The sequence below is a fragment of the Coffea arabica genome, chromosome 10c (assembly GCF_036785885.1).
Source record: "Coffea arabica cultivar ET-39 chromosome 10c, Coffea Arabica ET-39 HiFi, whole genome shotgun sequence".
Classification (NCBI taxonomy): Eukaryota; Viridiplantae; Streptophyta; class Magnoliopsida; order Gentianales; family Rubiaceae; genus Coffea; species Coffea arabica.
In genome coordinates this window covers 50,478,826-50,550,914 of record NC_092329.1, presented here as the reverse complement: position 1 = coordinate 50,550,914, position 72,089 = coordinate 50,478,826, and the positions used below count along the sequence as shown (strand labels likewise).

Here is a 72,089-nt window from a genome sequence, read left to right as displayed (position 1 = left end):
TGCATTTACAACCAATGGAAAAAGCCTGCGGAAATGTGATAGTTGGAGTAATTATTCTCTCTCTCTCATATGTATTTGAAGATAACTTTCCAAATTTCACCACTTAAAGAGCTCTAAATCTTCCATCCTTTTTTCTTGGAATTTTGATTTAACTGGATCATGTAATTACGATGTTGAAGCTATCAATTAGCAGCATTTCCTAAAGTCCACTAATTAAAAAAACCTAGCACATCACTTGAATTTGAAAACTTACCAAACTTATAAATGACTATAATTCAAAAAGGATATAAATGACTATAACAAAAAATGAAATAACAAAATTAATTAATTTAGCAACACTAAATTTAATTTTGACTTAAAACATAAACATGTTCTCTCCAAAAAAAATGAAAAAACCATTAGTGTGCCCGTTGTGATTATTACATGTTTCCTTTTCCAATGACCAGTAATGGTTCAGCTGTTGCTATTAAATAGTTAATGAGTTCCAGGATTTTTAAGCATGCTTTCTCTATAACCAATAGCACGCCTTCAGGTAATAACTCACTCACTTAATTTCATCTCACTGTTCACCAGACACTTTCACAACAAACTTATTCAGTCTTACGTATTTCTCCTATATATACCCACACAACAAAACAACTACTGCAACATAGACTTAACAACTACTAGCAGATGTTCACTGCAGCTCATATATTATTCCATTCTCTGCAGCTTCTTTTTTCTTTGCCAGTTTAGACTTAACAAATGAAAAACTCTCCTGCTGAAAAAATTGCCCACAACACATGCCTTCTTCCAGACATTTCATTTACTTGTTCCCAAAAATATCCAAGGTACGTGTCGAAGGTAATAGGAGAAAAAAAAATTTTTCTTACATTTCCAGTATATAGTCTATAACCATGCTACGAATCCAAAAAAACTTTCAAACGAACTAAATAATTTCTCTGTATGACAAATTTTCTTCTGAAATACAAGTTCACTGTCCCCTCAACCTGGGCATATTTACACCGCACGGTGAACATCTCCTAGTTCAAAGAATGTATATAAACTGGGAAGGGGTTGTCAAAACATGGTCGTCCTTCGTGTGCATTGCACGTGGTTTTGTGTGAGAAATTTTTGTTTTGAGGAATATTCTTTTGTGCGTTGGAATCCAAAACAGATTAATAAGAAAGGCTCTTCTTTTGTTGTCTTGGAACGAAAAGGGCTTAGCATAAAAAAAGCATAAAAAAACAAGCATGCATCTGCTGCGACTCACTGCCCAATGTGCCAGTCACACTTCCCATATGTGTCACCTGGATTTGGGGCAGGGACGGTCATCAGTATGACCGTCCCTGCACGATTTTTGTGCGGCTGAAATTACACCATGTAATTCGATTTTCGCGCCAAGTGTGGAACCCATCACTATCTGTTGTGAAAATACATCATGTGAAAAAAAAGTTACACGATGTACAAAGAAAGTTACATGGTGTTGATAATGACCAAAATTGGCAGGTGTTATAGCAGATGCAGCGGAACACCAGAACAAACAAGAATAGACAAGAACAACTTGGGGGAAATCAGATTTTATTAGGGTTGTAATCGGAATAGTTTACAGACTAAAATAAGGTGTATATATATACAACCAAACAGATTGGACCCAAAATAGGCCCAAAACAAGACCCAAAATAAAACAGACACGGTAACTAATATATACCGTAAGCTTCGGGGGCGTTGCTCCCGAACCCCCACCGGGGGCAACGCTGCCCCCCGGGCCTCCCAGTCGGGGCGCGTCGCCCCCTGGACCCCCGACTCGCTGACCGGGCAGCGAGACCCCCGTACAGCTCAGCGAGGGTTGAAGATCTAATTCAAGACATCTCAACAGCAGGGACGGTTGCACCTGACATCTCAACAGCAGGGACGGTTGCAGGTGCAACCGTCCGTGCCCCGAGTCCCTTTCACCTCCCTTCTCTTAGAAACTTTCTCAAAGTCTCTCACTTCTATTCGTTTGCCCACCAGAATAGAACAGAAAAAAGCAGATGACTCCTTTGTCTCACCCATTCCTCCTCATTTCTTTGTTGATGGCCAATTCCTCTCAAACTCTCTCTTCAGTTAACAAGAAATGGGAAACAAGGATAAAGGGGGAAGATGTTTGATTCTTCTCGGCCATCTGAATCACTTTTTTTCAAATGTAATCATGGTAAACTTTCACTCATTTTGCCTATGTTTAATGTGCTTTTTTCTTTTTTCTTTTGCTAACATTTTCCTACTTTGTTTTGATTTAGTCTCTCCAAACATAGGAGCAAGAACCTTCATCCCTCTGCTAAGATGTGGAATAATCTGATATAGGTACCCATCATATCTAAAATTTTTTACCTTCATAAACAATTTCGTTGATATAGATCATTTTTTCGGGTATTGTTGGAACCTTTTTTCAGAAATATGTGTCCAGTTATTGTTTATTTAAAGTTTGCAATTTAAGTTAGAGAATTTATTAAAAGGTAAGGTTTGTATGCCCTCATTTCTTATTTTATTGCATTTTTTTTCTTTCTTCTGCTTTCTCCATGGCTTAGAGCATTTCAAACCATTAATGAATAATTTTAGGAAGTCTAAAAGGAAAGGAGGGAAAAATTAGAAAGTTTCTTCTCACGAGAGTTTTTTTACTGCTTGTAATTTCCAATGGTAAAATTCAAGATGAACAAATAATTTTATTGTTTGACAAGTAAATAAGAAATGAAAAACTTCCGCTAAATTTGTTTTTTCTTTCCATTATGCCCTAATTACTTGCTCTCTTGCAATATGTTTCATGTGTCCTTTTTAACTAATATTTCCTTGGCACGAAGCATCTCAGACCATTACTGACAATTTTCAGATAATTTCTTCTCGCATGAACGTCTACTCTACTCTTAAATATCAATGGTGGAATTCAAGTTTAAAAGGTAATACCTTTACCTTTCAACCAATATTTATTCTTCTGCAAGAATAACAAAGATGCAAATGTCTCGCTGTTGGAGCTCCTGTTTTCTTGGCACCTTTTTTTCCTTTTAGATTTGTTTTTAGTTTTTTTTTTCCAGTGTTGTAGTTGCATGTTTGAAGATTTTGTCACGGATTACTAACATTCCTCAGCAGATGAATGGTAAGTTTTATGGAACTGAAAAGTACTTGTTATATATTTCCTTTTGACCGATAAAGAAAATAGTTAGCTATCTTTCTTTAAATTTGAGAGATTTCTCGCTTTCATGTGGTGCTTTAAGGCTGTAAATTTTGGCTCTTGTTCAATATAGCAGAAAGTTACTCTATTCCCTGAGTTTGTTCTTGAGTATGGTAAATATTTAATTCATTTTAGTTGGCTTTAATTTAGGTGGTTTTACTCCCTAGCTTTTTCAAATGATCAGGAACAAATGGTCACTTGTGAAAAGATTATCTAGAAATTTTGAAAGTGGGAAAAGTCATTTGATTCTAAGTATTTTTTTTACTCTGGATTTTCAGCTGATCTGCTTTTGCATTTTTTTTCTTTTTCGTGGTTATCTACCTTGCAGGTTTATATACAACTCTTGACTCACAAAAGGCAATCTGTGAGATGTCTCAAACAATGAGTAGGAGTAGTAATAACATTATCATTTTTGAACAGGCTGTAAATTATGTATCATAAACTGGAAATGGATCATATTGCTACATCGTTATTATATTTCTCTTTTAATCTAAAAATTTTCATACTTCATTGCATCCATCCAAAAAATGGCTCTTCCTTTGTTTTTGAAACTTATTTTTACTCAGTTTACATATCTTGGTTTGATTCCTTTTTAGGTGAAAATGTGAGCAGGAGGTGATGGTAATTTTGCTAGAGGCTTCAAGATTTTAATTGATTTACTCGTAAATGCTTCAAATTGAATAGCAAGAGATATATCTACACTTCCTTCGTGGTTTGCCTCAATGTACTTGATTATACAGATATACTACAGGAAATTCTATGTAAAAAACTCCATAATTAAATAAAATTTTTCTTAACTTTCACCCTTTTGTTTGCCTAAACAAATCATGAAGGAACTTCGCTATGCAGTTTATTTTCTCTCTTTTTTTTAGCTTCAACATGCTGATTTTTTTTTCCTGCCTATAAGTTGACATGTGATTGATCTTTTGGAGGTGATAATCTAATGAAAATGGAGGGATATTTTCTTGAGAATTAGCAATCAGTAGCTGCTTCAAGTTTATCTGTTTCTAAAACCAATCATAACTACTTCTCCATCTCTTCGGTATTTATTATATCAATATTTTTATCTTTCGGGATTTTGATTGGATGTATCCTATTAAAAATATGGAGTTTCATTCTAATCACCACGTTGAGATATGTAACCTATGTCAGGATACATGTCATTTGGGTCAATTTAGGTAGTGATGAACTACCATATATTGGTTTTGATGTCATTTGGGTAGTTTTGCTATATCACTTCCCCTGCTATACTGGGATTTGAATTTGTTGCCTCCACTGGAGTGTTATGGCTTTCGACCTTACTGTTACAGCAAAAAGGAAATTGTTTATTCAAAAATAGAAAGAAAGGAAAAAGTTAGAGAAATTAACTAGGAATTGGCTTTATTAGTGAAAATTCTGAGTTTCAGTTAAGGTGATTCTCAATATGTTCTTCCCAGCAACTGCAAAACTTTTTCTACCAACAATGTACTAACCCAATGGTTTGTTATGTCCTGGCAATATCCAAGAAGATCAACTTTCGGTTGTGCCAAGCTGGCATCCAAGCTGGCATCCGAGCGGGAGGAGTTAGTTGAAGAATTCGTTAGAGGGAATCTTTTCTGTTAGTTGGTAGCTTATGCGTGTATTGAGCAGAGTTGTATAAATAACCGAAAGGATGTATTGTTCGGCAGCTATTTGATCATTTTGCATTCTAATTCCATTTCTGATAATCATTTCAGACATCTTCTCTCTCACTCTTTCTCTCTTTCTCCCTCAAATCTGCTCATCTCAAATCTGCTATTTTCTTACAACTCTCTTGCTCAGGAAGTTAACCACAACAGTGGTATCAGAGCTGGTGGTCCTTGGACTATCAGCTGGAAACAATCATGGCCGAAGGAACTAGAATGAAGAGCTTCGAGGAACAATTGCGCAAACAGGAAGCGCGGATCCAAACGATTCTGGATTCCACAGCAACATTGGAAGAAAAGGTGGGAGATACCTTCCAGGATATGAAGGCACTGCTGGAAGCCAATCGATTGGAAATGAAGACATTCATGACCGAGATGACCAATCAATTCAGTACCTTCGTGAGGGGTGTGCATGGAGATAGGGGAATTCTGGGGAGCCCCAACCACAATCAAGGGACTCAAGCCGGGAGAATGATGGATGGAGGAACTGGTGGGGGAGCAATGATGAGGAATCACTACACAGTTGCTGTTCCTAAGTTGGAATTTCCCCAATTCAAGGGGAACAACCCCAGAGAATGGATAAGGAAGTGCGAGAAGTTTTTTCACCTTTGCAGAATCCCTGAGGAGAATCAGGTGGATATGGCAGAGCTATACTTAGAAGGGCGAGCTGATTTATGGTACCATAACTTTAAAAGAAGCAGAGGAGGAGTGGCTTGGAGCGAATTCAAGGAGGAAATTTGTAGCAGATTCAAGGAATTGGGGGAGGATGATGTCATCGAGGAGTTCAACAAGCTACAACAGACCTCATCTGTACTGGCTTACCAGGAAAAGTTTGAGGAACTTAGAGCTTTGGTGTTGGCTAAGGTTCCTAATCTGTCAGAATCATATTACGTGTCTTGCTTCTTGAGTGGACTGAAGAATGAAGTCAAGACTGCGGTTAAAATGCACAAACCAGACTCCCTGAAATTAGCCTTTGAGAAGGCTAGGTGGCAGGAACATCTCTTGGAAGCACTCTCCAAAAACAATAGAGTGCCTTACAGGAGTCCCCTGCCATCTAGTCTTAATGGGGGATACATTGGCGCCAATGGAAACAGGAGGATGCAACCAAACAATATCGAGGAAACAAAAAAAAGGAATGACTCTCAACCTGTCTTTAAGAAGATCTCACCTTCTGAGTTTCAGTACAGAAAGGACCATCACCTGTGTTTCAAATGTGGGGAAAAATTCTCCCCTGGTCATACTTGTAAGAACAAGGAACTTCACATGCTGCTGGTAGATGAGGAGGAATCAGATAAAGAGGAGGAAGAGGAGGTTATTGAGTATAGGGGTACTAAGGCAGACCAGGTAGTGGTATTGGCCCTACATTCGGTTTCAGGTGAGTTGTCATCAAGCACCATCAAAATGCACGGAATATATGGTGAACACCAGCTATCCATTTTAGTGGATGGAGGCAGTACTAACTGTTTCATCAGACCTGCAATTGCTCAGTTATACCCTGAGAAAGTCAGGAAACTTAAACCCTTCAAAGTCAAGATTGCAGATAGGAAGGTTTTGCGTTGTGACCAGTGGATACCTCAGATGAAGTGGGAAATCCAGGGCCATCAATTTGAGCATGATGTATATGTGTTGAATCTTGAACCTTATGACATGATAATTGGAGTTGATTGGATGAAGAAATATAGTCCCCTGACATTTGATTTTAAAGCATTACAAATAACTTTTGACAATCAAGGAGAACATGTCCTGTTGAAGGGGGATTCTGAGACTGCACAGGTGAAGCTTAGGAAAGGGGAGGCAGCTGGCAAAGTCATCAGGCACAAAATTAGGAAAGCTCTGCAACAATCCTGCATGGTGAAGGTCCACAACGGCCAGGTAACTAGTGTGCCTAATTCTCTTACTGATTTACTGGCTGAATATGAGGACATTTTCTCTGATCCAAAAACCTTGCCCCCATCTAGAGCTCATGACCATGAGATACCTCTTAAAGCAGATGCTAGACCCTTCAAAATTGCTCCCTATAGGTACCCCCATTCCCAAAAAACAGAGATAGAAAGACAAATTAAGGAAATGTTAACCTCTGGTGTCATTCAGAACAGTCACAGCCCTTTTGCCTCTCCAGCCCTCTTGGTAAAAAAGAAAGATGGCAGTTGGAGACTCTGCATTGATTACAGACAATTGAACAGTTTGACCATCAAAGACAAATTTCCCATACCCATAATAGATGATCTTCTTGATGAGTTGCATGGAGCCAAAATTTTTTCTAAAATAGACCTCAGATCAGGTTATCACCAAATTCGAATGGCTCCTGATGATATCCCAAAAATAGCTTTTAGGACACATTCTGGATTGTATGAGTTCCTTGTCATGCCTTTTGGGTTAACAAATGCCCCTGCTACCTTTCAAGCTCTAATGAATTCTGTATTCGAACCTTATATCAGGAAATTTGTCCTTGTGTTTTTTGATGACATCTTGATTTATAGCCCTGACCTTTCCACTCATTTACACCACTTATCCCTAGTACTGAATACCCTCAGAACACACTCTCTTTATGCTAAATTGTCCAAATGCACCTTTGGCCAGAATCAAGTAGAGTATCTAGGCCACATAGTTACTGAGGCAGGTGTGAGTGCTGATCCAGCAAAGGTTGAGGCTATGCTTTCCTGGCCTGCTCCTACTAATGTCAAGGCATTGAGGGGATTCCTGGGATTGACAGGTTACTATAGGAGATTTGTGAAAGGTTATGGGGTGATTGCCAGACCTCTTACTGAGCTGCTCAAGAAGGGGCAATTCAGTTGGAGTACAGAAGCAGACCAAGCATTCCAAAAGTTAAAAGAAGCTATGAGTACTACACCAGTTTTGACTCTACCTGACTTTACTAAACCATTTGTCTTGGAAACGGATGCAAGCCAAGCTGCCATTGGGGCTGTTCTGATGCAACAAGGAAGGGCCATAGCCTACATGAGTCAAGTATTGGGTCAGAAGAATCGAACCTTGTCAATATATGAAAAAGAGCTGCTGTCGTTGATAACTGCAGTGCAGAAATGGAAGCATTATCTGTTGGGTGGGCACTTTGTGATTAAAACTGATCATGAGAGCTTGAAGTATTTACTTGATCAGAAAATCACTACACCCTTACAGCAGAAGTGGTTGGCCAAGCTCATGGGGATGGATTATGAAATTCAATATAAAAGGGGAAGAGAGAATGTTGTGGCTGATGCTCTATCTAGGAAAGCAGAAGTAGTGGAAGGAGGGGAAGAAAATGTGATGGTGGAAGTGCATGCAGTATCAACGGTTGCACCTCAGTGGCTCTCTCTAGTTGTTGACAGTTACGTGGGGGATGATAGCACAAAGGAGTTGGTGGTGGCTTTGACCACAGGTACTAACTCTCACCCTGAGTATACCTATCAGAAGGGAGTCATAAGGCATAAGGACAGAATTTTGGTAGGATCAGGATCTGACCTAAGGGAAAATTTGATTTCCTGTTTCCACGATACCTGTTGGGGTGGTCATTCTGGAATTCAAGGCACCTACCAGAGGATGAAGCCTTTCTTTTACTGGCCTAAAATGAGGAAGGATATAGAGGTCCATGTGCAGAAATGTGATATTTGCTGCAGGAGCAAGTCTGAAAATTGCCCATACCCTGGGTTGTTACAGCCCCTAGCCATTCCAGACCAAGCTTGGCAGCAAATTTCAATGGATTTCATAGAGGGATTGCCTAAGTCTTTAGGCAGTAATGCCATCTACGTGTAGTGGACAGATTGACTAAGTATGCACATTTCATTCCTATAACTTCTCACTACACTGCTAAGGGCATTGCAGAAGTTTTCTTTGACCAGATCTTCAAACTCCATGGACTGCCTGCTTGCATTGTGTCAGATAGGGACAGGGTTTTCACTAGCATTTTTTGGCAGGAGCTCTTCAAATTGCTAGGGACTAAACTCAGCTTCTCTTCTGCATACCATCCTCAATCTGATGGTCAGACGGAGAGAGTCAACAGATGTGTGGAGACTTACCTTAGGAGTATGTGCATGCAACAGCCAAGCAAGTGGAAGAAGTGGCTACCTACTGCAGAGTGGTGGTACAACACCAATTACCATACCAGTCTGCTAATGACCCCTTTTCAGGCCCTCTATGGGTACAAACCTTCACAACTCACTCTGTCACCTACGAACACATTAGTTGCTGCAGTGGAGGATTGGACCAGAGAAAGAGTGAATTGGAATACTTTACTTAAGGAAAATTTGTTGCAGGCACAGAATAGGATGAAACAACTAGCTGACAAGGGAAGGACTGATAGGCATTTTGAGGTAGGGGACTGGGTGTACCTGAAGCTACAACCCTATAGACAAACTTCCGTCGCTTTGAGGAAAAATCTGAAGCTGTCTGCCAAGTATTATGGACCCTATCAGGTTGAGAAGAAGGTTGGATCTGTGGCTTATAAACTTAAGTTACCAGATGGATGTTCAGTGCACCCTGTGTTCCATGTTTCTCTCCTTAAGAAGTCTATCAATGGAAGTCAAATCCACCATACACCCCCCCCAAGCAACTGCAGAAGGAGAGTTCAGGGTAGTTCCCAAAGCCATTCTGGACCGGAGAGTTATATACAGGAAGGGGCAAGAGGTTGAGCAAGTGTTGATCGAGTGGGAAAATTTAGACAGGGATGACTCCACTTGGGAGGATTGGTCCTTTATTCAAGGGCAATTTCCAGAACTGAATCCTAGAGACTAGGATTGTCTGAAGGGGAAGGCAATGTTATGTCTTGGCAATATCCAAGAAGATCAACTTTCGATTGTGCCAAGCTGGCATCCAAGCTGGCATCCGAGCGGGAGGAGTTAGTTGAAGAATTCGTTAGAGGGAATCTTTTCTGTTAGTTGGTAGCTTATGCGTGTATTGAGCAGAGTTGTATAAATAACCGAAAGGATGTATTGTTCGGCAGCTATTTGATCATTTTGCATTCTAATTCCATTTCTGATAATCATTTCAGACATATTCTCTCTCACTCTTTCTCTCTTTCTCCCTCAAATCTGCTCATCTCATTTCTGCTATTTTCTTACAACTCCCTTGCTCAGGAAGTTAACCACAACATGGTTCACCTTTTGATTTTTTGCAAGGGGGTGAGGACGCTCTTGCTTGCATTGGTGCTAGATAATTATCCCATTTACCAAGCCTTTATTGTCTCCAAAAGAGGTCAGAATCGTTGGAGCTCATAGTAAACTTTCCTAATACGACCTGAGAACCTAAATTGTATTCCACCTTGTTTCTTTAGCAAATGCTCTCTCTCTCTCTCTATCTATATATATACATATATATATATATATATATATATATATATATCAGACACAAACACTACACCCTATTTTTTTTTTATTTCCTTCTATACTTTCCTTTTTTCTGTTTTTAAATAGACTGATAGGTCATCTACATTGTTTTCTCAACACCATCAAATGTTCATACATGTTAGAGATGCTACCTCGATTTTGTTGACTTGATATATGATGAATCAAGAAGCCAATTATATTTTAAGAAATGCCATGCACTGCTCAGATTAGAAGTTGGAGAGGATTTACTGAAAAATGTTGGTTCACATTTTGGTTGTTGATTATAACAGAAATTGGCTACTTTCACATTTGTTAAGGTCGTAAGGATAACTTGAGACGTGGTGAAGAGGAGGATGACGCCGATGTAGCTATTCAAGAAAAGGTAAGGCAGCGGGATGATTGGAAAAAAGATAACCTGCATATTGTTGGCAATCAGAAGCTCAACTCTTATAGAGTATCATTTTCATGTAGACGATAATTCTTGTAATGTTAGTCTTGTATTTTAAAGATAAATAGATAAGTTTTAACTTCAATGGCAGTAAAAGTCTATTTGACCATTTCTTAGCTTTTATCAGACATTTGTTTTACTAAATAATAACTCGAACTAAATAATAACTCAAATACGACAAACTAATATTTCTTTCCTGTGAATATTAAAATTGACCTGTGTCCAGCTATTATTCAGTTGTGGATTAATCCTTCTAAATATCCTATAACAAAAAATGTTATTCTTATTTATGACTTAGTTTTTGTTAAAAGATTAACACACTTAAAACAATATTATGCAATTTTTTTCATATATAATATTCATCACTATTAGCCAAAATTGGGTTGGGCATAATTACGAATTTTCACCATGCGCAAGCATGGTGAACATCTGCTAGTCCGTTGTAATTACCGACTGCTGTCTTCTCGGCTTTGCTGCCTAGTACTACCAGACTAGACTAGACCAGAATTCAATATTCTTTACTGTTTCAACGGCCTAAAACCACGGCTTCCTGGCTTCCTGCTTGCGTCCTTTTTCTGCGTCCAGAAAGCAAAAACCAAAAGCCATAGGTATAGAAAAGGAAAAATGGTTGGCTTCTCAATGTTCTTAAATTTAGACCAGAAAGTGAACTTGAAAGGCTTTCGAGTTACAGTTCGATCAATTTAATCCCGGTTCAAAGGTGTAATCGTTTTTTATTTATTTTAATATTAAAAAACTTGAATAAAATTGAAATATCTGTTTTAGAAAATAAAAAATTAATGAAAACCAGTTCTTTTCTTAGTGACAACACTCATGTTGTGCAACCAATGAGTTGAGCATAGTTGAATTATTGACTTTTGATTTCAGATATTTAATGAGTTTAAAAATGTATATGATATTTGAGTTTGAAATTGACCTCTACTAGTTTAATACCAGGTAATTGAACTCGAGTTCAAATGAGCTAAAAAAACCTATAAAAAAAATTGCTACTTACTGAAATAAATAACCAATTTAATCAACCTATTAGACAAGCAAAATCTCACCAACTACACAAAAAAAGTAGCTTAAATGTACAATACAAAATCACCAAGAAATTTTAGACAGCTTAGCTCCGGTTCATATAAACCAGGCTAAATGAGTTTAAACAATTTGCTTGCAAGTTGAATAGGGGTTCGATATAGGGATGGCAACGGGGGCGGGCACCCCGCGGGGGGTCATTGGGGCGGGGGTGCCTCGCCACTTGTTTGAAAAAATATATATATGTACATAATTATATATATAATGATATTATCAATTATACTACTAATTATACATTTTTATTAATAAAAATTATTAATTATTTATACTAAATTTATTAATACATTTATGTTAAATTCCTAACTACACTTAATACAATAACACTTTTTTCTAAAAAAAACACAATAATAATTTAGTGATTGTATTTGTTTCATATTAGATTGTATTCAAATAACCTTTGTTTAATTATTTTTATGAGTTTCAATTATGAAATTACAATAAATAATAATTTGATGATGTGTTGATATTTTATTACTTGATTATTTACTCAAATTTAATTATAATAAAATTTTTCTACCCCCGCGGGGGAAGCGGGGTGGGGCGGGGGCGGGGCAAATTAAAATGCAACGGGGCGGGGGGTTGGGAGAGGTGTCCCCCGCCCCATTGCCACCCCTAGTTCGACATGTTTATTAAATCAGTTTCGTTTTATATTTGAGCTCGATGTATTTAGTTAAATGAACGTATCGAAGTAGAATCTATACGAGTCGAATTAGTCAAACTCACAAATAATTTGGCTCCGTTACAACTCTAGACTACAACACATACTAGCTTGCATATTCCTCCTCTCGCGGCTGCGAGATGCTAAAATTTCTTATGTGTTTCGGAAAGCAAATAAATTAGCTAAGTTGTAAGGCAAAATGGAACCCTCTTTTGTTATTTTTGTCTAATCTATTTTCTACCAAAAAGCAAAAACAAACATACTTAAGAGCACATACTAGATTGTTTATTATAAGAAAGATAATATTAATCCCACTATTAAATAGTCGAGACTGACCATATATTTCACACAAAATGGAGATGCAATTTTCTTAATTTCTATAACTGATTTGATACAAATATTAAGAAACAAGCCAAAAGTTTTGCATAAGCTTCATGACCATGCATCGTCCACTTTGCTCCATCCATCTCAAGCTCCAATTCATTAGCAAAACACAAGAGTCAAAATCAAGTGACAATTTAGATGAAAGAAATTCAACAAAAAAAAAAAATATTACGGTGCCTTAAGCCAAATGATATTAGAAGAAATAAGCAGAGTGGCAATCAAACCTTAGGTTAATTAGTCTTCTCCCTTCCGGGAGGAGGAGTACCATGGCCCATCCCCGGACTTCTACCGGGACTGGTCTCCTTTATGTTGTAATAACTATTCCAGTTCAAGGATTCATATGCCATTCCGAACCTTAAAAAAAAAAAAAAAAACCAATTTAAATTAAAATTCAAAGATGACAAATTGCTATCGTGAACTCAATGTGACTGAGAAAGTTAGAGAAAGAACTTTTACTTGTTACAATTCATAGCAGGATCAACGACCAATGGAAAATTAATTTTGCAAAGCTGGGGAAGGAGCTTAGCATTCTCCAGCATTGACTCACTAAGCCCCGTGGAGATCGCTTGCTTGAGACACCGGCAGATAAATCTATTCGATGATTCGGATGAAGCTAATTCTTGCAATGATTTGAGGCCTGCACAGCAAGGAGCACTGTTGGCACCAGAACCCTTCAGAAAAATCTGACAAGGGAACAACTTTGCCACGGCATTCGCACAAGAGATGCTATAAGCTGGGGTGCCGATGAGTGCCAAGAACACGATTACTATAGCCCAGGTTGGGCTATTGGGGACGGTGCACATCTTAACCATTTCTGGGAATCTTTCTGGACTTCTAAATTTAAGGGGGCTCTGGATTCCTTTTTTGATTGAATGGTGAAGATTGAAGAAGATTACCACAATTTTATAGTGGTCTCAAACCGATTGAAGACAATCAAAGTGCCGAAATCATATTCTATTTGAATGAAAAATCAGGAGGCTCATCGCCCATGAATGTAACGTAAAAGCGTTATAGTAAATTTTGGATTAGCATTTTCTTCTTTTGCCAAGTGTAAAACGTCATGCATAGAAGCATTTTTTATTAGCATTTTCTTCTTCTGCCGAGTGTAAAACGTCATGCATAGAAGCTTTTTGCCATTTTCTTCGTTGTCACCATTATAGCATAAAAACGTCATGCATAGAAGCTTTTTGCCTTTTTGTTCTTTGTCACCATTATATATAACATAAAAACGTCATGCATGGTTTTGATTTGGCTTTTTCTTCTGTTGTTACACGCATAAACGTTTAATGGGCTGGGGAAAGTTTCATTATGCTTTGTCCCATTTGAGGCCAGAAAAGTGCCCGAGAGCACTATTGTTTGGTGAGACAGAGAGATGATCGGTAGGTGATGCACTCTTCCAAACATGCAAGGTGCAACATATTTAACTTGTTGCCTGAAGCAACAGACAAAATGTTTAATGAAATTGATGGTGTCGCGCCCTATTTTTTGAAAAATAAAATAAATAAATTTAAAAATGGTTTTTATTTGAAAAATTAGTTTTTGATTTTAGAAAATAAATAAAGAAAAAAGGCCTAAAATGGGACTTAAAAAGTACGACAATTTGTCCCCAAATAATAGTCTAAAAAGGCTTTTTAAGAAAAAATAGGAGCCGCCATTTGGTATCGAGTTTAGGTATACCAAGTCACCTAAAATGTATTTTTTAAAAAAATAGATAAAACTCTTTTTAGACGACTACAGATTTTTGAAAACAAGAGAAAAGAGATCGGGAGCCACTGTTGAAGAAAAGGAAGACAAAGGTTTGATAAAATCAAACCTAAGGCACCTTTTCAACTTAATCAAGACTAGTTGCGAGATTTAGTCAAAAAATTTTCTAAACTAACCTATAAAACTTATCATATTTAGATGATTCTATATGGATGCAAATCTAGACCTAAAGGATGTCGACATGATCGAAATATCTCTTCAAAACTTAATTGGTGCAAATCACATTAATTATGATGTCCAAAATGATTTTTAGAAGAGGTCACAAATATTCAAAAGACGAGATTCGAATAAAATAAGAATTATAATATATAAATATACGTGACCTAAAAGAGAAGAATGCAACATAACGGGTACGGGAGACTAAGATTCATGACTCAATTTTTCTTTTCAAGGAGAAGACATGAGCGTGTTATGGCTAAGAAGCCATACTCGTTCATTTCCCATATTTGACTAGTGACTCTTCTAACCTAATCAAGCAAATGGACTAGCCTATTTCTATTTTTCTAAATGAAATGCAAGTCTAAATGTCATGTTTCACGCACATAGAGGTAAGGGAGATAATATATAGAGGAAATACCATGCAAAATGAGAAAAGGGCCTAGAAATGAAAAACATGTATGAAATGTGATGAATGTCACGCAAAGAATGTGAATATAGCGTAACAACGGCCTAAAAGATCTAGTATTGGACTAACCTATTTCTACAAGTCTTCACTAGCGTTGGACTAGTGAGAAATCGGGAGAAAGGCCACAACTAGCGTTGGACTAGTGTGGTGACGTCATAAATTTATTATAACTATATAAATCATATAAAACATAATTAAAACAAGTAAACAATAAAGCACGTAATATATAAGTATAATATCTAGATGCAAAGACCCTAAAGAAAACAAATAAACACATCAGCACACAAGCATGCAAACACACAAGTAAAGAAACTCACATAAAGACTTAACTATTACATTTGGGGCCCTAACTACAATTTGAAGGGGGAATTTAAAAAAATAATAACCTAACTATTATATTTATTTAACTAATTACATTTTAACAAAACTAAAACCTATCTATTACATAGTTTAACTAAATACATGTTTTGAGCATCTATCTATTACAAATTGGCATTTAAATGCCTCTCAACTAATCATCCAAAATAGAATAAATGAAACTTAAAATGAATAATTAAAAGAAAAAGCACTCAAAATATGCAATTACACATAAAAAAAAAACACATAGGGGCATATAAAAGGGTTTAAAATAATAAAAGAAGATACCTCTCTTGAAGTAGTGGTTAAATGAGATTGGATTTATTCTATTTATACTCCAAAATCAACAAAATGTTCAAAACATCAATTTAATTAACAAATAACTATAAAGAAGTGGAAATAACCATGAAATCTACCAATTAACGCATTTACATGAAGTATAATTAACAATTAAAGAAGATAAACAACTTATTTTTAAGAAATCAAAGCTATTAGAGACCCTATTGCAAAAATTAATAAAGTTTTTGAGGTCAAATTATAATTATTATAAATATTAGGGGTCAAAATTAAAAAAATCAAGTTTAGGGACCAAATTAAAATTTAATTAGGATCTAATTGAAAGAACTGCAAAGTTTTTAGAGCCACAATACAATTACTCAAACAGAGGGATTGATATGCAAATTTCATTACCAGATTTCTTAAAACATCAGGCCATTGGGCCATTTATTTCTGCTTTGGGCCAAAAGCTATTTTGCCCAACGAAAGCCCGAAGGAAAGGGGTGGGTTGGCCTGCCATTTTTCACCACCCCAACCCAACTGTTGGCTTTCATCCTCCAAACCCAAGCCGAAAACCCAAAAAAAAACCAAACCCACTCTCTAAAGCCGAGCAAAATATGATTACCCCAATTCTTAAACCATTTACTAAGCCCAACAAGACAATAAATCTTTTCAAAAATTATTAAAGCCTAATTATCTGTCAAAATCCAGAATTACTTCACCCCAAAAACCCACTTAAAATATGAAAAAAAGAATTAAAACTTAAAAGGGGCAAAATTGGTTCGATCGATTTTTTTCCACATTTTGGACCATATTACAATTATTTAAAAAGTTAGTGGCCAAAACACAATTTTTAGAAATTTCCATGCATCTTGTTCGAAGACTTTGTTCTGCTACTCTGAAAGTTCTTCATCAACTCAACAAACCAGATAATCCTTAAACACACAAAACCATATGACTGCCTCATATCCTATTCTCATAACTCAACATTGAAGGAAATCAAAAATAGAAAATCAAGACAAAACATTAAAGATACAGGCCAATGGCAGCAAAAGGAAACGAAAGAGAACAGCAAATGAAAATGGAAGGAACTAGAACATTAGTTTAGGGGAGTTCCTGATGAAGCCTTTCGGATCAAACTAGAACAAGGAACGCACAAAGAGCAGCTGTAGTCAACTTGTTGAACCTTCAGACATGCACCAGTGAAACGGGATCAGCAAATTTAGGGTCAGATTCAGGGGTGGTTTTCCAGGTGTTTTTTCTACGATATTTTTGAAAAAAAATTGCTTTTCTGACGTCAGAGAGTGTGCAGAAATCAATGGTTTCACAAATGAAGCTGAATCGACGGAGAAAATCCTTGCTCAAGAAGGCTGGATGATCAGCCTTATCCAAGGAAAACACAGCCGGATTTTTTTTCTTTTTTCTCCCTTTGTTTTCTTTCTCTTCTCTCTTTTTCTCTCTTTTTTCCTTTTCCGCTACCTCCCCTCTTGTTTTTCGTTCTTGTTTTCCCTAGTGCTGCGTTTTTTGTTCCATTTATATGAGACAAGAGTTGCTGATTAGTTTGCCATTCCTTTCACCAGAAACAATTTTTTAGGCAAAATCTAGAAGCCAATGTTGGAAAGAACCTTAAGATGGTACATAGTGAATATTTGATCACTAGTTTTATTACTCGCATGATGAAGCACGCACGGCTTGTTACTTATGATTATTGTTTGAGCAATAATCGTAAGTGTAAAATTGCAGCTTGCTCGTTCACTCGACAAGGAAGCTTCTTTGGTCATTGCTGGGCGGTATACCTCGCATTTCACAAATGCGAGGTCTGTTTTTTTTTTTTTTTTTAATTTTGGTTGGAAAATAATTTAGGGAGACTTCGTATTTAGCAAATGCGAGCTCAAATAACTCGCACTCAAAAACAGACAATCATACACAAAATACCCCCTTTGTAGAATTTTTTTAAAAGTCATCATAATTTTATAAATTTCTCTCATTGCTGGGTGGTATACCTCGCATTTCACAAATGCGAGGTCTGTTTTTTTTTTTTTTTTAATTTCGGTTGGAGAATAATTTAAGGAGACTTCGCATTTAGCAAATGCGAGCTCAAACAACTCGCATTTGCTGAATGCGAAGACCTCAAAAACAGACAACCATACACAAAATATCCACTTTGTAGAATTTTTTTAAAAGTCATCATAATTTTAGAAATTTCTCCTAAACTCTTATCTCACGGGTTCATATGAAAACCAATTTTTCCAGAAAACTCATCTTCGGAAAATTTTGTAAAATCAATACATTATCAATTTTGTTGAAACAACTTTTTCAGTGTATGTAACTAAAACTCGTAATTTTTTTAAATAATCTGCGAACTACCATTAACTTGTTATTCTACGAGTTTCTTTTAAGAAATTTATCTATAGCCTATTATGAATGAAAATCATAATAACTTAATTTCATATTGTAAATAAAAATTTTGCATCCACTTCAAAAATTATTGTTTTTGGAAACTTTAAAGTTTGAAAGAATTGGTTTTTCCATTCCACTCAAGAAAGCTCATCTCTTATTTTGGAAACTTTAGAAGAATTTATTCTTGAAATAACTTCTATAAATAACTTAAATAAATTCAAAATTCTTGTGATGGAAAAAATTATGAATTTTCAATTATTTAGGGCCAATATATGTAGAAAAGAAAATTTGTTAAAATTCAGTGGGGTCAATATATATATAAAAAAATTGTTAAAATTAACTGTCAATAGTAAAAAGTCAAAATCAAACTAATAAATTAAAAAATTTATTCTGCTGCAGCAGGTGATTTCTTAACATTAGAGACTGCGAAGGTTCATGTGAGCATGCAGAACAAAGTTTGAACTTCAGAGCACGAAAAAAGCACGAGGACTAGCTAGTCTTGAAAATGAGACTTGAAGCAGAAGAAATTTAGATTGTGGTTGCCATTTTCTTCTTTTTCTTCATTCAGAGTGAAAAAAAAAAAAAACCAAGCCTTACGATTGATTGAATGTAACGCAAATAAATAACAGTACCTTGTGGTTAGCTTTTTCGTTTTTTATTTTCTTTTGCTTCTTGTACTTTGTGAAGAACTACGTCGATCCATGCGAGTATGTGAGCCTGTTAAGCCAAGTTTCTACCGGTCAGATGAGTTTTTGTGTAATGTTTTGTTTGGTTTTTACATTTGTTTTGAGATCCCATCTATGGTTATGCAAATGCATCAAAAGAGGATATGCAGTTTTATTTATACTAGTTCTAGCAATTTATTCCACTAGATTGAGACAAGCTTGTACCTTTATTCTATGAGCTAATTTATTCTTTGCAGTTTCACATCCCAGTATCCAAGCCAAGGCTTACCAACGCTAGGCTTAAACTCCACTAATCTAGCCCTTGCCCAGCTTCTCCAGCTGACCTTTTCAACATCTTTTACTGGCTGCAAGCTCAAGCTTGGCAACTCAAGAAGTAGCACATGGATCAATTTATCAGGGACTTTCATTGAATTTAAGCTTGAAACCTGTAGCACTTTCAATAGGCTCGATCTAGAATCCTAGAGAAATTGACCTTAGCACCTGCGCCTCAGCTTCTTAAGCTCAACAGAAATATATATGATTCAATGAACTTCACTTAAAAGAGTACATATTTGGGTACTTCTGTCAATCATTTGAGCTTATATAGGAATCTTTTAAGGTTTCCAAGCCTTGTTCTATGTATTATTTACGTTTTGATACAAAGTATAAGAAAAATTTTGTGAGCATAAACTACTCCATAATTACAACGATATAGTATAAAAATAAACAAAATTATCCCATGAAAACACTAGAATAAATGACCGACAAAACCTAAATGGTTTGACGGATGAAGCACGAACAACGCACGCTGTATTAGGTCCTAAGCAGCCATGTATTCTGGGCATTTCTCAAACTGTTCCAAAGTTTTGGTTCTATTGCCGATTTTATTCGGAATAAACTGAATAGAACTGAAATTTTTACAAATTTATGTTTATACATTCTTTTAAAGTCGAATAAAATATATGGCTTGATACTATTTAAGCTCAAAATGAAAGCTTTATACTTCAAGAGTATTTGAAACATCTTTTTTGGCACTCCACATTAATATTCAAGTGTTCTACTATTCTACTCCAAAATTTTCACGGAAGAAAATAGCATTTCAGCCGATAACATGTTCAATCAAAAGCCTCCTATTTTATCTTTCTCTACAGTTCTCTAAGGCTTTGTTTGTTTAATGGGAAAGAAAAAGTGAAGTGAAGTAAGATAAAGGAAAAGGGAACTAACTTTTTCAAACGTGTTTGGTTAACAAGAAAATGATGCAAGAAAATACAAATTCTTGTGTTTGTTTAGTCGGAAAGTTATGGAAAAATTGATTAGTGTGTTTGTTAATAGAAAATATTCCATATTGAACTTCTTCATTTTTGGCATTTAATATATATGAAAACATGTAATAAATGTAACGTTTTGCATATTGGAAGAGTTGTTTACCTCAAAATTTGTCACGTTCTTCATTACTTAGTGTGTATATATATATATATGTGATATGAGTGTGTGTATAAGTTATTTTACAAATATATAGACATAAAAAAGGAGCATAAAATATAAAAAGAAGAAAACTAATAATGTCATATAAATTTAACAAATTACTAATTTATTAATTGTTAAAATAAGAATAAAATATCTAACTAAAAGCCGGATTTTTGAATTGCAAATTCTAAGATGTTCTAATTTATGTAGAAGTTTAGAATGGAGAAAACAGTTTAGAAAGAAAGGAGCTGTAAAAGAAATCTAGTTAGTTTAAAATTTTCAGGATCACTATTGCGTTAATGTTCCTGTTTTCCATTGTCCAACTAACGGAGCATAAAACTCCTATTCATTTGGCATAGTTTAGTCCTGTTTTCTCCAATCTATAGGAGGTCACAACCAGCTTCTAATTTTGTATAGAGATATGCACATAACTTTATGTTTGAGTGATTTTCCACAGATGGTAGTAGAACAATCAGGGAAGGGCAAATCACTAACAGCAACTCGTCAAAGTTATCTGGAACTCTTTTTTGGGAGATGGTCGAAGACACTGGCGGAGCTATGTTGCTCCAGGTGTGGTCATTTGACTCCACTAAATTTCTGAAAATTTCATATAGTTATAGTAGTATATATTTTGGATCTTTGCCCCATTTCCCAAAAAAAAAAAAAAATAGTGGGGTCAATATTAAATGATCAAAAAAGTTGAGATGGGACTTTAAAATGCAATAAATAGTCTAGTGTCAACTTAGGTAAATAATTTTTGACCAGGCCAAAGCACCTATTAACTTTCCCCACTATTCTTAAAGTCCATTAAGTAAAACATAATTTTTAGGGGGAATAAAACTGAAATAAAGAAAAAAAAAAAAAGCCAAGAGTAGTTAAAATAAAATACGATGCACACAAATTAAACGTCATAAACTATCGAAGAAGATTAAAGCGTCAGCAACTTTGAACACGTGAGGCAAAAATAGAGGAAGCAACAACTTGAAAAATTATCAAGATATAACCAAGGGTTTAAGACAAAACTAAGAAGATAAAGTTAAAACAACTTGCCAGGAGAAAGAAGAAAACACTCTCAACTCTCGTCTAGGTTTCATATTTGGTCTGAACTTTGAGGTTAGTGGAAGTTAAAACTCAAGATTTGAGTTTTTAATAATAAATTTTTAGGGTTTTAGCAACAATTTCTCTCGATTGGTTACTTGAATGTCAATGAGTATTGGGTGGCTCTTCCCACCTCAAAAATTGTTCAAGGGGTGAGACTTTCCTTCACACTTATAACCAAGCATCCTACGTTCCTACCCCTTCAACAACGTATGTGGGATAAATTCAACAATCTCCTCCTCGCATCTCGCCTGGGGGAATGAAGTTGACACAAGCCTGGCACTAGGAAAGAAAGACCAGAATTGCCCTCTCCCCACCATTGAAGGCGATCTAAATTTGGTAGCTAAATCAAATTTTAGATTTTATGCAGCTTAGATAGCCCGAGTTAATTTTTTTTTTTTTTCCAAAGTGACATAATCCGGCGAATAGTATGCAGAAATCGCGCGTGTTGCTTGAGTTTGGAGTACACTGCTTAAATTCGTATATGATTTGATGGCGGGGATGTGGTATATTCAAGAAACTGACAACTGTTAACGGAAAATTCTATGGTCATTTTAGGTACCATTTTCTCAATATATATTTACGATTAATGATAGTGGTTTATTTTTAAATTTTTTGAAGTTCTTACAATCTAAGGATTAAAAAAAAAAATTACCCATTTCATTATTCAAAAGTAAATTTAACTTGAGATACCTAAAATGTACCGTAAAATATCACCTTATAAACATGACCATTTTCTAATTTTGAGTAACAAATTGTGCACCATTAACACGCAATAAAAAAAGGAAGCACCGCTAGAAGTCTAGAATAGTGACATTATAGAATAGCAATGTTTCCGGTGCTCTCCAATTGAATTTTTATCCAATTTCATCCAACTGTGTAAACTAATATAATTTTGGTGTAATCATTGAATTTTGCAACAACTTAATACAAAAGTTAAGTTTGTACCAAAATTGTACAAAACATTACATAACTGGATAGAGTTGAAATTGGAGAGGCCCGATTTCAGGTCAGTTACCTACTAGCTAGTTTTGAAGTTCAATGACATTCCTGGCTTTCGTTCAAGTCATGAAGACAGCTAGAATTTGAGAATGAAGAATAAAGATACAATAGATCTAAACAAAGACAGGTGAATAGATACCATCAATCTAAAAAATTAGGGATTAATTTTTATACAACGTCAGTGTAAAATTTTTTTCACACACTCAGGCTTAAATGAATGACATATCATCATCATTCAAAATTTTAAATCAACTTTTTATTTATGTGTCACATATCTGTACCTGTTAGTATAAAAAATCTTTACACTGACAGCGTATTTAACATTAATTTTAAAAAAATTAATAGGAATTATATTGTAAAACTTCAACAATACCCAAAAAATCAAATAAACACTTGTAGTCACAACATCTGTACATCTGTTCATGTAAATTATACTGCAACTACTAATAATCTTAACCCTCCCAATCCTCTGTTACCTTTAACTCTTGACAGAGAAATTAAACAAATTTTTTGACAAGGAACTGAAAAAGGAAGAAAAGAATAGGAGTTAGAAAGAGTTCCAACCTTTTAGTTGTCTCTTTAATTGATCAATTCCAATCCTCCAAAAAGCTTTTGTGACTAATTGTATAGCGGATCTTGGCTTATTATTATGAATTTAGCAGCATATGTATCAATCTTGGATGTGACATTGGGAACTCTGAGATGATTTTTTTTTTTTTTTTTTTTTTGTTTTTTGCACATTTGAAAGGTGAAGTGTCTTGATTATACAAGAATTCATTTGAAAGAACATTGTAGGTACGAAATAATCAAATGAACTTGAAAGCAATTCTTATCAATTAGTGTCCAATACTTATCGACCGATTAGCAGCTCCCTACAACATGATATTCTGGTTGCTGCCCTCAAGTACCTCGTGGAGAATGGCTTCAATCTCCAGTGGCTATTTTAGTACTTTTCATAGACCAAATTATAGAAGGAAGGCAAAAAGTGCTTGGAAGATTGATTTCGGACTCCCCCAAAGATTTGGACGTCGAGATTCTTTATTGCCTCTTGGTAAGAACCCATGTTTTTGATCTTCTCGTTCACCCTGAAAAACAGGTCAAAAATAATAATGATACTACTTTAATTGCTTTTCCCTCAGGATGGATGAGAAATTCATCTCATCTTATTATGGCCTTATGCATTACATCAAGAAATTTGACTACCTGTATAGCCTCCCTGAGTGGCCCCCAAAATTCCAGGCGATTGTACTTCTTTGAGCTAGAATGAAAGTATACACGAACTATGGCATCCATTAGTTCTTGATTCTCTTTGAAAAGAGCTGAGTCCCCATACAGCACAGCCTCAAGAACCTGATGTTTTTATATTAACCAATTGCAATGTACGTTGAATAGCAACATTTTGTCTTGAACAAGGTTAGTACTGATTTCATCATTTTGATATATTCATTTGTGGACGTTAACTCAAACTTGTTAAATTCGAATAGAACTTTGATCGAATCGACAAATGTTCTCTGGCTGCCACGTTAAAAGATAGTAGTGATCAGCATCAAATTTGACTTACCAAAGGCAATTCCTTGGAGAATATGTGGTATCTAAACTCTGCAGCCAGCTCTTGCAAAAAATTTGGCCCACTGACATAACAATGAACATCTAGGAACAGATTCCCCTTCACTTCTGTCCACTCAGCAACCACATCATCCTTGCTATACCACCCTCTCAGCTGCCATGTTGAAAGCAGATATTAGCATGTTATGATGAACATGTCAGATTTTCTATTTAACATCTGTTAAGAGTCCAAATCATTGCCAGAAAAATGTCTGTTCTGATGTCTGTATATATTTGTGCAAGTTTTCACCAGCTTAATAACCAATGGAAAGCTATCATAGTTTAAGCAAAGGTAGGAGGGAAAACCAGTCTGTTCTTGAGCCAAATGTCTCAGCAAAAATTCTCCTCAAACGAAGCAGCCAAATTCTTACCTGATCTAGGTTGATAATATTTGAGATAGTTAGTGTCAAATTTGCTGTAAAGTCACAGTGGGAGAGGGTGTAGGTCCTTGGCACAATTCTGTCGTAAGTATCTGCCTCTTTTCTTGAGAATACAACCTTCAGTTTTGAAGCTTCAAATCTAGCTGGAGGACCCAAGAGCCTGACAGCCTAGGAAAGAAAGCAAACGCCTCTCAAGTCACAAATTGCACCACAATGTGACCGAAAATTCACTTGTGTATACATGAAACTTCAGAGTCTTGAGAACAAATCTTTGTTATTCTTCAGAGTAATCAATTGCAGTGGCATTTCTCTAGAGTAATGCTCTCCAATGATTCAATCTTAGCATTAATCCCAACATCAAAATGTACATATAAATCACGCAGAAAATAAGATAACAAGAATTAAAGGGTTACGACACATCAAGTTTTACAAGATTCCCAGAACAAGTAGAAAAAATGTCCCTCATTCTCAGATGACAGCTAACAAAGCAAAGCACAAATTTATACATCTCCTCTGCTACTACTCTTCTTGGTTCCTGCAAGCTACTGCATCTCATTCTTGAGAGGGTTCTTAACTTTGTGAAGATTTTCAGGGAAGAGAGGAAGAGGTGAAAATTCTTCAATCCAAACACTTTAGGCTTCATAATTTACACTAACCCGCAGTCCTTTTGGCTATTAGAATGTACTTAAGGTCAAGTTCGATTAATGTTGAACTAGAAATTTCTATTTGGAGTTATGTCAAACAATTCAAGTCAAAAACAACTGAAACCAACAACAGAACGTCAATTCTATGGTAAACCTGTGGCATAATCACTGGCATTGCACGAAGTAGGGGAAACGAACAGAATCAACTCTGTCCACCAATTGTGAACTAATCCTACATTATCAAGTGATAGTTCAAGATGGTGTCCACTCAGGAACACCCGGACAGCAATTCTCCTGTTGAATGCCATTTCTTGAAGATAAAAGCAGGAAAAATCCAATAAAGACCAGCTCAGAGAAAAGCAACAATTCCAACATTGGTTTATTTGTCCTAAAAAAAACAGAACTATAAGAAGTTAAGAACCAAGCAGATTATCCAACATATAATCAATAGATGTGGTGAAGTCACTAAGATAGCCTTATTTGCTTATACTGCATCAGAAACAAGAATAATAGTAACACAATAGCAACTGGTGTAATTGGAAAAATAAAAATGCAGTAAAATTTGACAATGCCATTGTTCCAGAGAAGAAAGGAGATAAAAATATACGAGTACCTGGAAGACAAGAGTGTTGTAGGGAGGTCTTCTATCACTGAAAGAGGAAACCAGAACGGCAGGTGAAAGATTCTTGATTTTGCAATTACTGATATAAGAAGAGCAGCAGTAGTCTCTCCGAGGAGAATGGGAAGAAAATGCAGAACCAGCAAGGTGACTGTAGGCCATGGACTGCATGACAAACAACTCATCCTCCCTTTTCCAGCTTCAAAACTCTTCTGCTTACCTCAACCAATTCATCACAGCCAATCCCTCTTTCTTTCTTTCCTTTCGGTTTCTTTCTCTGAATGTTGTTTTCTTGGCCGCGTGTCAATCTGTGTGACAGAGAAAGGTGTTCGAGAGAGAAGGAGAGGTGTGTGGATGTGGAAAGACGTGACTCGGGATTTTGGAAAGTTTTCGGGTCATGTTTTGGACCCACAAATCCATCACAAGCCAATCACACCGCTTGTCTTTGAAAGCATGTCCTGTTAGGCTCAGTTGCTCGCCCCTGAGCTTCTTTACTCACCCATTCACACACTACATTAGCATACATTATTGTTTTAGCAATAATTTATGAATAAATCCTTTCTACATGTACACTGTCAACGTTGTTGGATAAATCATAATTATATAAAATTTAAATTTAAAATTTAATTTTTACACATATGTCATGAATCTAATAATAATAGTGTATATATTATTAATATATATAAGATTTATTCATAATTTATTTAGGTTGTAATATATACACTTTACTTTTACAATTATGTACTTTATTATTTTTCATGTTATGAAAACATGAGATTTTAGAACTTATGGGTATTTTATTCTTATCACATGATATATTATCCAAAAAGTGGAGTATAAATAACTCCATTTCATTAAGTGCAACTATTGTATTTGATTTTGATTTCCAAGTTAATTACATTAGACAGAGTTGTAAGTCTTTCTCCATTTATGACTTTGAGCTTCATTCTTTAGTGCTTCTTCAATTAATAGACTAGTAGTGTGTTTGAATACCTTATTAATTGAAAAAGTTTTGTTGCTCGCATTATAAACATATTTTTTAATTATTTTTTTTGACGTTCCTAAACATATTTTCATGTCATACATATCAGGTGACAAAAAGTGTTACATTGTCATCATCAAAAAATTTTCAAATAATCCTCTATCCAAACACATTATATCCAATTAAGGTGTATCTCTAAATAGTTTATTTAATTAGGATGCTTAATTAGATTAATGACACTCTTGTAAGTGGAATTATACATAGAATTCATAATTGTTTCGAAATGATTGCGGTAGGTTTAGTTTCTTGTTTCTTTTCTCGAAAAGTACTTGTCTTTGTGTATAAATTGTACTAGTATATAAGTGACAAAATGATCTTAATTCTAAAGACAATACCAAGTTCACTACGAGAAAAAGCTTATCTTTTGTGCCTTTATCTTTTAGTTGTGTGTCTATGAACCTAAATAAACGAGGCTTTTTTTTTTCAAAAAAAAAAAAAAAGAAGAAAAAAAGGAACACGAACCTTAGAATGGGTGACCAACTGGATAGTGACGCTAAAACTTAAACTCGGGTCCAATAATCAACATCTCATAAAAATAAAACCCAACGGGCCTAAATTTCTCTTTTGCTTTTCCTCCGGCCCAAGATTAATGTCTCTAAGCTGAGTTTCTGGACAGGCCTGTGGTCATATGGATGCAGATTTGACAATCTTGTCGTTTCAAGGTTGGCTGCTGGTCGTATTGCATTTCATCCTGTGATAGGAGCACTTTTCCACATTTAGCCTTGATTTGATGATCTTGTACGCAAATGAATAGAACAAGTGAGGTATACTTTAGGTCAAATTCTTGTTTTGAAACTGATTAAAAATGGTCATATTTTCTCAAATGCACAAGACTTTTGTGCAGAAATTTAAAAAACTTTTGTGTAGCCTTTTCTTTGTTTTTTTTTTTTTTTTCAATTTTTTGGCAGCATGCATTTGTGTAATCAGATGAATTACAGTCCAATTTCTTATTTTTCTCCTCTGATATTACAAGACTGATTTCTTTCATTGGTATTTTCCAGTAGAACAACAAATTTTTTAAATTAAATTTACCTTTATTTGTATATATCACCTATTTTTTGACTTAATACTTTATTTTCTATATCGACTGGTTTTGCATCTTCTTCATTCAATTAGGGAAAATCATCAAAGGATGCGTACACTTTATTGTATCCCTTATTTTATATATATATATATATATATATATATATATATATATATATATATATATATATATATATAAAGGGCCTTTTAGTGTAATTTCAGCACGAAATAATGATTTTAAGTGAAAAATTAGCAGTCATACAAAAAATGGAACATGAGATTAATCACTCTTATCTTATTCAATCAAATTAAACAAATGAGATGACCAATAAATTATTAAATAACCACAAAAACACACTTCCAATTGCCTAACATTGACCCTACCACTTTGAGAGTTTGGAGAATTCCCCAACCCTCCTACTCCCAATTGCCTAAAATCCAACATTTTGTTCAATATTAGTTAACATTATCATTTTGCACTAGCATAAACTACCAGAATCCAATGAACCCTTTATTTTCCTTATCCAAACTGTTCCTGTTTCATTCCCAAGGACAAATATAGTAACTGAACTAACTAATTAAGAAAGTGTACTAATTGTTTTCACCAATTAACCTGAAGAAGACATGGGCTTCATATATTCAAAGTGAATTAATGAGATAAATAGTTTAATCATTCTAGTTTCAATTTAATCTTTTAGTGGTCACTTCTTTGACAAGGCTGGAGAAAGGGTAACATAGTGGAGAGAAAGAATGACATGCCACTTGAATTGTTATATAAAAAGGTGGGGAAGTAATCTATTCATATTTTTCTTTGAAATGCCTTTGTTGGTTGTCTAATATTTTATGATTAAAAAGCTCTTGAAAATTACAAATACATGTCCCTTATGCCAAGAAACTTTCCTCTTTTCCAAGCGTTGAATCGAAAACAAAATTTTGCACGACTAATCTGCTTGGGTAAAAGTGTTCAGCATTAGACTAATAAGATAATAAAGTGAGCCCAGAAAAAAAAAAGAGAATATGTACTGTGAATATCGCTTTATTGGAAGGTTTAATTATACCATTGAAAACATCTATCACTTATAGAGCCAAAAAGGAGAAAAATGACATTAATAATTCGTTTCCTGTAATAATTTGATGAATGCAAGTAAACATTCTTCTTCTTTTTGCTACTTTTTTTTTTATAGTGAATTTGATCAGATAGCTTATGGGATTAAAAGGGGAGATTAAACTTCTTAGCGCCGCCCTATTGAGCCAAAAAGCGGTGCCAGAAGACCGTATTTTCTGTAAGAATGATTGTAAAAACTATGCTATGCTTCTGATACTCATTATTATCTTTGGTGTTCATTTTACAATTCTCCCGGTTGGACAAAAAGTGCAGAACAGTTGCAATATGCTGCCTTTTGGACTTCTTCCAAAACCCTTTTACCTTTTCTAATGCACCTTGTCTGGCTTCTCACCAACTTAAAATTAATCAAAAGCTACTCCCCTCGTGTTGCCATGATTGCAATTCAAGAATCAAAACAAGTAGTATTTGGTTGGCATGGTTTTAAAGGGTAACACATAATATATGGTCTGGCATAGTTTTATAGTACAAGCTTAAAAAATGACATAGTGGTAAATACATTTTGTTGTAAAACAAATGTATCATGTATGGGCTCTCAAAACTCATATTAGACAGTTGACCTTTTTTTTTTTTTTTTTTGGGTTGTGGGTTGAAACAGTTGGTTGAGGTCCTAGTTTTCAAGAAAAAGTCGTATATTCATTAGATGCATCTTATTTCTGCACGCAACAGCATTATTCTCTTTTTTTTTTGTACTTTAAAATATACATTATAGTTACAACTTAACTGCTCAAACAATCATAGTTGGAAGTGGATACATATTTTATTGCTAAGCACATACTTATACTGGAATATTGTTTTAGCATGCATTTGCATAAAATGGGCAAAGAACAGTTCATTTGAATATTATAGGACCTTAACAGACCAATATTACTGATTCTCTTACTTTATCAAGCCTGACAGCAAGGATTTGTCCCCTGTTTTTTTAAGATTAACCCAACTGCTGTGGGATACAATGTAATAGAAATAACATCTTTTCATAACTTACTTAACTTTCAAACATTGCTAGTCTTCTCTTGTATTTGATTCCAACAACAGAAGCATATACTGCTAACAGTTTAGGATTATAAAATGTCAAACTGTCTGCCATTGACTCACCTTTACTCAAACAAAGAAAGTTGGCAGCCTTCACACAGTGCTCAACTCTGTCTGCTTCAATAACTATCTTAAAAGCTATATGTTGGGATACTTAAAAGAGGCTCTGTAGTTCTTCTTGAAGTATTCATCATGTCAGGTTCTTGTAGGAGGCATAAGTTCATGCTCTTCAGTCTTCTTCTTGCTTTGATTCTCATCTCATCAGAGGCATCAAGATTTCCAAAGGATATGTGGAAACAGATGCTGCCTAAAAGGCTTCCATCTCCTTCTTCAGCTCCCTCGAGAGGATCAAATTCTGTAGCTACTGCATCTACAGATATTGAAGCCCAGAGAAAGCTTCCTAATTCATCTGATGGAGGCAAGGTGTAGCAGATAGTAAAGAGGGTTATTCACAATTGACATCTCTAACTGTAAAGGCAGGATACCTGCAGATTTTGTACATGATCTGGTACATACATTTTGCTCTCATCACATCGATGAAAGGGCAAAACTGAGTGATCAAGCGATGAGGAGATTGATTGAAGGCCGTCTGATAAGTGGGATCTCCTGTAAAGATGCTGAGCCGCTACTCATCAGAGACAGCATAGGGCACGATTGTAGAGATAGAGATCTAATAGAGGAGGCATAATTATTTAGTTTGTATGTAGAAGACAAGTTTGATGCCTCGAGTAACATGAAATTGCATTGTAATGGTCAATCTTCCAGACGGTGCAATACCTTCTTTTCAATGGAATAATCTGGTCTGAAGTAGCTAAAAAAATGCCATAAATCTTCAGTTAATTTTATGGCATTCAGATTCCAATGTTCTATGTTCAACCAAAAAAGACTCAGCAAATAAGTTATGTCCTTCTTCACTAGTCTCCCTAATCATTATTTTCTTGCACTCCAGACAATAGTTTTCTTTCCCCTCAGGTGCAATGTGCCTATTCTTCTTTTTAGCTTGGCCTCCTTGTTACTACAAATCATATCGCTTTAACTCTCTCTCTCTCTCTTTCTCTCTAACACACATACACGCACACACGCAAAAGAAAAACAAAACCATAAATACTAAATATGGGGGATTCCAAAAATTGACTTCATATTTTTTACCAGATGCCAAGTTTTTTTGCATTTTAACTTTAGGCAGATAGTTTCTGGTAAAGAATTCGAAAACATGTGCAATCCCCTTCTCATATAAACTGCGATTTCTGCATTTTAACTTCTTCCAGAAACATATTCCATTTTTTCAAGACAATTATTCTTTGGAACTCCTGTAAACTATATAACACAAATGGATTGGTAAATTAGTAATCTCTAACCGTAGTTATTACAGAGTCTGCATAGAAGTCGCATCTTAAGTGCCTGGTTCTCGCGATCTGCCTTAGGTTCCTAGTGAAAAACAAAAAGCAATCTAATCAAGTATCTCATTGGTACCTGTTGACACACTTAAAAATGATTCTACATAGATTTTTTTTTTTTTTTGGGGGATAGGTATTCTACCAAAGAATCTGTTGCTGCCTTGAACTTATTTTCATGGTGAAGAATATAAATCATTTACTTCGACAGTTTATGGCATTTGATAGTCAACATATGTCATCCCAGGGTAAGTTGATAAATTGTACCGTTCATGTATCTGGTGCATACCCCCAGCACAGGGTGCATCATCCAGGATATTGAGCATGGACGGGACTTGGAGGAACTGGAAGGGACCACTTACACCCCCAAAACTCCTAGAATATTAGGTTTTCCACCCTCAAAAAATTATGAGTTCTTAGTAATATCAATTAAGATCAAATTCTTTTTCTCGAAAGGACTTTAGAGAAATTTATACCGCTTATACATCCAGATGTGTACAAATTTTGCCATCCTGCATATTTTTGAGTGCTACCTAAATGTGTTTCTAATAGGTCTTGTCACATGTTCTCAACCGCAGAACCAAATTAGTAAGAAGGCCAGTCATTTTTAGGATGAAGGCCTAGGAGGAGAGGGCACTAGACGACTAGTCAAAGAGTTTGTCAATGGTAAATCTTGAATTAATTTCCACAAAAGTGTGAAGAAGTGAGGAATTCTCGAATTTGCTGCCCCTCCAACTAATTTAGGCACCGTCCACATTCGAATTTATTTATAAATTAGTCCTTGTAAAGTAAATTGAAAACTTCAAATGTGTCAAGGGGTCGAATCCACTGGCCTATATTTAGACCTTATGAGTTGGGGACACACAAAAGACCTAATCACAATTATGATATGAATACCGCATAGTATGGGTTTTGAGTGGGCATAAGGTTTAATCTATCTAATAATTGCTAGGACAAGTATTTATCTCCATTTCTTTCACTCCTATGCTTGCATTAGAGATGACAATTTGTCTCAAATTCCAATTGAGCTACCCATGGCTAACGGAACTGTGGATGGGACGAGTTTACTAATTTGAGTTTGGGCCTGATACGAGACTAATTCCATCTATATCCATCAATTATTGGGAATATTTGAAAAATGCTTGCATATCCATTGGACCCAAACATCTCACCAGAAAATTCTTGTTCAAAAAACTCCCCTTCAAATGATCTGCAAACTAAAATACGCCTCCAGAGACCTCGATGGAAGAAGAATGCACAACTGCAGTCTTCGCAGAATCAAGCCATCTTCTGTACCATCAATCGTGAAAAAGAGAGATTTTTAATTCTTTGACAAATCGCATTTTTTTCAAAATGGAGAGTATCTTCTTTACCATCTTTGTCACACCATACTCATATGGTTTTTTTCTTGGCATCATGTTTTGGGTTTGTATCTGAAAATTTTGCAATAAATAGCACAAACTGAATATATATGTCTTTTTGTTGTCACGTTTTGTAAAGCAATATAAAAGTAAATAAATAAACAAATTATACTGCTCTTTGTTATACGGGTTTAAATTTACTCTGCAATATGAACTTACAAGATTTTAAGCTTTATGTTGGGGGACTAGACTTTGGCAATACCTAACTTCTGTGGAATAGTATGTAGTCTTACTTTTTGAGTTCTTCTGGAAATTTTATTTTTTCCTTTTAATGAGGATGATAAGTGTTTAAAAAAAATGTATGAATTCTGTAGCCTGGTATGAGAAGGGAATGGGGTCTTTACCATTTCTTGGTTAGAAAGTGCAAATCATTTCATTTATTTATTTATTTTTGAGACTATCCATGCCAACTTTGTAGCACAGATTTTGTGTATTCTTTCTGGTGGAACAGTCATTTGATATGTCAAATTCATGATCAGGCTTGTGATGATGTTGTTGCTATATTTGTTGTTTAGTTTATCCAGTTTTTTAGATTATTTTGAAGTGGGATAAAAGATAGATTGCAGCTTACAAGCACGGATTTGTTATGGTATGCAGGTACTTGATAGCTTCATATATGATTGAATACCAAAATTCAATACTTTTCTTCAACACTTTTGCAGTGCTTGGATTATATTGAATATAAAACCATGTTCCTTCCTCGTTCTGCAAAAGGGTTCTTGATGTACAGAGGTGAGAATTGGAAAGAAAATTTTGCTCATGTAGCAGGCCACAACTATAGGTAGCAGTCAACTGAGAAAGTTTCATCGGTGCTTTAGTAGCCACCCCACAATCCCACAGTCTTGCCCGGTCCGCCTAGTATTTGTTAGGGTCCGGATGTCTTCCCAATTTTTTTCTCCCTATACTTGTGATTACCAGTTTCCTCTAGAACCATTAACCTCATCAAAGGAGAGAAAATAAACCCCATTTTTTCGAACTTCAAGATTTCGTTAGTGGCAACAAGAATATTCCCATACTACGTATTTTAGATGGATAAAACAGATGGCCTTTTCTGTACTGGTCTTATACAAGAAGGAATGAATTCAAAAGAGAAAAAGAGAGAAATGTAGATAGGGAAGATGGAGAGGAGAAAAAGAGCAGAAGGAAGACTAAGATATTATAGATGAAGAAAGAAATGTTCACGTCCAAAATCTACATTTCTTCTCCTCCACCACTGCTTTATACTAGTTTCTGGTATTCTAACAATATGAGATAACTAACTCATGCAATATGAAATGACCACATGCAAGATGAAATAACCAACACATGCAATCCGTTATTTGGAATATTTGGAATATTCCCTCCTAACTAACTTCCTGACGTCAGCTAACTTGGCTCTAGCTCAGCCATTACAGTTGCCCTCCCTTTAAACAATCCTAGTCTCTAGGATTGAAGGATGGGAATTGGCTTTGTATAACAGTTAAATCCTCCTAGGTAGCATCCTTCTCATTCATGTTCTTCCAACAAATTAAGACCTACTCCATCTGCTGGCCATCCCTGTCAATGATTCTTCTATCCAGGACTGCAGTGGGGGCAGTCGTGTAGAACCCTTCCTCTGATACTTGTGGCAATTCATTGCTGATAGCAGCTCCTTTAGTCGTTGGTTTCAAAAGTGAAACATGGAAAACAGGATGAATAGCAGCACCCTGTGGAAGCTTGAGTCTATAAGCAATTGACCTAATCTTCTTTTCCACCTAATATGCCCCATAATACTTGGCTGCCAGCTTCAAGTTTCTCCTTAGTGCTACCATAGTCTGTCTATAAGGCTGCAACTTGAGATACACCCAATCACCCTTAGCAAAAGACCTGCCTGTTCTATGTTTATCTACAAACTGCTTTATTCGGTTCTGAGCCTACAATAAATTTTCCCTGAGCAATGTATTCCAGTTCACCCTTTCCTTTATCCAATCCTCAACAGCAGCAACTTGAGTGTCACCTGTATTTAGACTCAGTTGGGGTGGTTTGTAGCCATATAGAGCTTGGAACGGTGTCATTTGCAAGCTAGAGTGGAAGTTAGTGTTGTACCACCATTCAGCTGAAAGTAAACACTTTTTCCAATGCCCTTGTTGTTGCAAGCACATGGCTTTTAAGTAAGTCTCCAAACACCTATTTACCCTCTCAGTTTGTCCATCAGACTGAGGGTGATAGAAAAAAGAAAAACTAAGATCAGTTCCTACTTGCTTAAAAAGCTCCTGCCAGAATATGCTGGTGAACACTTTGTCTCTATCAGATACAATCCCCTTTGGCAAACCATGTAATCTAAATATTTGGTTGAAGAATATCTGAGCAACACTCTTAGCAGTGTAATGAGAATTCATGGAGGTAAAGTGAGCATATTTTGTAAATCTGTCTACCACCACAAATATGACATCATGACCATATGATTTGGGTAGTTCTTCAATAAAATCCATAGAAATTTCCTGCCATGCTTGCTCAGGTATTGATAATGGCTGCAACAATCCTGGATAGTGGCAATGCTCCCCTTTACTCCTCTTGCAAATGTCATAAGATTGTACATAGGACTCCATATCCTTTTTCATTCTTGGCCAGTAGAAATAGTTCATCATTCTCTGGTATGTTCCCTGGTTCCCCAAGTGTCCTCCAATTGCAGAATCATACATACAGTTGATGAGTTGTGATCTTAACTCTGAGTTACTCCCAATATATACCCTTCCTATATACATGATAATCCCTTGTTGATATGTATAATCCTGCACACTGGATTTGTCCACAGCTAGTGCAGTCAGTAGTTTCTTGGCCTTCTCATCTCTATTATAACTGCTTGAAACCCTTGCTAGCTATAATGGTTTTGCTGTGGATATGGCATGGACCTGTACCTCCTCACTACTAGACCCCTCATCCCTCCCTTCCAACCTTCTAGATAGAGCATCAGTCACCAAATTATCCTTACCCCTTTTATATTGGATCTCATAGTCCAATCTCATAAGTTTGGCCAACCATTTTTGTTGGAGGCTATTCCAGTAAGTACTTCAAACTTTCATGATCAGTTTTGATTATGAAGTGAGTTCCTAACAAATAGTGTCTCCATTTCCCCACTGCAGTAATCAATGACAATAACTCCTTTTCATATATGGACAGTGCTTGATTCTTTGGTCCAAGTGCCTGACTCATGAAGGCAATAGGTCTACCCTGCTGCATCAAAACTGCTCCAATGGCCTTTTGGCTAGCATCAGTTTCCAACACAAATGTTCTTGAGAAGTCAGGTAGTGCTAACACAGGTGCTTAAGTCATAGCTTGTTTGAGTTCCTGGAAAGCATTCTCAGCTTGCTCATCCCACTCAAAGCCATCCTTCTTGAGTAGATTAGTTAAAGGTTTAGCTATCTTCCCATATCCTTTCACAAATCTCCTGTAATAACCTGTCAGTTCCAAAAACTCTCTTAAACCTTTAACAGTGGTAGGGGTAGGCCAGGACAGCATGGCTTCCACTTTTGCAGGATCAGCAGAGATTCCTTCACCAGTAATTATATGCCGCAAGTACTCTACTCTATCTTGCCCAAATGAACATTTAGACATTTTTGCATATAAGGAGTGGTTTCTGTGGGTGTAAAAAACAAGGGATAGGTGTTTGAGATGGGAGTCAAAATCTGGGACTGTAAGCTAGAATGTCATCGAAGAATACTACTACAAATTTTCTAATAAAAGGTTCAAACACTGAGTTCATTAAAGCCTGGAAGGTTGCTGGTGCATTAGTGAGACAAAATGGCATCACTAAGTATTCATAGAGGCCATAGTGGGTTCTGAAAGCTATTTTTTGGATATCAGGTGGCTTCATTCTTATCTGATGATACCCTGACCTCAAGTCAATCTTTGAAAAAAATTTTGTACCATGCAGTTCATCAAGTAGGTTATCAATGATTGGAATGGGAAACTTGTCTTTGATGGTGAGGCTGTTAAGTTGTCTATAGTCAATGTATAACCTCCAACTACCATTCTTCTTTTTAACTAGCAAGGCTGGAGATGCAAAAGGGCTATGGCTGGTTTGGATGATACCAGTGGCCAACATTTCTTTGACTTGCCTTCTATTTCTGTTTTTTACTTGTGGGGATACCTATATGGGCTAATCTTGAAGGGTTTAGCATCAGGTTTCAAAGGTATCTAATAATTGAGGCTATGGTTAGTGGGTAAAGTTGTAGGTGCAGCAAATATGTCTTCATATTGAGCAAGTAATTGAGTGAGTGCTTTTGGCACAGTAGTTACCTGTGAGTTTTGTACTTTGATTATGCAAGAATGTTGCAAAGCTGTTCTGATTTTGTTTCTGCAATACTTCTGGCCAGATACTCCTTGCTTCATCAATACCTTAGCAGAGTGGGAATCCCCTTGCAATAGCACCATTTCACCCTCTTTCTCAAATGACAATGATAGCTTTTGAAAATCAAAAGTCATAGGGCTGTAACACTTCATCCAGTCAATCCCCAAAATCAAATCGTATGGTTCCAAGTCTAGCACATACACATTGTGGGTAAAATGATGGCCCTGCATTATCCACTTCATATTAGGAATCCATTGCTCACAAACTAATTCTTTCCCATTTGCAATCCTGACTTTAAAAGGTTTATGACTCTTAACAGCTTCAGGGTAGAGTTGAGCAATAGTTGGCTTTATGAAACAGTTGGTGCTGCCTCCATCCAATAGAATTGACACCTCTTGATCACCATAATACCCAGTATCTTAATGGTACTGGAAGACAATTGGCCTGAAACTGAGTGGAGGGATAGTGTAACATCTCTGCCATATTTGTTGCCTTGATACTCAATGACCTCATCCTCTTCATCCGCTACTTCATCTACTTGTGCCTTGCTTTCATCTGCTAGCAGCAAATGAATTCCCTTATTCCTGCAAACATGCCCAGGAGAAAACTTGTCTCCACATTTGTAACATAAATTGTGATCCTTCATATCCTGGAACTCAGTGGGGGTAATCCTCTTGGAGCCTTGGGGGCAGTTTTATTGTTACTACTGTCAAACGCCTGATGTGCAGGCTTCTTCTGTATTGTATCTGTAATTGGAGTTGGTTTTGTGGCCATCCTGTGTTGCTTAGACATAACCTGCAAATAATGTTCCTGCCATCTCGCCTTCTCAAATGCCAATTGCAGGGTGGTAGGTTTATGGATGTTTACCACAGACTTAATCTCCTCCTTTAGTCCACTCAGGAAACTGGAAATGTAATAAGATTTAGTGAGACCAGGAACCTTGAGCATCACAGCAGCTCGCAACTCCTCAAACCTTTCTTGGTAGGCCAACACTGTGAAAGTTTGATGAAACTTGTTAAACTCCTCTATGACATCGTTCTCCCCCAAATTTTCAAATCATTGCAAAGATCTTGGCTAAATCTGTCCCATCATAACTCACCCTTATCCATCTTGAAGCCTTGATACCAGATACTAGCTTTTCTATTCAAATGCAATTCCACTAAATCCATTTGCTGTGGAAGTTTGATGAAGCTTGTTAAACTCCTCTATGACATCGTTCTCCCCCAAATTTCCAAATCTATTGCAAAGCTCTTGGTTGAATCTGTCCCATCGTAACTCACCCTTATCCATCTTGAAGCCTTGATACCAGATACTAGCTTTCTCATCCAAATGCAATTCCACTAAATCCATTTGCTGAGAGTCTGGAATGCGACATAAACGGAAAAACTTCTCACATTTCCTAACCCACTTCCTGGGGTTAGAACCATCAAAATTGGGAAATTCCATCTTAGGAGTCCCTACAGGTAGATAATTCCTTTCTCCTTGACTGGACTGTCCCAACTCCAAATTTCTTTGAAGCCTTTGGACAGGATGTCTCTCTGTGCTGTCTGGTGAAGTTCCCAATATCCCTCTGTCACCTTGCAAGCTCCTCACAAAAGTAGTGTATTGAGCATTCATTGAAACCATGAAATGTTTCATCTCAGTTGAGTTTGCTTCTAAGAGCGCCTTCATATCAGAGTAATTTGTCGCCAATTTCTCCTCCAATGCTAGTCTTTCTACTGCATTATCTTCAATGATACTATGAATTCGTGAATCCTGCTTCTTCAACTGTTCTTCAAAGCCTTTCATTCGGGTGCCTTTCGCCATGGTCAGGTACAGATTCAGTAGTCGAGCTCGCAAATCCAAGAACCGCAAGCTCTAATACCAATTGTACTGGTCTTATACAAGAAGGAATGAATTCAAAAGAGAAAAAGAGAGAAATGTAGATAGGGAAGAAGGAGAGGAGAAAAAGAGCAGAAGGAAGACTAAGATATTATAGATGAAGGAAGAAATGTTCACGTCCAAAATCTACATTTCTTCTCCTCCTCCACTGCTTTATACTAGTTTCTGGTATTCTAACAATATGAGATAACTAACTCATGCAATATGAAATGACCACATGCAAGATGAAATAACCAACACATGCAATTCGTTATTTGGAATATTCCCTCCTAACTAACTTCCTGACGTCAGCTAACTTGGCTCTAGCTCAGCCATTACATTTTCCAATGACCTACATGTATGTATTGTGGTACGAAGCCATATCCAAAGATGACAAACAAAAATTCTCGTGTTTATTAAAGAAGTCGTCTATTTTAAATTACACAGAAATCAGCTATGACTGAAATTCGGCAAATATCGGTCAGGACAATCTTTTACTATGTTCATGCACATAATTCCATAGGTTGTGCTAGGGCGTTCCTTGAATCCGACAAAACAAAGGGTATGGATTTGGCAAAATTAAATATTTATTACGGGATGGTAGACCATTTTGGCGAAGAACAGGAAGAAAATACTCCGTTGGATTATGCTTTAAAACGGTCATCTCGTGAATTTGTTGAATTGTACATTCGTCAAAATGTAAGAAATTCTCAAAACTTTGTAAGATATGGTTCTCTTTTGTAACAGTAAATTTGATGCCAACTAAAAAGGAATGAAAGAGGATATATGCTTTTATTTGTTTTGGGGTCTTTTGATGCTCTCCTGTACTATATCAAAGGGAATGCCTTTTCTGTAGATTTGATGGAAAACTGCATGAGTTAATGTCATCATCGACTCAGGAAACAGCGCTTAAATCCATTACCTTTCTTTGTCTTCCTCAACATGTTTGCTTTATTATCTTTCAAATGATATTTACTATTCAAAGATTAAATGGAACGCATTCTATAGCCAAAATATTTTGTCTGTGCTTGAAATTTTGGCAGAGGAATTCAATGGCCTTCATCGGATCACTAGTGCAGAGCACAAAGGCTGTTGAAACAGCAACTGACCTTGTAGTGATGGAGCCAGGATTTTTTTTTTGGGCCAAAATTTTTTCCAATAAAATTATTTTAATATATTATGTTCAAAATAATTTTCTTCTATTTAAATATATGACATCTAATAATATCAAATATTAAATTTAATTATAAAGATATGTTTATTCATAAATATGTGGTACAATCATAACAAAAATTAACAAAAAAGATAACATTTGATTAATATCTTATAACATTACAAATCATCCAATTTGCACATCATGAGAAAATACTCTCCAATATGTCACCTATGCAATAGATATATATATAACCATGTAATATAAATGTAACTATTTTTCATTAAAAAAAAATAAAAATTATATTAACATACTTTGAAATTTCAACATCTTTTCTTAGAAGTAAATTGAGCTCTACGTTCTTTCATAGAACTAAATTCATCTATGATTGAATCACTACTAAATTTTTCAGCAATTTCCTTTTCTATATACACAGTTAAACAATCATTCAAGAAATTATCTTCCATCTTATTTCTGAGCTTTGTCTTGATTATTTTCATAATTGAAAATGTCCGCTCTGTAGTTGCAGTTGGTACAGGAAGAGTAAGAACAAGTCTAATTAATCTATCAATAAGAGGATACATCACTGATTTTCTTGTCTTCACCAAGCCTTGACATAACTCATGAATACCAGATAATTCTTGCTATTCAGGATGCTTTGGAATGTCAAACTCAAAATGTTGAAGTTTTATTCTTAGACGTACTAGTTCTTGCTCCATAAAATCATTCGGATAGAACTTCTTTGCAAGTTTACAAATATCATCAATCTTGAACAGCATAAATCCATTTCTAGGATCTAAAGCAGTGCTCAAAACAAGCAATTCCACGGTATGATCATTAAACCTGCTATGTAACTCTTGCAATTGATAATCAATTGTTGCAAGAAATATATCCACTCGATAATAATGCTCCACACTAATCTCATCATGATGACTACGAGATCTACCACGTCTTGCAATATATTGAGCATTCATATCTGGGATATCAATTTGATGTTGCTCACAAAATAATTTAACTTTCATCAAGAAATCATCCTATCCCGAATCTAGAAAATTCTTTAGTAGCTTTGTTGTGCTTGAGACAAGATGCATTGCATTCAAAATATCTTGAGATTTACGTTGCAATGCCATACAAAGATGCTGAGTGATTTCCATAATGTCTTTCATAAGATGCAATGTGAAAACAAATCCAAAGGATAACAACTGATTTAAAGCAAAATTAGCATCTCCACGTTGAGAGTATGAACCTCCATCTGCTGCAATGTTACTTAAAACCACACAAGTAGCATTGAACATTTTTAGTAAACTAGAAATAGAATCCAAATGAGAACCCCAATGAGTATCTCCAGTTTGTTTTAAAGTGCCAATTTGATTAAGCCCCTTTCCAGTTTCAAGTTCACCATTAGCAATCTTAGTAGCAATTTCAATTGCTTGAGCCTCCTTTAATTCATCATTACGTTTGCTAGATGCAGTAACAATGTTGATAATGAAAACTAAATTGGAGAAGAATTGGTGAACAGAAGCTACTTCTCTAGAAGTTGCAACTAAAGCAAGTTGAAACCTATGGGCCAAACAATGAATGTAATAGGCATATGGACATTCATGGTAAATTAAAGCTTGCAAGCCATTCCATTCACCTATCATATTACTAGCTCCATCATACCCTTGTCCACGGATGTTATGAATGACCAAATTATGTTGAGAGAGAGTAGAAAAAATAGCTTCCTTCAAAGTTAAAGCCATAGTATCACGGACATGAATAACACCAAAAAATCGTTCACGAATGCATCCTTCCTTATCTACATATCTCAAAACAAGAGCCATTTGCTCTCTTTTGGACTCATCACGAGCTTCATCAACTATAATGCAAAATTTTGAATTTCCAATCTCTTGGCAAATTTCTTTTCTAACCTTATTGGAAAATATATAAAGAATCTCCTTTTGAATTTCAGGAGATGTATAGGAGGCATTGGATGGAGCATTTTCTTGAACAACACTTGCAACCTATCCATTAATAGAGCATAATTATAATTTTATAAAGATAATAACTAAATGGAAGCATATTATGAATTAAAAAGATTTCTTTCAAGCATGGATATTATATAAATTCAAGAAAGAATGCAAAGTTGGAAGAAAATCATTCTTACCTTATCATTATAAGAAGCCAACAACTTAATAAGTTGATGAAAGTTTCCACGATTAAGAGATTTTTCACTCTCATCTCATCCTCGAAAGGCACAACCTTGAAATACAAGCCATCGAACTACATCAATTGAAACTTGAAGCCTTAATCGATTAATCTCAACTTGCTCAAAACTTTGTTTCTCAATGAAAGTTCCAATGTGTTGAGAAGCATTCATCAAATCATTGCAGGCTTTTACAGCAATTCTGTGAAATAAGTTAGGATTTTTCCCCACATGTCGTAAGAAAGCACAATTATCTCCATTAGTGACCTTTTTCCAATTCTTAAAGCCATCAAGAACAAATGCACTTAATTCAACTCGTCCATTCAGCTTACTAAATAGATAGCATGAAAGACAAAAAGTAGCATCAATTGGTGGAGAATATTCAAGCCAAGATGGAAACAATTCAAACCAAGAGCTACAAAAATGACGAACATGTTTCTTTGAACCACTTGAAGGGTAATTTTCAAGCTTAACTTGATATGGCCCCCCAATTGATATAAGCTCGACGAATTTCATCTTGTTGATTAAGAGGATAGCTCTATATAGGTGGACGTTTTCCGAGATCATGCTCCAAAGAAGCAATATCAATCTTTTCAAGTTCAACTCTTTGAATTTTTTCAGGAGGTTCAACAACCAAACTCTCACTAAGAATAGATGATGGAGTAGCATCACTCTCCTTGTGCTTTTGGTCTTCAATAATTTTTCTTTTAAAAAATGCATCAATTGTTGTTGACTTAACCATGGAGAATAAATTTCAAACCTGAATTTAATTCACACTTCAAAAGTTATATACAACTCTAGCAAATTATCATAATAAATTATACGTATGCCAAATTAATATTATATATGCATTATATTAGTATTTTTTTGAACCACAAATAGAGTATGGAACCACAATTTTAAATGATACACACTTATTAAACAATAAAATACTTTATACATGTCAAATTATTTTTCTTAAGAAAAATATACTACCAATATAGTATAATATCACAATTTTGATACTAGAAATGTATTTTGCAGGAGCATAAGATAATTGGAAAGAGGAAAAGATTAAATTTCATAATAAATTAATTATAAAAGGAAAAGGTTTAGTACATGCACTAGAGAATGGAGCCACTTCACTTTAAGTTATTGGATTCTACTTTCTAGCACCAAGTGACCAAACCACGGATTCACGGAAGCCACCAAACGGTCCAAACCAATCAGGGTGTGAATCACCCGACACCCTTGAATCTTGATGAATTTTCTTTGAATCTTTGTTGTATTCTTCTCCAGACTCCAGTTCTCCTGTCTTCTTGTTCTTTTCACTTTATTTTTGAGTTTTGTCTACCAACAATCAAGTGCCACCGTGAAAGAAAGAAAGAAATGAAAAGTCACCCACACTTTCTTTTTTGATTCGCATATCAGAAAAGTGGGCAAGTAGCTTCCTTTGTAAGTTTTTCTTAGAATGCTAAAGATAAAATAATTTTTTTTTAAATCTTTTATCCATTGGGCTAAGTTATATAGTTGTATATGGGCCAATAAAATAATTATTTTTGTTTTAGCCCATTAACAATTATGAATTGGGTCTTTTTATTCTAATACATCACTTTTTTTTTGAAATATATTTATTTTTATTAGAAGTAAGACAAGAGTAAAATGTTACATAGACCTAATTTTCCAAATTGAAGGCATTCCTAGCCTATCAAGGCGAATTGCTGCACGAGCCATTGTTGGAAACGTGTTTAATGTCTCGTATATCTTGATTTGCTGGTCTGGATGAGATACGCCCACATTGGATAACACATCAGCCACCTTATTCGCTTCCCTGTAACAATGTGAAAAACGATCTGGATCTTCCATAAACTGCCAAATCTGCCTGATAATCCGTCGGATGTGCCAGGGACATTGAATGCGATGCTGAAGAATTCCAATTAATACCAAAGAATCCGATTGCACATAGATATTCCGAAAGCACCTCTATGCACATGTTTGAAGACCAATAAAGAGGGCACGAGCCTCTGCACGAAGACATGTAGTTTCCCCAAAATGTGCCGAAAAACCAATCAAAGGAAGGCCATTTGAATCCCGAAGAACTCCACCGCCTCCACCCACTCCTAGATTACCCTTAGAACATCCGTCTGTATTAAGTGTGAACCGTCCAGATTCCTTCGTTTCCCATCGAATAAGTTTGTATGTGATGCCAACATCAGATGAGTTCGACCAATCATACAAATGATAAAATGACTGTACTCGTCCCATTTTTTTGAAATATATCTCCACAATGGGTCGGATTTCCGAGAAAATGGCTTGACAAATGACATTCGACCGCATCTGGACATCCTCAAACATTGCTTTATTTCTTGCCTTCCAAATTTGCCAACATACTACAGAAGGAAGTAGCCGTCCAATAATCCGTCTTATATCATAATCATATGATTTCAACCACCAACCCACTATGCGAGATCTCAAATATGACCTTGATACTTGGAGTCCACATGAATCCCCAAAATAATTCCAAACTGTTAATGCTATAATGCCATTGGAGAATAAATGTTCGGTTGACTCTTCAAATGCCGATTGGCAGCAAAAACACTTTGAGGGTAAATGAAAACCAAAATTTCGTAACCTATCCGGTATCGGCAACCTACCCAGCAACAATCGCAACATGAAGAATGAGGTCTTCAAAGGAAGACGAGGATGCCAGATTCTATCAAAAACCATTGATGTGTTTCGGGCTTGCCTAATTTCCCGAAAAGCTGAAGATACAGTGAAATTTCCAGAATTTGTGGGCATCCATATGACTTCAGCCTCGCCGCTCTCTTCCGGTAGTGGGTGGTTCAAAATGGAGTTAACCATTTCATATAGCAGATACTGATATAACCGATTCGCATCCCATTGCCCATTAGTTATGAAATTGCCAAACGACAAGTTTGGGAATACCGTAGCTCGTAAAAACAGCGCACCACCTCCCAACCAGTTGTCATACCAAAAATGACATGCTCCGTCTTTAGCAACCCATAACATAGAAAGTTCCACTTGTCGGTTCACATTGACCATCCTTCTCCAGAGTGCAGAGTCCATTGATCTGATTTCTACCTGACAGGGGTGTAGTCGTGTACAATATTTTGCTTTGATAAACTTAGCCTATAAGGACGATCCCTTTCTGAAGTTCCACCACAACTTGAATGAAAAGGCTAAATAGACATCCTTTAACCTTCGAAATCCGACTCCTCCTTCCTCTATTAGATAGCACATTTGAGACCAACGTATCCAGTGATACTTGGTATCCTCGGGTGATGATCTCCATAGAAAATTTGAGAAGGCATTTTCTATAGTTTTAAATACCTTTGCCGGGATAATCGACGCTGATAGCAGATGCACTGGCATCGATGCTAAAACATGTTTGATTAGAACTATCTTGCCTCCAAATGATAGCATCCTTGACTTCCATGACATAATCCTCCCTAGAATAGACTGGCACACTTCCCCAAAATATGATGATTTACATCTTCCGAAGTAAAGTGGGAATCCTAGATAACGTATTGGAAAAGAATGCCAGGTAAAACCAGTGATGTGTTCAATAACCCTTCGTCTCGCCGGTGACAATGATGGATGAACCAAATAACAGCTTTTTTGCACATTTATCATTTGTCCCGAACACCTTTGATACAACTGTATCACCTGCATGATTGTCTTTAAAGAGTGTGAAGATCCATTTGCAAATATAAGGACATCGTCCGCAAATGCCAAATGTGTTATAGAAGGACATGCGTCTAGAATTTTAAAACCCATAAAACCCGATTGCATGACGAGGTTATTTAAACATCTAGATAAAACCTCAGCCCCTATAATGAGTAAAGCAGGCGATAATGGGTCACCCTGACGAAGTCCATTTGACGACTTAAAGAAACCATATGATGACCCATTTATAATTACCGAAAACCAGACATTAGATATCAATCTCCAAACAAGATCAATGAATCTTTCCTCGAAGCCAAATCTCCTCAGAATACCAATAATATGATCCCATGCCACTCGATCATATGCCTTGGACATGTCTAGCTTCAATACCACATTACCACCTCTTTTCTTTTTTCCAATACCCGATATTATCTCCTGAGCTAGCAGAAAGTTTTCTGATATATTACGACCCTTTACAAAGCCTGTCTGCTGGGGGGAAATAATTTTTGGCAAAACATATGCCACTCTGTCTGCTAAGATCCGTGATATCAACTTGTTAAAGAAATTGCACGGACTGATTGGCCTAAATTGTGAAAATTCCTGAGGATTTGATATTTTAGGAATTAGCACAATAGAGGTAGAGGTGATGAATCGAGGTAACTCATCCCCACAGAAAAAGCTGAGTATTGCATTATAGACATCCTGGGCAACCACTTCCCATGCAAAAGTAAAAAATTTTCCAGTGAATCCATCTGGGCCCGCAGCACTGTCTCCATCCATTGACCTCACAACTCGATAGACCTCCTCAATTGAGGGAAATTCTTCCAATTTGTCATTGTCGTCTTCGGAGATAATGGGCGGAATTAAATTCAGCATATCAGAAGAGGATTGCAAAGATCCCGTGAAAAGATTTGAGAAGTATGATATTGCCTCATCTGCTATATCAGCATTCGTATCCACCCAAGCACCGTTTGGTTTTTTGATGCGGTGTATCATAGCTTGAGCTCGTCTCTGCCTAACCACCGCATGAAAGTACCTTGAGTTACGATCTCCTTGTGTAAGCCATTTTATTCTGGCCTTTTGGCTCCAGAATTGCTCTTCAATTGACAGTGCATGCCGTAGTTCGGCCTGAGCCTTGCTAAGCTGAACATGAAATTCCTCCGAGTCATCTTGATCCACAGCTTGCTCTGCTTGTTGAACTGCCATTTCCGCAGATCGCACAGCGTCAAATATATTCCCAAATTGATGTTTATTCCAAGTTTGAATAGCCTTCCTCGTTGCCAATAATTTAGAACACAAAATACGCAAAGGAGAACCAACCACATCTTGACTCCAAGCCTGACGAATAACCTGCAAGAGTTCAGGTTTGGTGGTCCAGAGATTTAAAAAACGGAAAGGCCGTGGCTTATTATTTGAATGAGCCGCAAAAGAAATTTTCAATGGTGAATGATCCGAAGGATGTCTTGCCAGGTGAATCACAGAAATTTTATCTGAAATATCCAAGCACTCCCCATTAATTAGAAACCTGTTCAACCTCTTTGAAATCCTGGCTCTACCTCTCCTATTATTTGACCAGGTGAAGCTAGGTCCTGAGAAACCTATATCAAAAACTCCAGCCTCCTCCATGAAAGACATGAAATCCAACCCCTCTGCTATAGCAAATGGACGACCACCACTTTTTTCATGAGGTGCTAAAATAACATTGAAGTCCCCCCCAATACACCAAGGAAGAGAGATAGGCTTATCACTTAATAAGTTACACCATAGTTCTCTGCGCTCCTCCACTGAACACTTAGCATGAACAAAAGACATGATAATTGGACTAGATAGCAACATACTCTGAACATGTATAGAAATATGCTGGTCCGAATTACCCACAATGGAACATACAAAAGGACTGCTATAGCAAAACCCAAATATCACTCGAGTGATTAACAAATACATAATCAAATGATAAACGTAGACGGATGGACTCCAATTTAGCTACGTCTAATTTTGGTTCACAAATCACAACAAACTGAACATGGTGAATACGTACTAATTTAATCAATTTTCTTAGATTAGGGGCTTTAGATACCCCTCTAATATTCCAAAATATTCCACTAATCATGAGAAAGAACCTGGAATGAGTTTTGGTGTGATGTTGTTGACCTTAATTGTCTGTCGGTTGGCGCATTCACCCGCACACCTTTACCCCTCGCTTGTCGGCAATTCCTCTCAACGGCTACAGATTGGTCAATATTTAAAGGATGTACTGCTGAATCCAGGGAATTGTCACGTGGGACAACCATGCGTGGAGATAAGTTTCCTACATTAGTTGGCAAAACAACTTCATGAGCTGTAATTAATGTGGAATTTTCAGGCTCAACCCCACGCAACTCGACATAAATATTGTTAAGATCAGTGGAGTCAGCAATGTGATGATGTTCGCCTCCAACAATTTGCTTTCCAATTGCTTTGGACCCCTCACCGTCAAGGCTGATGTAATTGTAAACCTTTTGCTTTAGCTTGTTTGATGTGTCGGCCATTTGCTTGGAGTCAATGATTTGCTGCTGGACATCTCCACAGTTGTGCTCCACTACCATCTGGGACCCTTCACAATCATAGTCATGGTGAGCGTTCAGATTAGCTGGAGTTTGTATGCCATCATCCAATGCAGGTTGTCCATGTGCATCATCATCCAAATTTTCTGTTTCTTGACCCGCATCAGCGTTGTATTCTTCGGCAACAAGTGTTTGTCCTTGGTTGGATGGCTGAGCAGGTCGATCAGGATGCTCAATTGTAGCTGCTGTGTTACCTTTATCCTCCTCCGCATCAGATAATAGCACATTCTCAGAATCTTTCCCATTGATGAAAGTGTAGCTCACAGATGTGCGAGCTGCCCTGATGTCATTGTTCTCATTAGATGCTTCTATTTGTAAAACCACAGTGGCGTCCAATGGTTTCCCTTCGTCATCTAGCTGAGCATATCGAGCACTTTTTGCCCTTGCACCTTTTGAAGTTCCTTCTTCAACAATCACACCAGGTAATGGCACTTCGTCAGGAACTTTGTCATTAGAATGGGTGTTACGCACATTGTTGCTGTGTAACTGGAATTCATGTTGTAGACGCTTGGGTTGAGGTTTTTCCATCTCAGTCAAGTTCTTCTTGCAATCCAAAATCAAATGGCCCAATCTCCAGCAACAAGAACAATAAGGTGGCATATTTTCTGGAACAATTTTTTGCCAAAAACCTGATTCCCCTTCAACAGCTACCCAGATCCGTGGTACAACATGCTTCGCTACGTCAATCCCCACACACACCCTGGCCACACTAGGGCGTGTCCCAGCCACCGTTGCCGAATCCAAAAACAATGGTCTCCCTACTGGAGAAAGAATAGAGAACAAAGAATGTTTATCGAAATAATGAATAGGTAAATTTGGAAGATTCACCCACACTGGTACCAGAGATGACTCTTTATGCACATGAAACTCTGTAGTCCATCGGAATACACGCATCGGATATTTGCCCAATTGCCAGATCCCTCTCGTCCAAATCCTGTTAAAGTCTACTTCAGCAGTGCACTTAATCAAAACATGTCTGTAATCCATTAATCCAATAGAAACTTGGTCTTTCAGATTTAATGAAGCAAAGAACTTGCGAGTATCCTCCAACGAAGGTCTCCCATGAGAAAATTTTCCAACCAAGGCCCATCGAAACGGTACCGCTAGTTTGTTCACATCTTCTCTGGAGAAAATGATTGCAGCTTCACCCTTATAAACAGACGCCTGCCTAATTTGGATAGGCGATGTTGAAGGCTGTGAAAAAAGTTGGGAAAAGGATTTTTTTTCTGTAAAAAGCCCTTGCCCCTCAGCCGGCGGCTGAAGGGCAGCCATGCTAAGATATTAAGGAGGAGAAACCAATCTTTTAGACAGAAAGTTTTAGAGAGAAGGAGGAGAAAAAACTATTCTTCATCATTGGTGTTCTCCAAGAAATGCATTTAACTAATACATCACATTGAGTCAATTTAATATGGAACATCAAATTATATGTTTAATTTTTGAAAGTTAAATAATTAGTACAATAAAAAATAAATAACTTTTTTTGAAGAAAAAAATTAATTCAAAGATGACTAATTCATATATATATATATATATATATATATATATATATATATATATGTATCAACTCTCATAATATAAACTAAAATTGTAAAACTTTGGGAGGGGCCAATTTTATTTTACACATATATTTACATATTATGAATTAAAATTTTCAAAACTTAGGGGGGGACATGGCCCCCTCTGCCCCCTTGGCTCCATCATTGTGACCTTGCCATGTATCACTACGTCGAATACCAGTCAGAACCTATGTTTTCAGACTCGGACCGGGTATCGACTCGGTCAAGCTCAGGGGTCAGGGGTCAATGGGTTCGACCGGGTTCGACCGGAGGTTAAATCAGATGACGTCATAAATAAAAATTATTTAGAAATTAAAATATCTAAGATCATGTTAATATTAACAAAGGTATATTCATATATGTTTAATGTTTCAAATGTATTTAACAATAAAATACAAAAAAATTAGAATAATCAATGAGCAATTTATATTATTTAATGAATATTAACAAGTTTAGAATTAAAATTATGGACTTGATTAAAAAATAACACCAAACTTTAGGACAATATTTATAAAGTATGAAATATTTGAGGTATATTAATAGTTTTTAACAACTTAAGGATCAAAACATAATATTGAAAATGTTTTGATCCTATATCAGATGAAAGTGCTTTGAAGTTTGACCCCACGCCACACCTCTCATTTCTTCCTCTACTCCTGACGGTGTCATTTCATCTTCCTGCAACTCCTTTCTTCATCTTCCACGCCATTCTGCAACTCCTTTCTTCTTCTTCATCTTTTTTTTTATTTCATTTTCATTCTTATTTTATTAGTTATTTGTTCTCAAACCCATGAAATATCATGCTTTTATCTGATTTCTGCAAACTGTTCTCTTCTCCACGCTTTTTTTTTGCATTTTTGGGTCTTTTTTTTTTTCTTTTGAATACAAGATCTAAGATTATATCTTATTTTAAAAAAGGGGTAAAACATTGATTTTTCATGCTTGAATTGAAGTCAAAGAGTGAAAATGGATTTGCGGAGGAGGCGGAGCTCACAAGGATTTGGGGTTAAGAGGTCAGGAAGGGTAAAAAAGAATTTAAAAATGGAGAATAAGAAAAACCCGATTCGTACGAGTTCTTCAGGTTTCCGGTTAAACCTGGTCAAAACCGGGGTTTGACCGAGTCTTGACCAATCCGAGTTTTTAAGATAGCTCGGACCGGACACTTGGCCGGTTTCCGGTTCAACCGGTCGGACCGGCCGGTCCGGTCCGAGTTTAAAAACACAGGTCAGAGCCCGTCCTATGCGTGCCAGTGCTATTAACAGTAAAACCAGATCTGAGCTATAGAGTCAAATCTCAGGATGATTACATTTTATGGCGATTGCTCATCTTTACTGCCAAGCTTTTGGAAACTAGATAATGGTCAAGCTCACGATTTGCTGTGTGGTGGACAGCATTCAGCTTTGTCACTGTAATTTTTGCAGTTCTATTCATGTTAACTGCAATGGAAACAGACCAGTAACATGGTTAGTATTTCACTTTATGATTCCAGTTTTGCTGTTTTCGTGCTAGAAGACTACAAAAAAAGGGAAAAATACTCTGAACTAATGCAATTTCTCTAGTATTAATTTGTTAGTAACTCTTTGAATTGAAGTTATGCTGGCATCGTTATAGTTCCTCTAATCTCACTAACAGGCATTATGGTCATATTACACTCCAAAGTCTAAGTTGAGTAAGAGAGACTGAATATCTAATCACGCGGATTCTTGCTTGGTGATACTGCTGATAGTTTAAACAAAAATTTCCACCATTCTAACTGTAGATGAAGTCTCCTTAGAACTCAAGGACAGAGGCATGAGCCCACAGAACAGATCCTGTTCAAGTAAGGCCATAACTGTAGATAAGTCTCTTTTGTTATTATTGCTGGTATTTCTCGTGTGTAATTCTTTAACTGCCCCATTTTATAGTTTTACTCTTTTGTCATGCCTTCAATAGCATAACTGAATTACATCAAAATATGACTATGGATGTCCTTAATTTATCATTCGATTCTTTTCAACAGGAGCTAGGAGTTTTCTCTTGCTAGGCTTCTTATAACAAAGTAAGCAATGCATATAATTTGCACTGATTCACGCAGGAAAGAATTGGCCGGCAAGCAAGTGCTTCTCCTGGAACAAGGCTTTATCACTCTTCTGCTTTGTTTAAGGACATACAAAATTCATGTGGTTATTGCATCAAGAAATCCAAGTTTCCACCCCCAACGTCCAGAAAATGTAAAACTATTGAAGCAAAGCTTGAGAAGAGTCAATACGGCTCGGTTTGTTCATAATTCGTTGTGCAGAGGATGGCCTTTCATTGCCTCAGGATTTAGGAGGACTCTACGCATATGATATCTGCAGTTGTTGAAATATAAACAAACCTCATTTAGCAGTTTTAATTTTTGAATTTGTTATTTGAGGTTAGACTTAGGACTGGTGCTATAATTGGTTTAGGAAGTAGTGATTGCATTATATTTAGGGTAAATTACATGTAATCTCTTGTGTTTTTATCTGTTGCCACATGACCCTCTAACGTTTCAAAATGTTTACTTCACCTCTTCTATGATTTTATGTAAATTGAAAATTTGACAAAAAAATATCTATGTAACATTGTTAGTTGAAATATCAATAGTGTCCTTACTTAAATACTAAATTAGTAGATGACTTAACAAAAGGATAAATGCAAAAATCACAGGGGGTTAAAATGAATCGATATTTATATAAATTATGAGGGGATTATATGGATATTAAAATTTTATCACACGCGCTTATAAATGCCATGACTGATGGTGCATTTTGCTTATTTTCTACTTTATATAAAATCACAGATTTTGTAAAATCGAGGATAATAAGTAATTTACCCTTATATTTAGATCTAGCCCATTTCTGGTGCCGGAGCAGAGAGTGTTTTACTCGCGACTTAAGTGGACTAGGGGCCAAAATCTTTGGGTACGGTAGGAATTTCTGCAAGGTTTGATTAAGTGTATAATAGCTTAGAATTAAGAAATTTTTTCAACGACAGTTGTCTTCCTTATAGGCATACCAAAAGGAAATACCTGAAATCGAATGGCTATAACTGTAGTAATTTGAATCTTTATACATTTATTCTCCAACCTATATTAAATTGATATTGTAGAACTCCAAAAATTCTACCAAAAAATTATAGGAGATAAATTTCATAAAATCAATATATATGAAGAATTAATTTACACACAAAACAACATAAATATCATCATAAAAATGAGTTTATAAGAAATTTCATAATAAAATACTAATTTCCAATTTATAGATGAATGACAACCTGAGTTTATAAGAAATTTTCTAATAAAATACTAATTTCCCATTTATAGATGGACGGCAACTCGAGTTTATAAGAAATTTTCTAATAAAATACTAATTCCCTATTTATAGATGGATGATAACCACAAGGAATTTTCTTGACTCCTACCAAATTACTAAATCTTAACTTGAGTATTCCAATTTTTATAGATGCATGACAACCAAAATCTTAACTTGATTATTTATAGATGGGCTGAAAACCATAAGAAATTTCCTAATAGAATACTAATTCCTAAATAATAAAATTTGGCTCCAAAGAATTACTAAAATTTTAAATTGGTTATAACATAGTCAAATAATAATAAAAAAATTTCTATTTTTGAGTATTCGTTTATTATGGCAACATATATGCCTTCAAAATTATGGTTGTGGATATGCTCAAAATACTGCAACTTTTGGATAGAAAAAGTCTCTAGGTTTTTCGCCTACCAATTTTGAAACAAATATAATTCCTTTCTTTTTCTTCTTCTGCAATTATAAGTATTAAGTACAATTTCATCCTAAACGAAACTTGGTGCCAAAGCTACTATAATAACGGCTTGAAACCCTCACCAATAATATGCAAAATTCTTGACCTCACCAAGGAATCTCAAAGCTTTCGATTTGCATTCATGGACTCAAATCAAGCAAGACGCGTCGATGGAAGATCATCAACAGAAGATTCAACTAACAATGATGATCATCAACCTCCCATACCTACTGATGAAATAGACAAGATTTGTGGCTTTGAACCTTTTAGTCTAAAAAATCACGAGAAAGACTTCAGGGATTTCTTGAAAACCAAATTCTCAAAAGAATTAGACTCACTATTGCAACAAGCAATTTCTAAGGATGATCAAGAAGCCTTTTCGTCCTTGCTGAACAAGTCAACTGTGATAACTGAGAAAGATTGGTGGTCACGCCCCACAAGGGATCAGGCACTGAAGCTGGGATATGCAGAGGTTAGCATAAAGAATGTTTTATGCTATATATGCAGGAACAAGGCCATCAATTGTGCCAGGGTTTTACTTCAACCAGGCTTCGGCGTGAATGTCAACGTTCAAATTCCATGGCATGGGAGATTAGGACGTCGTAAATTCGTAGATGAAACCACGCCTTTGAAGTGGGCTGCGGCGGAGTTGAATTCTGAATTTACAAAATTGTTTCAATCCCGTGGGGCTCGAGTAGATGAATCTGAACTTCAGATCGCTATTGCAGGATTTCGGTATTGATTAATTTAATATTACATTTATGTACAACTTTGTGTACTATCTAAATATTGCTTTGCAACCTTCGTCCTAAATTAGAAGTTGTAATAACATTATTTTTGGAAGGTTATAATAGCTTACAAACTCTTAGGCAGTAAAAGATCATCCAAGTTCTCTTGATTTAGATAAGCTAGTAAAAATTTATCTAGTAGGGCAATTAATACAGTGGCCATATGCCTCATAAAATAATAAATATACTTCATAATTGGGGGATTTTGTATTATTCTTCTGAATATAATACGCATTATGTGCCATTTTAACTTCAGTAATTATAAATTTGATGTTGGCGTATTCTTTAGCTATGACAAAAAATTTTCATGTACCGACCAAGTTTCTAATTGCAAGAACAAAAAGAGAATTGTTTAGCGTTTAAACTTTACTTGTTTCATTCGTCTAAGTGTTAACTTTAGAAGATTATCTTTTAACAATTCATAAAAAATCCTTTGTGTATTTCAATCAGCACTACAGACATTTTAATAAGCTCTCATTCAAGAAGCATACATTTGATACAAGTTATTTTTGGAATCTAATTTAAAGTATGACGTTTGACAAAGTCAGGTTAGGTTTGTTTATAATATTGGAAACTGCGCAAAAAAAAAATTGCAGAACAAGCTCGGTTTTTTAAAAAAAAAAAATTCAAAACTGTTTTCATTGTCGCATTCTCAATTGTTTTTGGATTTTTAATTTTTAAAAAATCCCATTGAAAATTGAAATGACTGAAGGTAAGATATTCTATTTAACTTAACCTTTGTAATATAAGATAATTAACAATGCATATTCTTTGAATCTCATGATCTTGAATAAAGTGAGAGTATTACTGCATCATAAGCATTTAGATTATGAGTTTTGTTTTTTGAGATTGAGTTGATAGTCTCTATTTAGTACTCAAGAGAACTTTTTAACGAACATTCACTGGAAGAAGTATTTATTGAAATTTTGTAAGGTTCACCTTAAAAGTCTCTCATTTGACATCAATCAATTTTCATATATTCACACGAACATTCTTGTTCACTTGGCCAGTGTTTTTCATTTTTATTTTTTTCGCAGACTAGTGTTATTTCGATATTGTTTTTAATGTCGCTTAGTTGGCTGATACATCATAAACCAATTGGTCTCATTACTGTAGCAAGAAGCTCAAGTGGAGAAGAGATGAGTCCGTGGCCAAATTGCTCCAAGAGTTGCGCTCCTTAGAAGATGTATGATCATTACTTATATTCTTTCCTATGTGTGGATCAAATTTAAGTTTCCATGTTTTCGAATAAACTCTAATTTGATTGAATTCTTACCACCAGAGAGAAGATTTGAACACAATTAAGCGGCTCACAAACGACAAAAGTGTTGTTGAGAGAACCTTTGAAGTTTTCTTGAATGATCATTCAGTCGATGGTGTGGCCATGCTGTTGATGGTTGCTGGGGAGAAAGTTCGGTCTCCAAAATGTGCCCAAGTTTTTGAAGCACTGATCAGCCAGAAAGAGGAGCAGAGTTATCATATAAGCGATGATTGGAGAGCCATAAAAACGTTGATCAAGTTGTTTCTGGGAGTTGATCATCCAGATATGAGCCATAAGCAAGGGGATTCCGAAGTAAGTCTAGGCACTGTGGCGTTCATATCTGCAGCTCTTTTTTGTTTGGTTTTGTTACATGAAGTGAAGCATAGACCTGTGTTTTAGTTTCATATTTGGCCAGTCCCCAGTTGCCAACACTGGAATAATTTTAAGAAGCAGAGGACATTCTCTGATTGATTGAAATAGTCATTTTACTTGAGTTTTATGGTTCTTTTTTGTTGAGGAATTGAAGCCACCTTCAAAAAGCTAGTCTGAGGAAATGGCCTTTTGCCATCAAGAATACTGAATAGTGAATGCATAAATTTTCTAATTGTTTATGAACTAAGTTTTCTTTTACTTTTTTATGAACCGCATCAAATTTTTACGCAAACGTGCAACATCAGGAACCCCTTTAGTCAAAATTGAATAAAGGATTACATTCCATTACCTCAAAACATTAAGGATAAGTTACATATAATCTTCCTGTGGCATTTTATATTGCTACGTGGCCCCCAAAGTCTCAAAATAACTACATAACCCTCTTGTGATTTTATATAAAGTTGAAAACAGATAGAAAATATTAACACAGTTACAGCGACTGAACCAAACACATTCTAATATTGTGCATGATGATCATAATATTCACTTAATCTCCCCACTGATTTGTATAAATATCCACTTTCCCTCCATGTGATTTTAGTTTTTGTCCACATAATTCTCCCATGATTTTATGCAAGTGGGTCAAACTGTTGTTCAATTTAGTACTTAGATAAAGACTATGTTGGCATTTCAACTAATCACGTTATGGAAGTTATTTTTCATCAAATTTTCACTTTACATAAAATCATAAAGAGGTCATCTAGATATTTTGAAATATTAGAGGAATGATGTGACAATCAGTGAATCCACAAGGCAGTTATTGTAATTTACCCAATTATTAATTAGACATCCAGTTAAATGGAGTGCTTTAGCAATATTTTTTCCTGGCCCAAACATTTAGGACCAATTGGGTCTAGACCACAAATATCAAGGACTGAAATATCATTTTTGCCTCTTGATAAAGTAGGGTATAGAGCTACACTAACCAAGTTTATACGGCAACATTTCACCATTGACCAATTACTCTTTTTGCTTCTTAATCGAAGTTCAATATCCTTGTGGATGGATAAACCCGATGAGTTGTTTAAGTTACACCCTTTCAGAGTAAAAAATCACGAGAAAGAGTTTGAGCATTTCCTTGGAGAAAAAACTTTCCAAGGACCCAAATGCATTAAGGTTCAAAGCCATTTTGAAGGACGACAAAGAGGCATTTTTTGTCGTTGTTAGAGGATTCCATGGTTTGAAGTTCAGAATCGACATGGTTCAAAAACAGATTTGCACTGAAGCTTGACAACTATGCAGAGAAATCGATCTCTAAAATCTCTGGCTATGGACATATTCATCAAGCCATAAATAGTGCTAGGGCACTAGTCGAGCAAACAAGGGGAGGGTTGAAGTTGGATACAGCCAGCATAGATATATTATATGTTGGCTGACGATTTGGACCATCGTCTCCATTGAAATCTGCTAAAAAAAATCAATAGACAAGAAATTATCTTGTCAATTTTTTAGGGCAAATTACATTTTACCCCCATACAGTTCGGGTGAATTCTTAGTTTATGATGGAAAAAAAAAAAAGAAATCTACAACGAGGGCGTTTCTTGGAGGGGTTTCTGTAAATGGGGGTCTTCGCATTTCCAAAATGCGAGCTCACTGAGCTCGCATTCTGAGAATGCGAGCTTGAATTGAGCTCGCATTCCGGAAATGCGAGCTCAGTGAGCTCCCACTACCCAGCGAGCTCAGTGATACTCCACAGGGTCTTCCACGGTTGACTTGCAGCTTGCATTATTCGATCAATACGATTAGCAGTTGCAGAAGTTTAGCTTGGTTTTGGCAAACCATAAAATTTACCGTCGAAAGCTGGTATCAGTAACATGTTAATTCTTGTGGTCAACAAATACAAGTTTATTGATTCTTGTCATCTCTATGCATTATATTTATTTTTCTGCACATTTTCTGGCTCTCCAGAGTGCAGAGTGCAAATAAGAATGTCTTGACCATGTTATTAATGTGTCCCATCTCATTGTCAGATTGTATTTTCTCAAATCCTTTCAAGTTAAAAACAATTCGAACTTTTTATCATAAAGTTAAAGAGTTTTTTAACTTTTGTTGCCCGGAACTAGATTGTAAGATTTGCATTTTCGTTCTGTATTAATTCCATTGGACTAATTCTACTTCACACTCCCGAATTTATATTTAATTATTCACTTTGTATTCTAAATTTCAATTTTAAATATTTTGCATCTCAAATTCTCAATTTTATACACTCTGTACCCTAAACTTTTAAATTTGTTCCATTTAAGTCCAATCAATGATAATATTGGCAAAATTAATGGCATATAGAATCTTACAAATCAATGATAATGTGCTAAAAGTGGTCAAATGAGCTAAAATATTGCAATTAGAATAAAACAATATATTTTCATTAATTTACACTATTTATTATCTTATTAATTTTGCTGACAATGGCTGTGTTTGAATAAGAGATTATTTGAAATAATTATTGTAATATTTTTTTGTGATGTGATGCATATGAGATAAAAAGGTGATTGGAAAGATAAAAAGATATCTTGAAAAATGTATTTGTGATGCAAGTAAATAATTTTTTTTACATATTATTGCTATCCAAAATATTAATAATTGCAACTAAACAAATCAATGACAATGGATTGAAAGTGGTTAAAAGGATTCAAGGGATAACAGATAGAACAAAATAATACATTATCATTAATATACAGTCCTTTGTCTTGTTAATTTTGCTACGGTTATCAATGATTGGATTTAAATGAAACAAATTTGAGATTTCAGAGTGCAAAATATCTAAAATTGAGAGTTTATGTGCAAAATGTTTGAACTTGAAATTTAAAGTGCAAAGTGAAAAAGTGATACAAATTGGAGGGTGCAAAGTCAGTTAATACTATTCAACAAAGAAAATATTTTATGAAAACTATGTATTGTCACTTCATATCACAATGGTACAGGAGCATGCTTCTTGAAAGTAACGGAGATGGTAAGCATCTCCGTTAAGTACAAGCTAAAGAGTTACTTTATAGTTATGCGTACAAAAGCCATGACTTATTAGAAAAAGCAATTAAAGAAATTGATATCCAATTAAGGAATGCGAGCTCTGTTGGGAGCTCGCATTCGTGAGCTCGCATTTCACGAATGCGAAGACCCTCCCGACAGAATTTCTCCCCACAATCACCCCTTTTGTAGAATTTTTTTAAAATTCATCATAAACTTAGAAATTTCTCATACAGTTCAGTGTTTTTGTACATAACCCTCCTATGGTTTCAAAAGTTATATATAATCCTCTTATAGTTTAGATTAAAGTGTCAAAATGATGAAAATGATCATTAGTAACGGAACCTTTAAAAATATCGAAATTACACTTGTTTAAAAATTAAAATGACTGAAGTGACCAAAATATATAAACATAATATATATGACATACTAATTCTATATGGTTTTATGTTTTACTATATAACACCTTATGGTTTAATGTTTAACCATATAACTGCTTTATGATTTTCAAAATATATACATAACCCTCCTGTAGTTAATAAATAATTTTGAACTTTACATAGGGGCATTTTTGATATTTTAGATGACTCTATTATGGATTGTAAATTCAGTTACTTTGATACTTTAATTCAAACCATGAGAGGATTATGTATAGTTTTTAAAATCATAGGGAAGTTATGTATAAAAATACTAAACTACAGGGGTAAAGTGTAATTTGCCCTTTTTTATTTATTTCTTAGGACCCGTTTGGGATTTTAGTAGCTAATAAAAAAGTAATTCATGCAATAGACCTTTAAATTAAAGCACTTATTTGAATGCTTTAAGCGTGTTGTACTAATACATACTTGGAAGTACATCTTGTGTTAAATAATGTGATTTGATTTTTGAAATGTATTTATCTCTTTATTGAGTTTATATTATAAAATAAAATGATTAATTTTTTTTTTATTTTTTAAAGTACATAAGCTATTCTAAACTCAGTAAATTTGATTTTTTTCTAAAAACGCTTTTGATATATAAAAAAAAATTCTACTTTTAATTTCACGGGATGATAAACATCTAAACATTGTATTGTTGATATATACTCACTAAATATTGTATTGTTGATGTATACTCTACCATCCTACCATATAGGTAAGAAGTCTTGTTTGACAATATATCTGTATCTTGTATAACTAGCTTTGAATTAAATTTCTGGGTATTTTTTTTCCAGAAACATTAGAATTGAGGGCGGGCAATGCGTCTTAGAAAATTTTGACCAGTCATATTAGTAGTTTGGACTAAAACTGACTTAAAAATTTTAATTCAGTGTTAATGTTGCAGATTTACAACATCTAAACAAGAGTTCGTTATAACATGTGTATATAAATGAAAGGGGCGCCGCCTTAAATAACGAGAATTAGGTCGCAGGTTAACTGAGGTTCAGAACATTTAGCAGCTATTTGTCTGTAAGGACCGCAACTCCCACCGTCACCATCATGTTTGCCTTTTACTAAAGGTCAGTAAAGGTAATGTTTTCTTTATAAGTTTAGCTACAAATTGTATTCGCACAAATTTATGTATGCTTACATGGCCATAAGAATGATATTTTTCCGTTCGTATCATTCATATGAAAGTAAGGCTTATAATCAAATTATAACTTATTCAAATGCGATGTATATAATTGAAGAGATTGATGAGTTAACTGGCTGTATCACATGAGAGACAGAAACTATTTCATAGAGAAATTAAATCTACTTTCATTAAATGTATATATGTAATTGGTTCCGAAAGATTAAACTACGTATAAGACTTGCAAAAATTTTGTACACAGCCCGAGTTATCCAGCCAATTTAGGTGGCTAGTCTAGATTTATATTATTGAGTATATACTGTCTATGTGAACAATGCTTTTTGTACTTTTGGTTTGACCGTAAGATTTTGGCCATCTGACTTTTTTTTTCTCTCAAATGACCCAGTTTAAAGTGTATTCTTTTTTCCAATTTTGTTAGTATTGCCAGTCTAGTTGTGGTCATTCCTTTGAATCAAGGGCCATTTAGGTGAATGCATGAAATATTGGCAGTTGGCAACGTTTTTATGGAGGGCAATTGGAAACTGATCCAAGAAGAATTCCTAATTCCTTTTCATATGAAAAAGAATATATGCCAGTGAAAATTCAGAAACTTAAATATACTTTTGAAAGTAATCTTACTGTAGATAGATGGGGTTATGTACTTTTACCAAAACCACTTCCAATGTTACTTGTGCAGAATGCACTTCACAACTGGCCGGATGAAACCTGCTATTGACTGATTCCGGCAAAGTGATAATTATCGAGACCATACTTGGGGAATCCCCAAAGACAGATCTCGTGTCCAAATTTGGTTTTCGTTTTGACGTTACTATGTTGAATGTTACTTCTGGAGGGAAAGAGAGGACATATAAGGAGTACAAGAATCTAGTAAAAGGAGCTGGATTCACTGCTTGTAAGCTTGTCTCTCAGCGTTATGAATTAGCCTCTATGGTGGTATAAATGTGTGTGCACAAGCCAAAATCTTTTCCCAAGTTAGTGTTTTTTTCCTTCCTTTTTCATGGTTTTCGTCGTTGATCTAGGTCTGAAAAAATGACTTGAAGTTATGAGTTTGACAATTCTTATGCTGAAAGCCTCCGAATGCAAACGCCGTAAATTTACAAAATCAGCTATAATTTCATGTTTTTAGTTACTGCAGACTGGTACAGATAAAATTAGGAAGTAATCATCAGGAACTTTTTTTTTAAGGTATAGGATATAATAGGTGTAAAGTAGTGCGTTTCTGGAAGCATTGTAGCTTGTCTTTCTTGGCTATGTTGGCGTGTCATCTTGTGAAGGGCGATAGCAATAAAACGGCAATTCTTCTCCCAACCAAAGGAAAAAGGAAAAGGTGAATTCTCGTTTGTTAAATTTTAAGTTCTTTTCTTTGGCCTTCTTCCAATTTGGTGCCTCCATTTCTTAATTGTTTATAGTTTGTCCCTTATCTATGACTAATATTTAGACAATATTGTCACATTTACATGGATGTACCTCACATTTGATTGCCAAAATTGCATTTGCACTTCAAAGAAAACCATTAGAAGCCATTCAAAGGCAACAAATAGATAAATAAATAAACATATTATAGTGGCATTTTCAACCATAATAAAGGATTAATGCGTAGAAGTGAAGTCTAAAAAGCATGCAAACACATAATTTCGTTGTTATTAAGAGCTATTCTATCAGTCATTGATGAATAAGGTACCAGATTAGGGGTAATTTATACTTTAGAAGTTAGCACCCTATGGTTTAATGCTTCATCACATTTTTATGGTCTCAAAAGTTACACATAAGTCTCCTATGCTTTGAATTAAAGTGTTGAAGTAATGGAATTTTTGTTTCTTAATGACATTAATTGAAATGTCAAGGGTGCCAAAATGTCAATATGAAAATTGTTCGTTAACCATAGTGGATTATGGATTTGAAACTACATGAAGTTTACGTTGAAAGTGCAAAACTATAGGGGAACTAAATATAATTTATAACACACTTATATTTCTTGCCGCAGCAATCATTTTAGTTTTCAAATGAGGTAATGCTGAAATTTCAACTTGTTCAATTGGGAAGGGTGATTTCCATCAATTTGATACTTTAATACATAGCATGAGAAAGTTATGTATAGAATTTGAAACTGTAAGAAGGTTACGTGAAAAAGTACTTGATCATGGGATTAATTTATAATTTATCCTAAAAATTATATATCTCAATTAGCAGCCCATGATTGCATAGATTTTTCTTGTCTACTTACTCTTGAGAGTCACTCTTTCATGTGAAATAAGTTGGCTAACTTTGAAGAATAAGTAAGGGAGCAAATGGCAGATAATAAAAGTTGCAACAACTAATTGAGACAAATATAAAAGGAATGGACTAAAGTAACAAATTAGGCAAGACAAAAACTCAATGTACCTTTGCTGCTACTCTTCTTTTCTGTAATCTTGATTTATTAATAAATATATCTGAAAGCTTTTGTGATTTGGAAACCTTTCTAACAGTTAAATACGGTCTTTTCCTAAGTTAATGTACCCTTATCAATCTGATTTTCTTTAAAATGTTATTGCAAAACTTGAGCCCTGGAACTGCAACTGTGAAAATATGACATTGCCATGAAATGTCACTGATTTGCTTCCAATACATATATACTAGGCGATGAATACCTTTTCTTCTTATGCTGTGCTTTTCTTTTTCCCCTCTGCTTAAAGTTCCAATATACTGGTGCAGTCATCTCATCACTAAACTATCAGTCCCACAACAACATCCCCATATATTATGCATAAGATAAATAGTACTAATTTCTATCACTTGAGGCCAACTCTTAAAATAAAAAAATTTGGTATAGTACTCGGCTTCATTTATCTTGTAAACTGATCAACCAACAGCTAATAACTGCAAGTGAAAGAATACTAAAATATAGATCGATTTAGGAATATAATCCTTGGTTTTACCATGACTTGCATCCATTCCAGGGAATTTCTATTTTACAATAACATAAGAAATCCAGACATTCACTCAATTTCTGTCAATTCAACGCAAAAAAAAAAAAGAAGCTGCATTTGATCTCTGTTTCATCTACGTGATTGTAGATTTTCAGTAAACATGCTACTAAAAATCTGTTTACAATTAAAGAAAAAGAAAAAGACATGATTATCACACCATAAAGAGCGTATATCCAAACTGAATCAAATTTTACAGGAAAATAAAACAATCCAAGGCAATAAGCGGATTGTTAACATCTTCCACCACCATTGACTCCACATCTTGGTTTGCCTCCTTTTGTCCAACGGCAATTGGAGAATTCCTTGATCCAATCTGTTGAGTGATCAAAGCCTCCCTACTCTTCAAGATTGTGTTACTTTTACCCAGATCATAACTTGGACTGGGTGGAATCCTAAAACTGTCTTTCCTCATGATTGAAGAAGATGTAGGAATAGGATTAATGGAATTTGCTTTAGGAACAGCTGCTCTTCTGGAGTAAATCTCTTTTGCTGTATTCATCGGTGAATCTCTAAAGCTGTCGCCAGTGAATCTTCGGCTTGGTGAAGGCGATCGCATCATCAAAGTTCTGCTTGGAAGTTGATATGTAGGAGAAGAACTCACCTTATGTTCAGGCTCTTTCCTGAAGCTTTTTTGTCTAATAAGCGTAGGCGAATTTGCTCGAGCTCTTTTCTTTGGTGTTGATCCCCCATGCCTCTCTGGAATCGCTTGTTTGATGGGCAAATCAAACTTGCAAGGATGAACTTTACTTGACATGTTCATACTAGACTTCTCAAGATTTCCTTTGACCAAATTCCTGCCAATTATTTGTGGATTTTCTTTCACACAAGACCACAAGAACTCGTTGGAAAATGACCTATCCTTGGAGACCGGAATTGAAGATGAACACGACGATGAAGATGATAACGACGAAGCATTTGAAAATCCACTGCTAGTGCTACTATTAGCACAAGAAACAGAAGAAAATGAAGTACTAGAAGTAACAGAAGGGGATGGGGAAACTGGATTCTGAATTGGTAAAGGTGGTTGAGAAATCACAAGCTTTTCTTGAACATGGCTAAAATCTTCTTCCATGCAATTGCAGTCTCTCTTGAACTTCTTTTTTGGCCTGCATTTGCTAATGCAAGAGCCCATTTTTGCTTGAAAATTTTGAGATAATGTCGCTATACAAATGTTTGATGGGTAGACATTGACAAATGACAAAGTGATTTATGTGTATTGGATAAAATAGTTCAAGAGAAGGTAAAGGACTAAAAGCTGTTTTTACCTTTATTAGATTTTGAATTTTGTTGCCGCGTAATAAGCCGCTCAACAACGGTTACATTAAAAAAGCTACGACTGTCTTTACTTTTTTCTCTAGCTTTTTGTAACGTGTCTTGGTGAATTTGTTTGCAAATTGAAATCGTTCACCACCGCTTAAAAAATTAAAGGAAAATAGTCAAGAAATGAATAATAAAATGGAGCAGATAAAAAAGTTATAAGGATAAGAAAGAAACAGAAAAGAGTGTAAGAATTAATTCAACCAAAATGTCAATGATTTGTTTCAGTGAGGGAAAAAGAACAGTAAAGAAATTGTTGACTTAGTCGAAGAATAGTTGCGACTCAGACCATTGAAATGTGGTAATAACAAGGCCAAATTCTACAATATTTCCTTGTGGTCTTTTTTGAAATATAAAAAAAAAATTTATTTTTTTAAAAAAAATTTTCTATAGAAAAAGTGAAGTAATGATTAGTGAGTACTGTATCTCCACTGCCTAGAAGTCACTTGCACAACTTGGTCCCTGCAACTTTTAGTTTATATTGCAGCGTAGTTTTCAAGTCCCTCTATTCTTTAGAATGATTGTAATGGATTTTGTAATCTAACGGTCCAAATTTTGGGAGAATCGGATTACATTCCACTTTTTAGTTCACCACTCTTTCTTCTTGATTTTGATTATTATATAACAATCCCAGTTAGATCTTAAAATTATTCATTTTCCAATATAATTTTTCAAAATAACAAACTAATTCAGATTGGTATGATAAACTTTACCTTAAAAAAGTTATGACATGCGCAGGAACATATCGATTCATGCTTTAACTGTTACAGATCAAAATTGCAACTTAATTTTCTTTTTGGCACTAAATCTAACTCACATAGTCACATGTGTTACCTCCGTTAGGAATTGCGAAATTCGATCCATTAGTTGTACTCAAATGGTAAGAATTAAGAAGTTCAGAGACCAAATTTGTCTTGTGGAGGAACATTAGGGACCATAATGGCTGACCTCCTTAACATTGAGGATTTATATGCAAATATCTTTTTGGCCAACTCTTTTTAGTTTTCTGAAGGGCGAATTTTCTTGTTGCTTTTCCGTGTATAATTTGTAATGGAAATGAAGTATCGAATTAGATTAAGCCAATGAAATATGACAAAACGATTTTATAGCACAAGAGAATGAAGCCCATATATTTGATGACATTTAATGGCACAGGAAAATGAAGCCCGTATATTTGGTGGCAGTGTTCTTTAGGTACCTTGAACATGTACAAGAATTTAAGGATTATCTTTCTATTGCAACTCGAATTTGCTAAAATTAAATTGTGAAAACAATATTACAACTTTAGGACCATATAGACTCAATGAGTCATCAACATAACACTCTTCCAATTAATTAGTAGTAGGAATATTTTGGTGATCTGTTGAATATAATCTGTAATATCTTTACATTCATCAACATGATTTCACCACCAAAAAAAAATATATCAAAATGATTTCTTTCTTTTAGTTAAATGGGATTCATGGTGAAAATGTGAATTCAAGAAATCATACACTTTTAGAACTCCATAAACCACGACAATCAATAAAATTTTGAAGACATATTTGTGAGTTTCTCCGTAATTTTATTTCATATCATACTCCCTATTATAGGAAGGCACTTTTTTAATCGTGTTTGAATAAGTTTTATCAATTTACACGTGTATTTGGAAGATTAAATTATCTTAAATTATGACCAATTCTACCTTGGCTAAATTCGTTGGCCATTTTCAACAGGTGAAATGGCTAACTGAGGTGGAGGGTGGCCAGGTGAAATGGCTACTCCAGCAATTTTTGCCTCAATCCGTTGCCTTCTCCAATATCGATCCTCCCTTTATATTTGATAATACCATCCTCATAAGAATACTCGGGCATCCCATTGCTTTCAAGCCATCAACAAAGAAGTGGCCTTGCTATCCCTTGTATAAGAATCAGAACTTCAGATAGCCATACTGGTTTAATTGCTGACAAAGCCAATATGGAAGCAGCATTTCCCTTCCCCTTATCCAGAGGATCTTCCTTTGAAATTCTCCTAGAGAGGGCATCAGCTACCAAGTTTTCTTTCCCCCTCTTGAATTGTGTTTCATAACCTATTCCCTATAGCTTGGTGAGCCATTTTTGCTGCAAACGGGTGGAAATCTTCTTCTCCAAGAGGTATTTCAAACTTTCATGGACTGTTTTAATAATAAAATGAAACCCCAGAAAACAATGTTTCCATTTTGTCACTGCACTGATTAAAGACAATAGCTCCTTTTTATGTATAGAAAGCCGCTGGTTCTTTGGCCCCAACACCTGACTCAGGAAGAAAATTGGCCTCCCTTGTTGCATGAGAACTGCCCTTATTGCTCTAGTGTGGCATCTGTTCCTAACACAAAAGGTTTAGAAAAGTCAGATAGAGCCAACAGTGGAGTAGAACACATGGCCAACTTCAGTTTTTCAAATGCAACTACTGATTTCCAGGACAGTTTTGAGGTGCTCAAGGTAGGGTTAGAGATCAGGATTATGCATGAGTATGTCATCAAAAAAGACTAATATGAATTTTCTGAGGTAAGGAGCAAAAATGGAGTTCATGAGACCTTGAAAGGTGCTGGGGCACTGGTAAGCCTAAAGGGCATTACCAAAACTAAAAATGCCCTTGGTGAGCACGAAAAGCCGTTTTAGGAAAGTCTTCAGGTTTAATTCTAATCTGGTGATAACCAGTTCGAAGGTCAATTTTTGTAAAGAATTTCGCTCCAAACAGCTCATTTAAGAGATAAACTAACATCATCTTTTGCTAACAAATCTAGAATTGTAATTCAAAATAGTTTAACCAGTCAAAAGATACTAAATGTGAAACTATTCCTAACAACTAGATTTATTCCACAACTAATTCATTTAGTTTAGTACTAAAAAATCGACAGTGAAGTTGCACATTCCAACAACTAAACATCCAAATGAAAGTGGAAATAGCCATCAAAGCTATCATGAATAAAGATTGATTAAAGCTTCTGCTTTCTCATTTCATTTGTTAGTTAACTGTAAGTAATCTGTCTGAGCCTTAGATGGGGCAAAGAACTGTGCAGCTCGTTTTGTATTTTGGTTGTAGCACAAAGCCAAGATACGCTAAAGTGGAGCTGCAATTGATACTGATTTCCGTATTGAGTGAGTAGGACTTATAGTGCTGCAACGATGCAATTTTTAAGAAATATCAAATTCGTGACTGGTCCTTGGATAATTAGCCAGCTGCCGCTGGAAAAACACATCATTAAACGCTCCGTGGGCGAATTAGCTGATCTGCCAAAGTTACAAAACTTTCAAGGGGTAGCATGCCATCCTTTTCAGCCATTGCCAGTTTGCCACTAATAAGGAGCAGTACGTAGTCACGGGAGACTTAAGGAATAGAAGTCCCTATTTGTGGTTTAGGAGAAAGGAAGACTTAGAAACAGATGTCATTTTGTGCTTGACGTATTGTTTTGGTTTCTCATTAGTCTTTGCATACGGAATTTAATGCAATGAGCTCCTCTTTGTAGTCTTAATCAGCTGACTTGGTTTCTAGACCAAGTTAGCCTATAGTTCAAGAATGTGACGTGACGGAATTTAAGGTCTTTAGCCTAGACAGGTATGTCTGGATCTGTATAAATACTTTCGGATGGATACAGAAATATTAAAGAAACTTATTGGCATTTTTTTTTAAAGAGATTAAACGATATCTAGAAATATTGACTGCTTTCTAGAGGTCCTTGATCTATTGCTCTCATGCTGCCATTTTCGTTTTCCTTTTGCTAATCGTGAGCAATAGCCCTGCAATAATCATCTACCACGATTTTGTAGTACTAAAAACTATTAATTACTGTGCATTTATTATGCAAAAAAGAAAGGGATTACTGACACCCTTTGTCTATGAGCTTGGAGACTTCTGTTTCTTGAGCTTATTCAGTCCCTGTAAGTCGGCCTAATCTACCAGCAATTATTGAAGTGCCGTCTACAAAAGCAGTTGACTACTTGACCCCGTAAAACAACCAACCTGTAGATGTTGGAAAAGTCATTTGATGAGAAAATGGTTACTTCAAAGAAGTTTATTTGCAGTTTCTGTATTATCTCATAGACTATGTGAAGGATTCCATGAAATTGGCTCTGTGTGTACTTGAAATAATTGATTTATGATGGAAAATGCACTCCAAGATTATCCTCTTGCGCTCCGCTGTCTTTTTTTTTTTTTTTTTTATAACAAAAATGGACTGCCATCACTGTGTCTCGTCTATCCTCTCTCATATCCCCTTTTCTCTAGAGATCAAGGGTCTCTATGATTACGAGCGGCCATTGTATGTTGCACTGTACCTATGTACTAGCGCAGTACATATACAGATACTAGACTAATAAAATTATATGCAAATCAATTTTCTCTCTTATTAAAACTTGTGCCCAAAAATTTATTGTATTTTTACATGTTGGTTTAATATCTGTTTTTAATATTTAAGCGTTTACATTTATTGTGCTAGTATTTACATTATACCATACAATTGCTACCCTTTGTCAAGTGTCATTCATCGGTCAGAATCATTCGAGGATGACAAATTTTGTGTGACTACCATGTTAGGACCCTTCTAAATTTTGAAAGGACATAAAACCAAATTGCAGTGACCGGATTAACAAAAAAGGTGAAAGAAAATAAAATTAAATATTTCTATATTTTTCTTTGTTCTTCTTAATAATTCTTGTTAATGTTCAAATGTCTACTGATATGTTCTTATGAAAAAATTTTAACTAACACAAATTATCATAAGAACTAAAACATTTATTTAGTAAAAATAATTTATATAATTTCAATTATTTTATCTACAGTTATGTCATCATTTTTTACACACTACAATGTTCTTGGATAGAAACTTATGATAATATTATTTCTAAAGGATAAACTATCAAAATATCATGTAACTGTGCATATGACTTATGATAATATCGTTTCTAAAGGACAAAACTCTCAAATTATCATGTAACTGAGCACATGAATGCCTTTTTAGACCTTTTGATACACATAAACGCTGACCTGTGTGCTTGGCCATTTGTTTGCAGGGAACATTTGTGAGCTTTTAGATTACAAGGGGTAACCTGCTATTCACCTCACATTACAGAGGCAAACTTGTAATTAAGCCTATAAATCTTTTGTATAAATGGGTTTAACAAAAAAAATTTACTAGCTTTCACTGAGTGCACGAAGTACTACGTAAGATATGTTTACCAAGTCTTGCAAACTATGTGCAACAATGGACATTAAAGCCAATATTGGAGCATTTATGTTCTTACTTTGGATGAAAAATTGTTATCTAAAAGCCTAATATTAACGTTGATCTCCCCCGTTTTACTGTTATGCAGTTCTTTTTCCCATCTATTTAATTAATTTTCAACAATGATTATCAATTATTGTTTGGTGGATAGAGTTTGGGATTAATTATTTCTCCTGCGATAATCTTGCTTTAAAATTGAACTTCCAAATTGCGATATTAAACGTGCCTGAAGAGCACAGCAAAAAGAATTGCTAAAACGATTCCAGATAATATTATGTCAAGCAAATTTCAAAATAATGCATATACAATCTGGACTCCAAGTTTATTTTACTGCTGCTGGTGCTGTAGAGCTAGAGCAACTCGCTGGTAATGAAAGTGACTGCAATTGGGCTCCTGACTGAGTACTTATCTGAAGTCCATGTCAGAGATCCTTGAGAAGCTGAAACGTTTGGAGCATTTGCAAGTCGAATGAATCTAACTTCATACGTCAATTTCTCGTGCAGCTTCGAGAATTTGAGCGTATCTGGTTCCACATTCACACTTACTCCTCGTGGTTGGACAATATTAACTGTGTAAACCGAATCAGCCTCACCAACATTAGTCACTGTTCTTGTATATGTCTGCGCAGTTGCTCCAAGGACGATGGAAAAAGAAGGGTAGTTTAGTTGTGAATCTGGTATCCTTGATTCTACCGAGCAGTTCACATGACGTTGTAGGAGCATGCCAACCTCCCTGTTGGTGTAATTCAGGCCGCATAGATAAGGTATGTATTCTTTAGGTTCAATATCGTAGACGAGGCCTGGATTGTTGGCTCTTGATGGGTTCACATGGCCTGCACCAGTGGCAAAGACATCAGCAGGGAGGAGGTTTAGTTGATCTGCAATTGGCTTCTTCTCGAGGTTGACAGAATCAGCTGTAGTCATGATTGCAGATTTAATTGCAGCGGGAGACCAATCAGGGTGTGCACTCTTGAGCAAGGCCGCGACACCGCTAAGGTGTGGGCAAGACATTGAGGTGCCAGAAAGGAAATTGAAAGTGGATTTTGTATTGGTGTTGTTTTCAACAGAGACAGGCCATGCTGCAAGAATACTCACCCCAGGGCCGACTATGTCTGGTTTCAAGATGCCTGGACTTGCCTCACTTGGGCCTCTAGATGAGAATGAAGCAACAGCCGGAGCTTGATCATCTCCTATTGCAGTTCCGTTGAAGAAGATTGCTGCCTTGGGCAACTTTGTGGAGTTCATATAAGCCTTGATCTTAACTCCATCAACATAACTCAAATGTGCAGCAGGAAGTACATGAGCATCAGCTTCTGTGGTGTAACCCCTATCCTCTGGGTTTATGATGATCATGGCTGCGCCACCAGCGGCCTTCACAAGTTCCCCCATTGTAACTCCTGGTAAACCTCTCTCACACAAGACTGTCTTTCCTTTGACACCAGTGTTGTTTAATGAATCTGGAAAACAATAAGCAGCAAATGGATCGCTCTTATTAGATCCGGGATAAACAAGAGGAAACATTGTTGAGGCGTAATCTTTAGGTTGGAAAGCTGATTCCCCTTCTAGTTTCTTATTGTTTCCAAGCATTGCAGAGGCCCTGATCTTTCTGTCCATGGTACTTGCACCAACAGTGAGAATCCAAGGGGCATCGTTACCCACAGAGAAATAATCAGGGCCTTCATTTCCGGCAGAGCAACTAACAAAAATACCCTTTTCCATTGCACTATACGCACCAAGCGGAA

The 72,089-nt window shown here is 35.6% G+C and overlaps 4 protein-coding genes and 2 long non-coding RNA genes across 6 annotated transcripts in view; all 6 read right to left on the bottom strand.

The window, feature by feature from the left end:
• Positions 1 to 12,672: 12,672 nt before the first annotated feature.
• Positions 12,673 to 13,625, bottom strand: LOC113713578 (uncharacterized). Its single transcript, XR_011822616.1, has 3 exons — positions 13,208 to 13,625; positions 12,976 to 13,105; positions 12,673 to 12,840 (listed from the first exon to the last, which is right to left on the bottom strand). It is a non-coding gene; the product is annotated as an uncharacterized lncRNA (long non-coding RNA).
• Positions 13,626 to 23,151: 9,526 nt separating this feature from the next.
• On the bottom strand, positions 23,152 to 25,989 carry LOC113713503 (magnesium dechelatase SGRL, chloroplastic). The gene is made up of 5 exons (XM_027237237.2): positions 25,648 to 25,989; positions 24,382 to 24,558; positions 23,967 to 24,125; positions 23,609 to 23,755; positions 23,152 to 23,490 (listed from the first exon to the last, which is right to left on the bottom strand). Exons 1-5 carry the CDS (start codon positions 25,822 to 25,824, stop codon positions 23,371 to 23,373), a joined length of 780 nt encoding a protein of 259 aa, XP_027093038.1. The 5' UTR covers positions 25,825 to 25,989; the 3' UTR covers positions 23,152 to 23,370.
• Positions 25,990 to 40,654: 14,665 nt separating this feature from the next.
• LOC113714200 (uncharacterized) lies at positions 40,655 to 41,833 on the bottom strand. The gene is made up of 2 exons (XM_027237993.2): positions 41,128 to 41,833; positions 40,655 to 40,986 (listed from the first exon to the last, which is right to left on the bottom strand). The coding sequence occupies exons 1-2, from the start codon at positions 41,831 to 41,833 to the stop codon at positions 40,655 to 40,657; spliced, it is 1,038 nt and encodes a 345-aa protein (XP_027093794.2).
• An 8-nt stretch (positions 41,834 to 41,841) lies between these two features.
• Positions 41,842 to 42,233, bottom strand: LOC140015688 (uncharacterized). Its single transcript, XR_011822317.1, has 2 exons — positions 42,157 to 42,233; positions 41,842 to 42,013 (listed from the first exon to the last, which is right to left on the bottom strand). It is a non-coding gene; the product is annotated as an uncharacterized lncRNA (long non-coding RNA).
• A 21,505-nt stretch (positions 42,234 to 63,738) lies between these two features.
• On the bottom strand, positions 63,739 to 64,959 carry LOC113715183 (uncharacterized). Its single transcript, XM_072069716.1, has one exon. It carries the CDS (start codon positions 64,919 to 64,921, stop codon positions 63,980 to 63,982), a length of 942 nt encoding a protein of 313 aa, XP_071925817.1. The 5' UTR covers positions 64,922 to 64,959; the 3' UTR covers positions 63,739 to 63,979.
• A 5,637-nt stretch (positions 64,960 to 70,596) lies between these two features.
• LOC113713841 (subtilisin-like protease) overlaps positions 70,597 to 72,089 on the bottom strand; it is a 2,414-nt gene continuing 921 nt past the window's right edge. Inside the window, exon 1 of the mRNA XM_027237645.2 lies at positions 70,597 to 72,089. This exon is cut by the window's right edge and continues 921 nt beyond it. Coding sequence (XP_027093446.1) covers positions 70,699 to 72,089 — 1,391 coding nt within the window. The 3' untranslated portion in view covers positions 70,597 to 70,698.

What these genes read in the sequence shown, in the direction of transcription:
- LOC113713503 (XM_027237237.2), bottom strand. Translation starts at nt 25,824, where the DNA reads ATGCAGTCCATGGCCTACAGTCACCTTGCTGGTTCTGCATTTTCTTCC. An exon ending in TCTCCAAGGAATTGCCTTTG is followed by an intron (nt 23,756 to 23,966) that starts GTAAGTCAAATT and finishes TAAAAACATCAG; the next exon opens with GTTCTTGAGGCTGTGCTGTA. An exon ending in CACTCAGGGAGGCTATACAG is followed by an intron (nt 23,491 to 23,608) that starts GTAGTCAAATTT and finishes CCTGTTTTTCAG; the next exon opens with GGTGAACGAGAAGATCAAAA.
- LOC113714200 (XM_027237993.2), bottom strand. Translation starts at nt 41,833, where the DNA reads ATGGCTCTTGTTTTGAGATATGTAGATAAGGAAGGATGCATTCGTGAA. An exon ending in TCTTTGTATGGCATTGCAAC is followed by an intron (nt 40,987 to 41,127) that starts GTAAATCTCAAG and finishes TTGATATCCCAG; the next exon opens with ATATGAATGCTCAATATATT.
- LOC113715183 (XM_072069716.1), bottom strand. Translation starts at nt 64,921, where the DNA reads ATGGGCTCTTGCATTAGCAAATGCAGGCCAAAAAAGAAGTTCAAGAGA.